Source organism: Asterias rubens, chromosome 7 (assembly GCF_902459465.1).
Source record: "Asterias rubens chromosome 7, eAstRub1.3, whole genome shotgun sequence".
NCBI classification, from domain to species: Eukaryota; Metazoa; Echinodermata; class Asteroidea; order Forcipulatida; family Asteriidae; genus Asterias; species Asterias rubens.
Genome location: NC_047068.1, coordinates 1692721 through 1764809, shown reverse-complemented (window position 1 = coordinate 1764809; position 72089 = coordinate 1692721). Strand labels below are relative to the sequence as shown.

Genomic DNA, 72089 nt, shown 5'->3' with positions numbered 1-72089 from the left:
CTATCAATAGCTCTACAATGCTCGTTGTCAAGTAAGTTGTTATGCTAACAATTGTTTTTAGTAATTACCAATAGTGTGCAGTGCCCTATAAAGGACAATATAGGGGCACCGGCAATCTGTGTAGGCACTACATCAAACTACTGAATGTTCTTCCCGAAACACAAACAAACAAATAACTCTGTATACAATTGCTTAAATATCATTAAACTGGAATTTAATGGCAGTTTCACAAAAAAATCTTGGCCAGTGGTCCCTATTTGAAATAGGTTGGGTAATTACCAATAGTGTCCACTGCCTTTAAATAACATCCTTATTTTGATTGATGAAACAATCGAAGAAACATTTATTATTATATTCAATGACCTTTCAGCTTGAAACTCATTATTTTTCTGATGATTATAAATACTATATTCAGCCTTAAAGGCTGCTGTAATGAAACAGATTATATTAGCAATTTATTACAATGATTTGAGGCATTGCATGGTGAGGTATCAATATATATTTTGTTTGCGGTATAACACCATGTATATACAAAATTATTACTTGCCAGGTAGAGTTAATTCTTTAAAGAACTGTCTTGCTATATATTCAACTACCGTGCAGTAGATTTTTCGGATTTTTTTCGGGAGACTTCTCAGTTTTGAAAAGAACTGTCCTGCTTTTTAACTACTACCCGGGCGGAAGGTAGAACAATCGGCTTGGACTATTACTTTAGCTTATAATGATCGTTATAACTGCACTACCGCGGAGTCAGTTCTTAATTGGTCTCAACGTTTCGATTAGCTTGCTCAACGTTTCGACTAGGCTTGCTCTAGTCATCGTCAAAAAATATATAATTTGCTACAATATAACAAATCAAATATAATATAATATGATATAATATTGTTTTATAATTTAGTTTCACCCTAGATAAAACCAATCAGGGTGCACTTTTCATGTGACACAATTAGCACATCATTTAACAAATACATACTCATATCAATTGTTATGGGGAAGTTATATCTGAACTGCTATGTTCAAGGAAAGTTTATAACTTGGTTCCCTTTCAAAAACATAAAAAGACAAACACAGATTGTACGCCTTTCTCTGTAAGAAACAATATGCCTTACTTTTCCATTCATTGATTTACAGAAAGTGAAAAATACTCTTTGAGAACATTTCTCATTAAATAAACAGGAGGCTTGCCACTTAATTGCTAAAACAATAGGAATTGACAAAACAGATGGAGATTGATGCAGAATGTTAAAGGTTTTTTTATGAGCCTTCTATACAACAAAACAAGCACTACATTAGTTTGGCATGTCCTGGCCAAGCGGATATTAGCACCGCGCTTAAGCTCTGAATCTTTCTGTTCAGTAGTGTGTAGGTTCGAGGCCCGATTGTGACACTTTTTTCCTTTAGCAAGACCCTTAACCGTTCCGAAAAGGTTCCGAAATCAAGCATCTGAAAGCACACAACTTCGTGTGACAAGGGTGTTTTATTCTTTCATAGTTTATCTCGCAACTTCGACGACCGATTGAGCTGAAATTTTCACAGGTTGGTTATTTTATGAGAGATACATCAAGTGAGAAGACTGGTCTTTGGCAATTACCAATAGTGTCCAGTGTCTTTAATAACCGACTGGTACCCCATCTCCTCTGATATCACTACCTGCATGTAGTAAGACTTCACCAAACTCAGTTGAAGCAGTGTCTTTATTAGCCCACCAGTCACTCATGGTAATTACTTGACCCCTCCCAAAGTTACCTCTATCCCATCCAATGACTGGCCCAATGATATCATGACCCATAGAGCGTAGCTCCTGAATAACTTCACTGCTGAATCCATCTTCTACATACACCTTACCGGATACTCCAGTCTGCTCAATGTCAACAAGGAAGCGAGGGTTGTCTAAGGCTTGTTGGGGATTCATTCCAAATTCTGACATACTCAATAGAACCTGGAAAGAAAGAAAATGACCCAAATTCAAGTTTGCAACTTAAAACCCATCAACATTTAAAAGGGCCTTTGACGAGTGTCCGAATATGCTACTTAGTTTTAAAATAGGGATGCAGACTTTTGATTGAATTTAAGACTCATTTTTGTACACAAACCATGCCAGACATTCAGGGGCAAACCACTTCTTTTAATGCTAAAAGTACTGGGTTATTTTTGTGCATTGCACAAGAAACTGAACAAATAGCTTTACGTCCCATCCAACAGACAAAGCAATAATGGTTTATATATCTTGCTAAAGGGCACAAGTGTCAGGACCAGGACTCAAAACCCACACTCTGATAATACCAGAGTTTGAGTCTGGTACATGAGACTGCTCGGGCACCAAACTCCACTTGTTTCTGTTAAGGATTTGGCTTATTTTGGTTGCTGAATTAGGCAACTAACTGTGATTTGTGGATCTTCACAGTATTACAGACAGAGGTATTTACACGTGATCACTGAAAATTTTATAGTTACTTATTCTTTTTATTGTCTTCAGAGGGATTATAGGATAGGTAATAGGAGACTTTCTAACGCTAGGTGGCAGCAGACATACCGGGTAAATTTCCATTGTTTACGTAGTTCTGAACATGCGCATAATTCTAAGAACAATGGATTTACCCGGTAAGTCTGCTGCCCTCTATCGTCCCAGAAAGTCTCCCATTGGAACACAATATTGATTTCAATCTTATATAGTTATAGATATGTGAACATGAAACCAACCTGTGAAATTTTCATTTCAAGGGGTAGTAGTTTGAGATGTTGCCGAAAATCTTGAGCAGTTATGTCCATGCAGGAAGAATAGTTTTAAGTGGATTACACAATCTGAAAAAAAGTTACTGTCAGTAACCCTTCTCAGATTAATTTTTGGGGGGATAAAAAGTTAAATCTGTTTCCATTACCGCAGTACTTTGAAGTGAAAAGTTTCTCCAAACGCCTTATATACAATCCAAAATTGCTGTACTTCTCACCAAGTAAGTTTGTCATTTCCATTTATTTCAGAGTAATACTGAGGGTATAGACCATGTGAACTTTGTTTACAATAAGTGTGACCTTGTACATTCTTTAGCTCGTCTGGCAGGTAAGTTACTGCACTGGTCATATGGAAAAGTTGACATTTTGTGACATTTTCCACATAAAACCACTGTTATGAAAGTAAAAGCTGGACAAGTTTTGAGATGTGTCCTCTTTCATTATATCAAAAGTTGATAAGAATTGGACAATGCAATCTCCATAAAATAAAGATTTTACGTTTCCTTCCATTGGGCTGTTACAAATCGTGCCTGCAGGAACTCCAGGCTTGGTGGCTCTTTTGTAAACATGTGATGTCACAGTTCACATCGTCTATCTAGACCCTTTTACAGTATGTTATTATTTGTCCAAACTAACCTGTATCTGGCCTTGAGGCTGCATGAATTTGCCCATGACACCAAATGGCGCTAATAATGCTCCGGTATCAGCTGCGGTAATCATACCAGGAATGATTGTATGAAACGGTCTCTTGCTTGGTGCTATGACATTAGCATGACCTTGCTGCAGGGAGAAATTAGCACCTCGGTTCTGTACATGTGAACAAAACAGAAACAAAATCCCCTTAAATTATTCACACATATTGACTTGATCCAAAGATGGGTAATGGCAGTTGCATAACCAGACATTTTCATTGGCTTACATCAAGTTCTAGACTTATTGAAAATAAATAAAGATCAGAACTGTCATGACTGTAGAGCACTGCAAGTAGCAGATTGGTCAAGGAAAGTGAAGCAAGGCTGCAATTGGGGGGGGGGGGATTTACAAGAGTGTACAGTTTAAGACCAGAATTGAAATGAGATAACAATCCCTAAAATGTTTTAATTTGAACAAGCATTACGAGAAGATTTATCTCATTTCTATTATGGGTAAGTATTCTTCAGTACTGAACAAAATTGGGAGAGATTTATCAGACTGAAAGTCAACATTTGAACAAAGACACAAAGCCAGCAGACTCGTCCAATCATGAATTTACTGGCTCAATGCTAAAACAACTGGCCTTGAGCCTGCGAACTAGTGTAAATTTCGAGCCCTTGTACAAAACATAATCACTTGTTCAATCAGAAGAACAGTTACTCACGAACCTAAAGATAACTTCTTAAAAAAAGGGACTAGCTGTTGTAAACTGTTTACAATCTAAAATGAGAGTGCTTCCCAAACGAATAATCTCTGCAAGGGTTGAATACTAAAGGCATTGCAGAAGTTTGAAGCTAACTATTTGCTGACTGTGTACACCATTAGTGCTCTACCTAATGCTACTGAAGTAATAATAATAATAATAATATTGAAGTATTATATAGCGCACGTATCTACCAAACAAGGTACTCAAGGCGCTGAGTATACACAAACTTTCAGAAAGATAGGTTATTGCAGTGATGGATTCTGAGACCCAACTCTTAGGTGCTACGGCGCATACAGCAGCCACAGCCAGGAGCACCGGGGCAAACCCCTTCTCTTTTCGATAAGTGCACTGAGTTCTTTTACATGCGTTACACAACACATGGGACCAACGGCTTTACGTCCCATCCGAAGGACAAAGCAATGGTTAAGTGTCTTGCTTAAGGACACAAGTGTCATGGCTGGGGATTCAAACCCACACTCTGCTGATCAGAAACACCAGAGTTTGAATTTGGTGCTCTTAACGACACTTCCACTTCTTTTTAAAGAGTGAGCTCTTTAAAACTAAACTCATATGTTTATGGCACTGGACACCTTTGGTAATTGCCAAAGACCAGTATTCCTGTCCCAACATCGAACATGTGCATAAAATAACAAATCTGTGAAATTGCTAATCGAAGTTGCAAGAGAATGAAGTCTTTTAATATTTGTGTGAGAAATTACCTCATTCTTAAAAACTATGTTACTTCAGAGGGAGCTGTTTCTACTATCAACAACTCTCCATTGCTGTTTACCAAGTAGATTTTTATTCAATTTTTGTTGTTGAGGAATCACCAATAGTGTCCAGAGCCCTTAAGCAAAGCCACATTCTTTTGGCACCAGACTTGAACTCACATGTAAAGTAAAGCCACATTCTTTGGGTACCAGACCTGTCCCAAAGTGCATGTAGTTACTAATGATGAAGGAGCATGCATTTCCCTGGTCATCTACTACACAGAAATACACCGTGTCATCTCCAATATTCACTTCCCCATACTCAACATTCTCAAGAGCTCTACAAAAGGCAACCAAATAAAGTACATGTAAATTATTTCCATCTATTAAATCGTTGCAGTACCCGCTGCCAAAACATAGGATTCGAACTGCCTCTAGCTACCGGGCAATCTCGGTGGTCTAGTTTGTATGACACTGCTCTAGAATTGCAAGGGTTCTGGGTAAGCTTGGGCGATATCGATTTATTTTATTCAGGATATATCGCCGACAATATATCACGATATTCAATATAATCGCGATTAATTAAATTTGACATCATCAGTCTTCAAACTCCAAGTGAAAGTTGTAGAAGAGACAGTCATAGCATAAGAGAGGTGTTCTAATGACCTATTCTTCTGGTTTTACTCCAAACCCATGGGGTGCAAGATGTCTAAGCTAGCAAATACATCGTGATATTTAATCAATATCGCGATATATCGTGATATATCGCAATTATCGCGATATATCGTGATATATCGATATTTCGATTAAAACCAAATCCATCCGATATCGAAATCGTTTCCAAATTAATATCCCGATATTTGATAATATCGTGATATTGCCCAAGCTTACATGTAGTTCTGGGTTCGAATCCCACCAAAGTAACATGCCTGTGATTTTGGTAAAACAAAAATTAATATTCTTTATCCAGATGCATATTTCTATCTATTATATGATATATCGGCATGATGCAAATAAACTGGTTACCTGTCCTGCATACTTGCATTTTGACCCGTGCATAACAAGCCTCCTACAAACGTTTGAAACTTTAAAAAAAAGTGTGCGCGCAGAACAGTCTCTTTTGGTAAGGCAATCAGTATTGTTTTTCAGCACAGCTCTACTGGGGTTTGTGATGAGAGGCATATCTATACAGCGCGCTGCCCATGGTAGCGAGGCTGAGCGTTTATAGCTTACTTGTCAGGCTGTATATTTCTCCTTCTCTTGGCTGCATAGTCCTTTGATAGTAACTGCTTGAGAGGAACATCTACATGATCCATATCAGCACAGTATTGCAGGCTATCAGCAAAGCTTAGCTTAGTAGCTTCAATTACTGTGTGAACGTACTTAGCAGAGTTGTGTCCCATGGCTGCAACAAAGGAAACGGACACAATTGGACTCATTTCTAATGAGGAGACTGTACCTCTGAGGTTTATTAACGGTAATTGAGGCATATGACTCTTTTCTGTACTTGTTGAGGCTTACATTCAGGGAATAACAGTGCGCAGATCGGGTCCTTGCACTGTATCCTGTTAATAAATACCTTTTTAACAAAATAAACAGCTAAAAATTGTTAGAATTTTGTGACTTTTCCCTCGGCGATACTTTTAGACGTCTGTGTACATGTTCAGGGGCCATGTTTTTGCTTTTGATGGCTTAGGTCTCTTTCATGAATTAATCACATTACTGATACTTTGAGACTTTTTCACAAAGGTAGTCCTAACTTAGGACTAGTCCTAGGCAATGCTAAGAGATAGAACTGGTCCTAAGTTAGGACCAGTAATTCATCCTAACTTAGGACCAGTCCTATCTCTTAGCATTGCCTAGGACTAGTCCTAAGTTAGGACTACCTTTGTGAAATCCACCCTTGTGACTTTGTGTAAAAATGGTCTGTTGAGCACCCTCACTGGGGTCAAAGGAGGCAAATGATTGGACCATAGCTGTTCTTTGTGCGTAAAAACGTGAGCGTGAGCTCAGCATCCCTGTGGCGTGTTGCATTATGCAAGGTGTCTATTGATACATTTTCAGCACGTACGCGCACATGATCGCAAAGGGCCAATTAAACCTATGTCTTTATTCTGTACAAGTTGAGGCTTATTATTCTAACCTGTACATGTTGATGTTTACTAATCTAACCTGTACATGTTGAGGCTTATGTACAAGGCATGCAAGGTGAGGTTCATTCCTCTAATCTTTACACATTGAGACTTATGTCTTTTTTGTGTACAAGTTTAGGCTTATTACTCTAACCAACGCATAACAACCTTGTATTAAGCGCTATATAAATGCATGTTATTATTATTATTATTAAAACTATAACCAGTATAAGTTTATGTTTTTTACTCTTACCGGTACAAGTGCAAGTTGAGGTTCAATACTCTAAACTTTACACATTAAGGATGATGTCTCTATTCTGTACAAGTATTGGCTGATTATGTCTCTATTCTGTACAAGTATTAGCTGATTATGTCTCTATTCTGTACAAGTATTGGCTGATTATGTCTCTATTCTGTACAAGTATTGGCTGATTATTCTTATCTGTAAACGTTGAGGTTTATTACTCTAACCTTTACAAGTTGAGGCTCATAGCCATTACTGTACAAGTTGTGAATTGCATATGCATGGCTGGAATCCACTTCTTTAAGTATTAATATTTTTAATATTTTGAGTTTATATAGCGCTTTTTCACTCCTGAAGGGGTGTCTCAAAGCGCTTCAAATTATTACCCCTGGTCACTGGGCCTAAATTTACTCCTTAAACCATCTCAGCTCCCTGGGGAGTATACAGCCTCGTGCAACAAGTGCGCTACTCGGCTAAATCAATCACAAGAACCATCTCTGCGCTCACAGGTCCCCATTTACCCCTGGGTGGAGAGAAGCAATAATAGTTAACTGTCTAGCTCAGGGACTCAAGTGTCGCAACCGGGATTCGAACCCACACACTGCTGAACAGAATCAGCAGAGCTTGAATTCGGTGCTCTTAACCGCTCGGCCACGACACCCGCTTGAATTTGAACTTAGTTAGTCACTTATTTCTAACTGGAAATACTTCTTGCTTTCAGAAGATTACTCCGGTGATGATACTCCGGTGATGATATAAGCCTTTGAACAAATCTCAGTACAGATAAAGTAAAATTGTGTGTATGTTACCCTAGATTTAATCCTAACTCCCTTACCTTTAAGGTCAAATCCTTCTAGTAAATTGAGCCCAAGTAAGACCGTCATCCCTTGACCATTAGGAGGGATTTCCCAAACATCTAGCCCTTTATAGTTGACCTTGATTGGATCCACAATGGAACTCTGATGAGTCGTCAGGTCCTGTAGATTCATTACTCCACCATTAGCCTTCACGATGTCAACGATAGCTTCAGCAATCCTACCCTCATAGAATCCTGCTTTACCTTTCAATGCCAGTTCCTGTGGAATTGTACAAGGACTGAGCGTAAGAGAGTGGTCTAGTTATTCTTTTTTTTTTTTTTTTGGGGGGGGGGGATGATTTAATTCTTCAACTATTTAAGGCGGTGTCACACGAGTCTATTTACAGACAAACAGTTTTAAGAAGAAACCCATTCCAATGTTTATAGGATTTGAGGCATTGCATGGTGAGGTATCAATGTATATCTGGTTTGCGGTAACACCATGGTGTTACCGCAAACCAAATATACATTCCAATGTTCATATCCACATAAATGTCTTCGCGATAGTAAAATACTGTCAGTAAAATGTTTTAAACACTGTCAAATTGATCTTGCACACAGTGCATTTGGTTCACACATCTTCCTTACCATAGGCGACTTTAGTCAACTGCACACCATACCTCCTTCCTAAATACCCTAGGTAACTTTAGTCGACTACAGTCATACCCCATTTCCCTTACCACAAGGGGTTAGTGTGTTAAATTTAAGCAGGTAGACAGTCTATTATTTCAGAGCAATGGAGTTGGATGAGGTTAACATGGAACCACACCAGTTCCACTAAAGTGACAAGGCCACCATTCTTCCAAGTGGTGTTCGATCTCGCAACGCCTTTTTCTTTTCCTTTTCACAGAATGCCTTGCGCGATTGTAACCCCTGGTAAAGTGTGACTTTGAAATATCAAATATTTTAGGAAATCCTGTGGTTGATCCATAATGTATTACAGACTATGCAGAACTTGTGTCAAAAAAAAACCTTCCATGTCACAGAGCAACTGACCCCTCTCATTCTTTTCCGATCTTGTGATAGGTCTCACTGTATGAAGTTGAGGGTGACCGCATAAAAACATGATGCATTGCACTTGACAAGTGCCTTACAAGCGCAGACAAGTTTTTAACAAGCGTACATGCAAAGTAGTTACTTTTGGTTAGCCAATCAGAGTTGATTTCCGGTGTTTCCCCACCAGGGGTATGTGACAAGAGGTATCAACACGGCACGCTGCCCATGGTAGCGAGGCTGTAATACATGTAGAAAGACTCTGCTAGGGTCGAAACGTCAGGCCATTAACTATTTTTTGCATTTATACTCTCGGTCCATTTGGTTGGTAAGTTGTTTGCAACTGCTAATTCTATTTTCTCAAGAGCTACAATTATTGTACCTTGAATGTCTGAGCCAGCAATGGTAGTTTCATGGTTTCACCTGCTTTAGGTGCCTGTCCCTCCTTCAGCATAGTCTTCCCATGGGGGTTGGACTCAACTAATAGTTTCTCTACATCACTTTGCCAACCATTAGCAGCTACAGGTTGCACAATGAAGCCACCTTCAGCAAGATCAATGGCGGGTTGGAGTATCTGCTGCAGTGAAAGCTGGAACCAAACACAAAAACACAGATGGGTTTACCGGAAGGTAGAAATGATGGCAGGCGGTAAACAAATATCTGGATTGAAAAGGACTGCAGTAGTCACTGTGGTCCAGTGGTTAGACTGCAGGACTTGCGAACTAAACGTTGTGGGTTCAAATCCTACCAAGTTGACCGCTGATTTTACAATGACTTAGTCTTAGCTAGACTGCAAGAATTGCATCCAAAATGTTGTGGGTTCAAATCCTACCAAGCTAACCGCTGAAGTATTATCTAGATACAGAAACACAATTTATTGCTTTGTGCAACTCATAAAATTGTCATAATCATAAACTTTAAACCTATGTTTTTCTGAGAAAAAGTGGCTGTTGCCATTGCTTGGTGTTTATGGGTGGCATGGTTGGTGTGCGTAAAGCGCTCGCCTCTCACCAAGGTGACCCCAATTTGATTCCCGGCCAGGGCCATATGTGAGTTGAGTTGTGCATTGGTTCTCTGCTGTGCCACGAGGGTTTTCCAAACCATCCGGTTTTCCTCCCTCGGGAAAAATCAAACACTTTCGATCTTGGCTGTGCTCCATGGCCATAATGGGTTGATGTGGCCGACAGTGAAAGCCGCCCTTGCATGCCTGCTTTTCGAACACATTGTAGCCGCATACTCGCAATTCAGCTCTTAGCTGGGAGTAAGGATGATTAGCCCCCCAAATTATTTTTTAATTATTATAACCCCTTGTGGGAGTTTGACGAGTTCCCTTGACAGGAAGATCTTTAAGATAAACAAACGAGACAGCTTACTTTGCCTGATCCAAACTGTGTTACAGTGTCCACCCATCCAGCTGCCGCTCCAGGTACAGTCACATTAAGTCCATGGGTTACTGGAATGGGCTGAACTCTGCTGAAACCAAGATGCTCAACAGCTTCTAGGGATATCTCTGAAGGTGAACGCCCGCTGTTAACAATCAATGCAAAGGTCACATAGTGGTGAATTAGTGAATTCAAAATAAAACGTCCCTCAGAATCCAGAGGTTAAACACACAGCGGGGTAGCTACTGCAGGACTAAAAATAACCCACAGCCCTGTGCTTTTGGTGTGATGCCCTCTGCACAGCTGATTTGTTCTAAAACAAAATAACATTTTCCCAATAGTAGAAGTGCTCCTTAGCAGAGGAAATTTGGTGTGGCCCTTCGAGAGCGAAGATCATGACCCGCTAATGGATAAAGGGGATCTGACCACAAAGACTAAAACCAGGGAAACATCTCCAGAGGGTAACAGTGCTTTCTCCTGAAGACGATCAGTGCATACTGATCGAACTGTCGAGTTGAAACCAAAGATTGTTTCAGAACAACCACAACTCATTGAGAAATATTCATAACATGGTATTATCCCAAACTTTTCCATATATATTAAATAATTGTAACCATATCATTAAAAGACAACTTTTTGAAGTATGAAACTTGTTATAAAACAAGTTGTGAACATAAATAAAGAAAACCACACCTTCCATTCAGTCCTTTAACTGTTTTCTTAGCAGCATCATAATACAGACAGAAGCAGTCTCCACCGATCCCATTAAAACATGGAGATAAGACATTCAAAGCTGCAGCCACGGCTACAGCAGCATCCGCAGCATTGCCTCCAGCCTTCAGTATACCTGTCAACAGTTAAAATGTAAAGCTAGGGTCATAGATTCGTAAAAACTTCAGAAATTAACGAACATAAAAACTTACTTAATGAGAGCACTTCCGCACACAATGAACTATCTTGAAAAACATTCCCTTAAAAGCAAGTTTTTAAAGATTTCGCTCGACATTTAATGGTAGTTTTTGTTAAAATAGTCAGCTATTCACTAACTTATCTTTATTTCCTGTATATTCTTCAAACTTTAATCGTTGTAAACTTAACTTATTTAGTTTTCAGACCATTCCTTGTTCAGACTGTTGAGTTGCGTTTTTTTTTGCAAGTGCATTGAACCGAGATGAAAAGTAAAACTTACTAAATGGTCCTACCAGCCCCTTCCTGCAACCCCCCTTCTGTCCAACTGTTTGCGGGTGCGGCTCAACAACCCAAATACACCAGTAAGTAGTAGTATTACTTAGTAAGTAAGTAGGGCCTTGCTTTTTCTATTTACCTCTGTCCCTCTATAATTACTGATAAGTGTATTTTCACTTGACTGCTTCTTTTACCACGGCATGGTTATTACTTATTTTGTTGTCGTTAGGCCTGATGATTAGATTAGAGAAAGACTCTGGCCCCTGTACTGTAGTAAAGTAACTGGTCGAAACGTCAGGCCATTTAACTTTGTTCTTTTGTAGAGTATCTTTATGATCCAACACTAATACTACATCTGACATCATGAGTAACAGTAACAGTAAGACTAACAGTTAAAACAGTAACACTACAGACTGAGTTTACCTGTTTACGGACGTGACTGTAGTACAGTCACGTCAGTACACACACACGACACGTAACACTATATAAAATAAGTAAACACCACAAACTCAGTTCGCAATTTCTCAATTAGTAATTTTTATGGGAATAAAACTACCGTTCTTTACCTACTCCAATCTCTGAGGCTTTGGTTTGACTAGATGCAACACACGCATGTTTAAAATGGGCTGTAACACCACCCGGAGAACGGTACGGCGATCCTGCAGATGACTTTGTGGGCGACGCCATCTTATCTTTATTGTCCACTTTTTAGATCGAGCGCCCTCTCTAGTTCTCTAATAAACAGTCGGCACCGTTCTCGGACCTTTTCAAAACGACACGTGAAACCGGCGATTTCACAAGTTGCGAGATAGTTCTGAATTACTTCTCTAAAAACTACAGAATGGCAGCGAGGAGAGCCGGTCAAAAGGCAATAGACTGGGCTGCTTTTAGTCGAGAGAGTTCCAGCAAACCAGAAACTCAGTTTAATGTTTTGAAATCAAAGGCAGAAACAAGGTAAAACAAATTCCATATTATTTTTTTTGAAAAACCAGTCGCACAATCCGGCAACTCGACATAATTATACATATTTATTAGGCACTGTCTTTTTTAATGGGAGATTCCCCATATTGGTGAACATAAACTAACTCTAATAGCTCCCTCTTTTGAATCCTCCTCTAGCCCATGTTAATTCGGAAATGCGGGACAGAGTCTTCGGCGGAAATCGGCTAAACTATTTTTTGTTTAACACACACACGGGCCCTAGTTACTTTTGACTAATAGTTTTTGTGTCAGGCATTTAAAAGGTTGTGTATGAGAATTTTACCACAACCTGGGGTTCTTTGCTTCAACCTTCGGTGCAATTTTGGCACTAAAGATGGTCCTGAACGGGCAGCAAGTAGGTTGGGGGAAAAGGGTACATTTTCCTGATGGGGTGGAACCACCGTGGTTAGCAAACATTTGAAGCGGCTGGCCTGCCAACAATTTAAAAGAAATCTGAAGATTAAGTTGTTAAAATATCTGATTGGTTTTCGATAGGCTGGGAGACTTGAAAGTTTTTTGAGTATCCTGTGTGGGCATTTTTAGTATTTTTTGTTACGGGGGTTTAATTTTAATGTTGTTAGTAGGCCTACAGACTGGCTTACAGAGTGGCCTACTGCACCCATAAGAACCCGTCAGTTCCCACAACAGCGCCCGCTATTTGTCCACTGTGCACAGTGCAGGAGGGGAGTAGGCCTATAGTTGAGTGATAATGAAAAACACTCCAACTGAACCAATGGGATATGAAGTCTAAAACTCTTTCGAATGATTTGTAGCATTACTTTTGCATTTTCCATTTATTAATTGTCAACATGAGCATAAAGAAAGTGTTAAATTTGGGTTTTGAAATGAACTACTCTCTGAAGATAATGAACATGAATAGATAGATGAGAGAAATCCTTTTCAACCAGTCAATCTTTACTTCATATTTTCCTAACACAAGGGCCCAAGTTCATAAAGCTACTTCAGCAAAATTGTTTAACAGCTTTCTGCTATTAAGCAAAATGACTGAACAGGATACGTTAGTCAAAAATGGTACATTATTATTATTATTATTATTTATTCGACCAATACAAGGTACAACAAACAAGTTACAATAGCACAAGACAGAACATTAACGGGGAAAAAAAACAATTATAAAAAAGCAAGAAGTAAGGAAAATAAATACAGAATTAAATAAAGGAATAAGTAAGGTTAAATTAAATTAACTTAAATAAATTATTTGAAAAAGAAAACAAAAGCAAAAAATAAACACAATAAGAGGGTGGCTGAGGGCGGAGCATGCAGGAGGAAAACAGAACCAATGGGAACGACGACAGAAGGGATAAAAAACAAAGACAAATCATGCGGGTCATGTATGGTATTTTGGATGGAAAGCTTTTAAGCTTATGCTCACTAGATTAAAATCTAGTAAGCATAATTTGGCTGAGCTTAGCTACTTTTTGTGCAAAAGCAACTCTATTATTATAATTGGACCCATTGAGTCGCTTCAGGGGAAATGTTGCTGAACAATTGCCTGCAAAGCAGAAATTGGCAGGATATACCAGTAACAACTTGTACAAAACCTTAACTCTCTATACAACATGTTTTACTTTTATTGAACAATCATGATATCAGAATTTGGTCTTCAAAATGTTAATTAGGATCATAAGAAATCACATATTTGTATGTAAATACTAGATACTACATTGCGTATAATTTAACATGTTTTAAAATAATTTAACATGTATTAACATAAACTTCTTGTAGGGACCAAACAAGACACTGTAGTGTTATTAGGCTCATGAAAAGAAACTTTAGAACTGATAAATCCTAAGTAGGATTTGAAACTTTGCATGGTTGAATGAAATACAATATAGAAATGTTTGCGGTAACACCATGTTAATGACTATCTCTAATGAGTTGGGGTGGTAAATTCTACTTAGTGAATACAAACACGATGTCTGTTCCTGAGTGTTCTCTAGGCCGGCACTTTAAAGTGATTGATATTTCTTCATTTAAGTAAGCAAAACTCACTGTGGTATATATATATATATATATTTGTTTATACTATGGTTGCCCATGGAGCAATTAACTAGATTCCGACAATAGCCATGTTGAACACAATAGTGTCAAAGCTTATGGAAGATTACAGTGAGTGTGTGTTCTCGGACTTATTGTTGTTTAGAGGGGCAGTACAACCATTGGTACCAGAGTTTCTGAAGAGTTAATAATGCATTGAATAAATAGTTTATATTAAGGGAATCTAGTTTGTAGTTCAGGGGGTTGACTTAAAAAGGAAAGATTTAATAGTATTTACCATCATCAGTTTTATACATATATATACACATATTTCACAACCAAAGTTGGACTTTTACTGTATCATTTGAAATCAAACTTTTTCAAACTTTTTTCTTGTTATGTGCACCTAACTTTTATACAAGTGAAGATTTTATTGGCCCAAACTATGCCTTCTGAGCTTGTGATTTTGATAGCAATTGAAAAAAGCAAAATGGGCTTCAGAAAAGAATTAGGAAAACATTTCACAGTTGTAAATTTTCAAGCTGTATTTTACAGAACGTGTAGCAAGAAAGTAATAACCAAACAAATGAATAATTATTAAAATGTATGTAGCAACCCTATGATGACAACTAAAAGACAACATGAACTTTCTGGATGCAGCACCACAAAATATTTCTACAATACCCAGTTTCGGACATGGTCTAAAAGTAAAAATCTATCATGTTTTTATACACAAATTACATAAATAACGAATAATAGATGAGATACAGTGCCCAGTATATTTACATGCAAAAAATGTGTTATGGAGAAAACTTGGGAATTTGAAGACTGCAATTCTTGTGCATATAGTACATAATATATTCAACAGTCTTTGGGTGCAAATTGGTAACGTACAGTAACTCTAACAGTACCCTTTGAAGGGTTTTGATACCTTTTGTAGATTAGGTTGTTGGCCATGACATGAATCCCTACTCACTGTGAATGAAGATGCATGTAATATAATTTACCTGTAAAAATTTCAGCTTCATTAGTAGTCAAGTTTTTGAGAACAAATAAAGGGAAAATCACAGAGCAATGTTTTCAGGAGAGTTGCGTAAATCCGTTGTACATGCAAACCGAGATAAAAACTATGTTTTTTAAACTCATTTCTCATTAAAACTACAGCACTTCAGCAAGTAATATTTGCATGGAATCTTTCTATCATCATTATTGTTAAACTGTCTAAGTTGTGGACTTTTGTGTTTGAGTCTTACAAAAAGTACCTCAACCCTTTAAGAAAAATGTGTATACTGAAGCTGTATATTACTGCTTTCTTAGAAACTGCATAATCTACCAGTTGAACAATGACTGCAGTCAAGGCATATGCCAGCTCATGACTGACCACCAAACTTCACTTGAACCTTTGCAAAGGTCATACCAGGTCATATGACCTTATTTGGTACCAATACTTGTAAGCACCGACTGAATTAGCCCTCCTGCCAATATAAAACCTAGTAGGATTTGAAACTTTGCATGGTGGAAGTATAACTAAGAGAGGTCTATTGAAACCACAATAGATTATTTTTACTAACAGACCATGTGATAATTTCTTTTGAGTATTGTTGGTTGAGTAGTGTTGTTCTTAAAAGAACCGGTGGTTATAAACAACTAACTGTTTGATCAGTATCTGATGACCAGTGCAGAGAATACTCTGCAAAAGTACTGTTGATCAAAGAATGATGATCAAACTGTTGAGTTGTCAACCAACGGTTCTTTTCAGAACAAACACTACTCGAAAGAAATGTTCACCCAGTGTTACTGCAAACCTCTACTAGTTAAATATACAATCCACAAATCAAGCCAATTTAATCTGCACAGGACACTGCCAGGGTTGTGAAGGAGCATGGGTTATTAATTCTGAGAAGTGAGTCTTTGAAGAAGGTAATATGTTAAAGCCAAGTCCAAAAGTTAATTTGTTCTTGCATTAATCCACAAAGAAATACTAGCTCAATGTAACATCATTACCCTTACCCCACTGGTTAAAGGCAGTGGACACTATTGGGAATTACTCAAAATAATTGTTAGCATAAAAACTTACCTGGTAACAAGCAATGGAGAGCTGTTGATAGTAAAACACATTGTGATAAACGGCTCCCTCTGAAGTAACATAGTTTTCGAGGAAGAAGTAAATTTCCACAAAAAAAATCCCGAAATCAAGCATCTGAAAGCACAACTTTGTGTGACATGGGTGTTTTTTCTTCCATTATTATCTCGCAACTTCGACGACAGAGTTCAAATTTTCACAGGTTTGTAATTTTGTGCATATGTTGAGATAGACCAAGTGAGAAGAGTGGTCTTGAGAGTTACCAAAGGTGTCCAGTGTCTTTAAGCACTGTATACTGAGTACTTTCCCGGGTCCTGCTCAATGCAACTAATTTGGGCTTCCGGTAACGGTGGAGCAAGTTTATGTTAAGTGGGCGTGAAAGTCACGCTTTCGAACAGAGTTGTATATGTACACTTATCTATAAATGCGTTCAGTATTCCTCAACCCATTCATTTTCATCTAAGAAGGTTGCAATGACCTCCTTCATGGCGAGGTTTGGAATCAACTGGTCCTGGGTCAACTTGATGCGGGTCACAGGGTCAAAATGGCCGACTCTCTGCAAAAAGTGAACAAAGAAACACACAGAGTTTGTTAGTAAACTGTCAAATGTAAATGGTAATGTTGAAGGCAATTCATCAAAATATATATTAGCATAAAAAAGTAACTTGATAGCAAGCACTGGAGAGCTAATGATAGTCTAGAACATTGTGAGAAACGACTCTCTCTGAAGTAGCGTAACTTTTGAGAAAGAGGTACATGTATTTGCACTTGAAATATTTGTAACTGAGGAAGACTTCAGTGCTGCAGCCTTTCTCAGGCATCTGAAGGCACAAATCTCAGGCTAGCATGGCCCTAAACATATACATAAGATGTGAAACTAGTGGAACCAGTTCTATAAACCTATCCAAAACTACCTTTCTGAACAAAATGTGTTGTGCCAAAGACAATCCGTCTAGAATGTTCTTTCCCTGTACTTCAGCTCCTCAACAGTCCCCCTGTCTGTTTAGATGAAAGTTTCCTTTTAGATGTTTTGTTTTCAGTGCAAGGCTAATTTGAATGCTTATTAACAGCCCTATGGGGTTCACTGCTTTTGAATGTTTCATGGTATCACAAGCGAATCACAAACAACCCTAACACACAATTACGAAGTATTCTGTCTCCATGGGCTCTTTAAAGGAGTGGTACTTGGACTGTTGAGATTATAAATTCTAATGTTGTAGAATGGCAAATGCCAAGCCCTTTCTGCAGGTGCAAGTGCGGGTTGCATGTTGATGAAGCTCAAAACAATGTTTGATTCAGTTTGGTTAGAAAATTAAGGAGTTTCTATATGAGGGGTATGGCAACGGTTACCAAACAATTTTCTTCTTTCAATGTTGGTGTAATTTGTTAATCGTGACACTGTAGATTTTCGTTTCTCCTCATTATGATTCTGGTCTGTGAACATTTTTTCTCTGGTTCAGCTGATGTTTTGAACTGTACAAGCCCCGCAGTCTTGTGGATTTTCCCAAAGAATTTGAGCTCTGTTGGTTCTGCTGCTTGGCACTGACAAAGTTAAGGGTAAACCCAGGCTGGTGATGCAAGGAGGGTGGGTAAAACCTAGGACCTAGGACTGCTACAACATAGTCAAGACAAATATGAAATGTGTACACAGGTGTTGACATTCCATTCTCGATACCTGACAAAAGGGCAAGAGATTATAAGTCAGTGTGTATGTTCCAAGAAAGTTGAGAGATACAAAAACAAGACGATATCACTTCACAGATTAGCGAACATTATCCACCCGCCTGACTCTCCTAATGAATTCAATTATCAGAGTGCCCACTTAGTGTGTCATGCAAGGTGGCAATTCATCAATCATAGTAGCAGATTCTAACGGGATTCCTTGTCAGACTCGCAGAATAAATCTTGTTATAGATTTCAAATTGAACTCATCAGACCTTGAAGGACACCTATAAAGTGATACTTAATAAAGGGCTGTCTCGTGGTGAAGTGGTGAGAGGTTTTAATGCAGGTGTAAAGGTGGTTGATGAAATGGATGACTTGCTACTCTCTGTCTATGTCAGGTGCTGAGGTTGTGTACTGCAAGTGATACAATGTGATGCAGTCAGACTTGCAGTTAAGCTTTGACCAGGGATGACCCCATCATCAGTTGCATCCGTTTAGCCTTAAAGCCATTGGACACTTTCGGTAAACAGTATTGTCCAAGTCCCACACTTCGTGTATCACAACTTATACATAAAATAACAAACCTGTGAAAATATAGGCTCAAGCGGTCATCGGAGTCGGGAGAAAATAACGGGAAAACCCACTCTTGTTTCCGCGCGTTTCGCCATGTCATGACATGTGTTTCAAATAAATCCGTAATTCTCGCTAATGAGAATTGATATTGTTTTAATGTTTTCTCAAAAAGTAAAGCATTTCATGGAACAATATTTCAAGAGAAGTCTTTCACCATTATCTTCTGTAAACCCTGTAAATTATTTGTAAATCTGTGAACTTTTTTTGTTTTCTGTACCGAAAGTGTATAATGGCTTTAAAGGCAGTGGACACTATTGGTAATTACTCAAAATAATTATTAGCATAAAACCTTACTTGGTAAACAAGCAATGGAGACCTGTTGATGGTATAAAACATTGTGAGAAACGGCTCCCTCTGAAGTAACGTAATTTTCGAGAAAGAAGTAAATTTCCTTGATTTTGATTTCGAGACCTCAGAATTAGATTTTGAGGTCTCGAAATTAAGCATCTGAAAGCACACAACTTCATGTGACAAGGGTGTTTTTTCTTCCATTACTATCTCGCAACATCGATGACCAATTGAGCTCAAATTTTCTCAGTTTTTTTTTTTTATGCATATGTTGAGATACACCAAGTGAGAAGACTGGTCTGTGACAATTACCAAAGGTGTCCAGTGTCTTTAATCTTAGTCTGAAAGCTTACTGATTATGAAGTTGCAACTATTTCTGTAAAATATTTCCCTCTGAAATGAAGTCATATTTGATAATACTGTATCTGAAGCCTACGAAAAAGGCAACAGCTGACAGTGTGTTTATACATAATGGAAATTGTGCATCGTTTGTCACTATTTTCTCCCGAGTGACTCACAAAACAGATTACATGTAAGTAATTCAAAGGTAATGTCATGTAGGCCTTTGTGGTTGATCACATAAAACACAATACATACAGCAATTGCCGTGGTGCTCTATGATTGTGCTGTGGTGCCCTTTGCAAGGTTTCAATACAAACACTCACTTTCCTCATAATGCACCTTACTAGTGAAAAAACTGCTCTGCCCTTTCAATAAAGTTTTGATAGTTTTAATGAGGTATTTTGGGGTATTTTACTTCAAATACAAATTTACCTTTTTCCTCCTAGAAGTGCCCCTTATTACTAAAGGAAAATTGCATGGCCCTTTAAAGAGGGAAGTTCAGAGCCTCCGACTATTTTGTCAGCTCTACCAATCCTGTATAATAGCTTCATGAGCCTTGAATAAAACTGGGGATGAAGAAATGATAACATGAACAGGATCAAAACTATACAATAAATTACCTGTAAATGCTCTTCAATATCTTTCTTGTCATACGTAATACCACTGGGTGTTATAACTGGATCCTTCATGATCTCAAAGCTGATCTTACCACACAGATAGTCTGGTACCTCTCTTGTCTGTAGGGCAAACAAAAACAAAAGATCTTTAACCAACAAATTAGTTTTCATTCAGTCATAAGAAAAGTTATGGTTTCATGGGGCCACTTCTAAGTATTAAACCACCCATGAAGTTTGAAATTCATAAATACCAGGGACAGTTTATCCCTTCTGATTGGTTGAGAGGAGATCTCATGGTCATGTTTAAACACTTTGAAGAAGTGTTTTTAACTATACACGTGGTGCGCAAGCCCACAAGAGCGCCAATTTATGCGTATCGCAATCAGTTCATACAGGTGCTCAGTTTCAAATTTGTTATTACGCACCTATCCATACGCACCTATCGATGAGCGTAAAGTCGAGTAAAGCGTAAAGTTTAGCTCAAGACATGACAGGAATTGAAAATTTACAGAAGGGTTTTACAATTTTGTCAACAATATCATTCTGCTTACAATGGCCATTTATGAATGGGACTAAAAGAGCAGTGAATCGGTCTTAACCAGGCATTTAAAACCTAGCAGGGTCGTGGCTGTAAAATGAAGGACCGAGCCGAAGCAAGGCCACGACCCTGCCGGTTTTAAACCGCCAGTTTAGACCTTGTTGCCACTCTTTTAGACCCCTCTAAAAACATCCATATCAGAATCACACACTCTGAAGTTCCACAATAACTGTGACACACCAGGGGATACAGTAAAAAGTACAAAAGTCACTCCCCATAAACTAACAAGTACAGCATGTACACTCAATAAAAACAAATCCATTTATTACGGAAAAGGCGGTGGGAATTGGATAAACGGACATCTCGGACAACAATTTTGTGTAATTACAAGATGGCTCATCAATTTATCAGTGCATTCCATCCCAATTGCGGAATCACAAAGGACGATATATCAGAGTCTAGCACTTAAATGGGGGTAAAGTACACGTACATCTAATATCAACATAACTATTATTTAGATCTGACATTTAGGTACGTCGATGGAACGTTTCCTGTTCCTTCGCTTGGAGCCTTAAATGCTGATCCTTACACAAGATAAATCAGTCGTTTGCCTCCGTCTTGAAATTGCCGACAATTTTCTTGAGAATGGTTGGGTAGGAGTACAGCAAGTTGAGTTGCTATTAACTGAACTTGTTTTGTGGGTGGTGATTGATGTAGAAGAGCTTTTTAGTGGATGGCGGCGGCCATGACAGCTCGTCTCCATAATTGGCGTCTGTCATCTTTTAATATGACATCTTTTATTCTTCATTTCTGGCTTCAAGTCTTTATGGTATGTAATAAGTTTCTTAACTGTCCAACTTCTTGTGGTCAAACCAGTCCCTTCCCTCCACCTCCTTTCTCCCTTTCTTTGATTTGTCTGTATCCTTTCTGCCTCCTCTCTCTCTCGTGTCTCTCTGCACATGTATTGCCACTTGAGTGCTTTTGTTACACTTGAGTACCTGTTCCTGTGTGTTTTTATGTTATGAGCTGAAAGACTCTGCTATAGGGTCGAAACATCAGGCCATTAACTTGTTTTCACAATAGGTCCTTTTGGTTATAAGCAGTTGCAACAGCTAGTTATTTTCTCTCAAGTTTCTAACCATTCAAAGTATCATCATCCCAATCCAGTACTTTCTAAGTTAGATCAGGTTGGTGGCTGGCTGTTGTTAATGGACCAATTCAAATAATAACCAGTGATGTGCCTTGTTGTCCTGTAAGTTTAATCACTAGCATTCATCATGTGATAAATTAAGACACATGAGAGTCGTAAGAGATGCAGTTCAATCGCTACTTGGAGTGGCTTAGTGAGGACTGGAACCCCACCAGACTAAGAAGCAGTTTAGGAGCCATGTCATCTTGATTGTCAATCTACACTTGTTATTAATTGCTTACTTGTCTAGCCTTAATGGGGACCTTACCCAACTTCTGCCTGCATCCTTTTATTGGCCGCATTACTGATTAACCCTATGGTAAACTCTATACAGTAGTTTGTTCAGGTTCAGGAGTACATTTATTCTAACCCTCTAACAATATGTATGTGTTAGAACCGCCCCATGTACTGTGCATAACAATACTTCCTCAATACATCACAGAGTCTCTAAATTTCAACAAACCTGGCCGGAGTGGCCTCCGCTCCAGCCAGAATATAACAATCCCTCGCACTCGCACAAGAGCAGGGGACCGGTCCTTCTCAGTCACTGTTCCCTGATGCACTACCAAGACATTATTCGAAACACCAACATACTCCAGACGTTCAAGAGTAAATTAAAAACGCATCTGTTCTCTTCTCGCTCATAAACTTTATTTTTCGTAGCTCTCTTTATACTGTATCTTTGTAAGATGCGCTCTATAAGTATTATTTATTACTATTACTATTATTATAACCTGGCAGTTTTACCAACAAAGATGCTCATGAATCTGTTTCTGTCTCTGGCCCTTGGCTGTACTGGCTATAAAATAAACTTTCCACTTGTGTTAGGAATTCAAATGGTCTCACTGCTTTTGAAAAGGCCCTCAATACCCATCTTTTCTTTCATTGCATGTAACCTGGGTTTATCCATTCTGCACCCCCAACAGTTTCTCAGACTTTCTCGTCTTTTCCTTTTCCACCACTTCGCATCCTCAGGTTTATAAACTAACTGCTAAAAACATTTGCTGCAAGTCTTTAAGTTATGATGAGATTGAGTCTCAAGTTTGTAAACAACTTCCTGTGAAAGTACTGGGACAGTTTGTTACTGTGTGTACTCAAAAGTAACACATTAGACTACAGTAGACTACATTACTGATTAACTCTATGGTTAACTTTATACAGTAGTTTGTTGAAGATTATTTATTCCAATCCTCGTGTTCTGTGTTACAACTGTACAAAACCTGGCAAAATTTTACCAACGAAGATGCTAATTTTTGTCCTGTCTTTGCCCATCAGACATTGAATAAACTTCCCACCCATGTTAGAAACTTAACTGGTTGCACTGCTTTTAAAAAGGCCCTTAAGACCAATCTTTTTTTTCTGGTCACATGTAATCTGGGTTCTTGGCTAGCTCATCTTTCTGTTTACTAGCCAAGAACCATTATAGAGAAGACAAGGAAGTTAAGTTTTAGATGTCGGGGGAGGAAATTCCCAGAATTAGTTCAGGGAAAACCCACGCAGTCGGGTAGAGACCAAAAACTCAATTCACTCTTTGAACCTGCCGTCACATCACTAAATGTGGTTTAATTTCACGTTCCTGTAAAAACACTGTCATGACTGTAACAGTTTTTTGCTGTGTACTTTGAAGTACATAATGTATTCAACTGAAACTTTCACAGGTGACTTTTATTGCATCTTACTTTAAAATTTTGCCTATACTCTAATACTAAAGAGTGGAACACTTGCATGAGTTCGGTGAGTGACTACTCTTTGAAAGTGTTGGATCCAGCGATTTGTTTGTTAAATCTAGCATTTTAAGTTTTTGATCCAACGCAAAAAGTGTTAATTCAACAATTTCAGTGTTATTTCAACATTTCTCAACAAAATTCTGCTGAATTGTTGGATCTGCTTTTTAAACGTTAAACTGGCCTTTAAATTGTTGACCGAATACTTTAAAATGCTGGATTCAACATATAAAATGCTGGATTCAACACTTTCAAAGTGTAGTCATTCACCGAACTCATGCAAGTGTTGGATTCAACTCTTTAGTTTTTAGAGCGATAAATCAGAAATACCTTGACAAAAACCAATCAATGCCCCAACCTTTGATGATATACAATCAGCACTATCTTGTTACTTATCAAAAATCTAGTAATGGTCGATGTCTTCTCACATGACAGTAATGATTGTCTGGTCTCCTTGTGGAGTGGAATCAATACTCAAAGATTCTACTGTGAATTATAAAGCTAGTTCTATCCAAACTTACTGATGAGTTGTGGCAGAATATATCTCATACAAATTGGAGATTGTTGAATCGTTGCATTGGAAAATGACAATTGTCTTCGATGAAGAAACTTAATCAGGCAGAATATATCTCGTACAAATTGGAGATTAAATCGTTGAACTGCAAACATGACAATAGGAGACTTTCCAACGCTAGGTGGCAGCAGACATACCGGGTAAATTTCCATTGTTTACGTAGTTCTGAACATGCGCATAATTCTGAGAACAATGGATTTACCCGGTAAGTCTGCTGCCCTCTATCGTCCCAGAAAGTCTCCCATTGTCTTTAATGAAGAAACTTAATACTGTACCTGGGCCCAATTTCATAGAGCTGCTAAGAACCAAGAATTTGCTTGGCATGAAATTTCTTCCTCGAAATAAAAACCCAGGATTACCAACCCAATTGCCATTTGTTACATATTGCGTCGTACTGGTATTCAGCTGTTGTTTGCTTAATCTGAAAATCACGTGGAAATTTGGTTGGTAATCTTGTTTTTGTCAAGGAAGAAATTTCATGCTAAGCAAAGTTTTGTGCTTAGCAGCTCTATGAAAACTTGACCCTGGCTATATTTATTCAGGTCAACTTTTAATTATTTGGGTATCCCAGGAGAGGGAAATCCGAGACAGGAGGATTAGAAATGGAATTCATTGATAATTTGTTTATCAAATATAGAATTAATTAGAGATGAATGATAGAAATGGAAATAAATTAAAATTTCAACTCACTTTCCTCCTTTCATCAACAGCTGCAAATAACTCGTTCAGCTCCTTGATATGTTTGTCCTGAATAATTTGAAGGAAACCAAACTATCAATTGTATTCATTTAAAATATGGGTTTTTGTCATCAGGAATAAACAATGTTTTATTTGTTTTTTCCTTTGTAAAAACCAACATGTAATTAGCACAGAATTTTTCCAACTCTCTGAAAAAAAAAAAAAAAAAAAACCCACCAAACCCAAGGCAAATTACTCGTGTGGGATTCAAACCCATGACCTTTGCATTGCTAGAGCAGATGTCTTACTACTAGACCACCAAGCTTAGCCGGTGGCTAGAGGCAGCTCGAATCCTATGTGTTAGCAGCGAGCTCTGCATTGACTTTTAAAAGATGTTTGTTGTTGTTTTTTGCATCGAGGATAAAGAATATAATAGAATAGAACAGAATAATGTTTTATTTTCACTTGTAAAAAAACAAATATTTGTACAGTGAAATGCGTTTTGGTTTTGCGTGTCTAAAAATATGTTATATGAAAATTACACTAAAAATGTACCATTTACGTGTATACAAAAATACATCGAAATATGATATAAACATCTCTGAAAAGTATTACAATATACATGCGAAATACGAAATATAAAAACAGTACGATTGAATTAATATCAGAAATAGACATTCATGATTAAAGCCTGTCATAATTTGTTTTAGCAATGCAAAGGTAGTGGATTTGAATACCACCCCAGTGATTTGACTGGTTTTTTTTTCATTACAGAACTTTGGAAACTAATGAGGATACACATAATACAGCTGCTTACAATGTAAAAAAAAAAGAAAAAAGTATCAGATATGTATTGTTTTAGAATTATACTATTAAATGAAATGAATGCCCAGTCAATTTTGTGGCATGCCTTGGCCGAGCGGTTGAGTTCACTGGACCCATGCTCTGGTGTTGTCAGCAGCAGAGTGTAGGTTCAAATCCTGGTCCAGACACTTGAGCCCTTGAGCAAGACACTAAACCATAATTACTTTGTACAAAGTTAGGAGGTAGTGTATTCTGCTCTACCAGCCTGGCTCCTAGTGGAAGATACCCAAGCCCACATCCTTACTGACTGTGAAGGGGTAACCCTGTTTCAGCCCCAGGAGTAGGTGGCAAGGCGCCCCTGGTGACAGTTGAAATGGGTCGGCAGGCCAAATCACTTGAGTGTAGCCTTTACCTTAAAGTGGCCATCTGGCCTTGTGTTGTTAGGTGACATTTAAAAAAGAAAAGAAAAAAAAATACAGGTAGCCAGAAAAGAAATGCAGACCTAGAGAGGGCAAGGCAAAGAGCACTTCAAATCTTACAGTCTATGGGAAACTTTTGACGGGGCACAAAGGCCAAAACTAGTCCAACAGAAGCCATTGCCTCCATAAAAACCCAGGCCTAATTATGTTTAGTGGAGTGCACTTATGAATGTGACACTCACTGAATTACTATTAACTGGGGAAGTACTACCACTTTTAAGTCACTCACTGTTATCTGAAATGTTACAAAGAATTTCTTACTTATAAATGCGGCATAACAAAACTGTATTAGAATGAAAAGTAAGAAACACATGTAGGGCAACAGAAGCCATGGCCTCCATATTTAACCAGGCGTAATAATGCTTACTAGAGTGTACCTAATTATGCTACGAATGCGACAATCACTGTATTACTATTAAATGGTAAATACTTCCACTTTGAAGTCACTCACTGTTAAAGCCATTATACACTTTCGGAACAGGAAAAAAACAAAAAGTTCACAGATTTACAATTAATTTACAGGGTTTACAGAAGGTAATGGTGAAAGACTTCTCTTGAAATATTATTCCATGAAATGCTTTACTTTTTGAGATAACATTAAAACAATATCAATTCTCGATAGCGAGAATTACGGATTTATTTTAAACACATGTCATGACACGGCGAAACGTGCGGAAACAAGAGTGGGTTTTCCCGTTATTTTCTCCCGACTCCAATGACCGATTGAGCCTAAATTTTCACAGGTTTGTTATTTTATATATAAGGTGTGGGACTTGGACAGTACTGTTTACCGAAAGTGTATAATGGCTTTAACTGAAATGTTACAAAGAATTTCTTACTTATAAAATGCGGAGTAACGAACCTGTATTAGAATGAAAAGTAAGAAACACATGCAGAATGTTGCATCAACAAGCACTTTATCTTGTATGCAAATGTCATTAAGTTAAATGTACATGTCAATGACATAATGTACTTTCAACATATTTACAGGTTTCTTTGAAGTTCCAACGGTAAAAACATTATTAAAACAGAGCATTTTCAGATGTTAAGTTCAGGAAGCAGGCCATCAAAAGAGATGGTAGGGTCTATTTATATGTTTGGTAATCTCTCTTAAAATTAATGGCAATAACAAATGGTAAGCCTACAGAAGCCTCTGATATGTTTAAGCAAATTAATTATATCCCCGAATTTGAATCCGAGAAGCGTTACTGTCGGCCTAAATTACGCTCCTCAAATTATGTATTCCTATATAATTAGGGATAATTCTTCCTGCATGGACATATTTGCACCAAATTTTTGGCGATATCTCAAAAACGCGACCACATTTTGTAATGAAATTTTCAGATGATTTTTGAGGTTGAACAGAGAATTGACTAGAGTGGGATTTGAATAAACGATCTCCAGTGCTCTACCAACTGAGCTATCTAGCCCTAAGTTGGCGATATCCCTATTTTGTCAATATCTTCGTTTGGGGTGCAGAAATTTTTATATTAGTTTCAATGTGTACATCTACATTAAGGTTAATCTACTTTTACATAGGACAAACAATCAGACAGTTGAAGAAAAAACTAAAGGTATACCCATACTTTGCCTTTATAGACACTGGACACTATTGGTAATTGTCAAAGACCAGTATTCTCACTTGGTTTATCTCAACATCATAAAATAACAAACCTGTGAAAATTTGAGCCCAATCTGTTGTTGAAGTTGCGAGATAACTATGAAAGAAGAAATACCATTGTCACACGAAGTTGTTTGCTTTCAGATGCTTGATTTCGAGACCTCAAATTCTAAATCTGAGGTTTCGAAATTAAATTCATGAAAAATTACTTCTTTCTGGAAAACTACGTTATTTCACAACGTTTTATACTATCAACCTCTCCCCATTAGGCCTACTCGTTGCAAAGTAAGTGTTTGTGCTAATAATTATTTTGAGTAATTACCAACAGTGTCCACTGCCTTTAAACTGAACCACCACAATTATACTACAGACTGTCTACGTAACTCATTACAATGCCATCTGGTTCCACTCTCTAGTGCTTAATATACAACAAGCAAGCAGCATTGCTATACATTAACTCATTATACAATGTTTAGAATTCAACCCTTAGGTGTCAATCTGGACATGGGGAAGTACTCAATGGTCCAGACCTTAGTGTCACTTGGTGATGTTGTTGCTACTTGTGTCAGCTGCTTCCTGTTGTGTATTCCATTAAACATGGAACGACAATAAAACTGTGGCGTGATGGCGTTACCCGCGTACACATGTATGTGGTGTGATTAATCTCTATGAATCAAGATAAGGTACATGTATAACTTTTGGTAATGTTGCTGAAACAACAGGCTTCTTGTGTACTTAATATCTTTGAATAAAGAGAAGGTATAGCTTAGCTTTGGTAATGTTGCTGAAACTGCTATTTCTGGTTTGCTTAGTCTTTATGAATCAAGTTAAGGTATGGTTATGTTGCTGAAACTGCTATTTCTGGTTTGCTTAGTCTCTATGAATCAAGTTAAGGTACATGGTAATGTTGCTGAAACTGCTACTTCCGGGGTGAACAACTTTATGGATACAAAACGCTGCTGCCAGAAATGTTACTGAATACATCGGTTAGAGCAAATTACACCAGTACTTTGTCAGTTACATTTGCTTCACTCATTACGGGATCTCTCTTGTATGCTTAGAACCATCGAGGCCACCAACACCAAAATTCAGTCGATCATTGATGAAATATCTTTAAAAAAAAACTAAACTTCAGTTGCTGTTGTTTGTTTGTTTGTATTGGTGGGTTTTTTTTTTTTGGGGGGGGGGGTAGTTAAAGAAAAGCCCCTTTGTGGCATCACTGATTGCCAAGTACACCAAAATAAAAATGGCAACTTTACATTTATCCTTTGAATGTGGCAATTGTTATTTTTTCTAGAAAAAGTCACTGATGCAGTATCTGATAGAACAGTAAAGTTCACTTACATAATCTGTTTCTATCTGTTGTTTCTGATCTTCTGATTCTTCTTTAGTGTCCTTTTCGTCGTCTATCTTTAATTCTGCCATTTGCCTAAAAAACAAACCAATCCAAATGGTATAAACTGGACATGTTGGTGATGATCATTTGAAGTATATACCATACAAAGTGAACAGCGTTTGTAGTTACATGTTTCAGGCCTGAAAGTTCATCTTTGAGAGGGCAAGGCCATTTTTATTTTGCAAAGGGCACTTCAAGTGGAAAATTCTCAAAGGCCATTGAAAACTTGTGAAGGGGCACCTATGCCAAGACAAGGGGAATTCAAAAAGCACTCAGATTCATCTTAAGATAAGTTGGTGGTATCACCATAGTGATTTGTATTGTAATATTAAACTTTACTTAGTGACCAGGTGTAATAATGTTGGAGCGCCATGAGTGGACTGTAGGCCTATACAAGAAGCCATAATTTATATTATTACTAAGATGGATGCACAGTTAAGATCAATCTTAACTCTTTGTGAAATTGAGCCTAGGGCAACGCAGGCCATGGTCTCTGTGGCCAACATGTAGTTCCGGGTCTGATTTTGTAGGTCTGCTGATTTTTCAACAAATGTGGAAGTCGGACGGAGTTCATAGAATCTCTCCTCGTGTTGTTATTTCTTCAACTGACCTTTCATATACTGCATTTTTCTCACTGAAATCAGGACATGATATTTGAAGGAAATCTACGTTGTGCATACATCCCAGGCTAGTAGTGGGTGTAGAGGCCTTTTCTATTTGTACGGCTGGTATTATGTCCAAATCCCATGGCATGCGTCCTTTGGATAATCCCCACAGGCTTCTGTGGAATTTGTGGCCGAACAAGGAGAGGCCACTGATAGCAACAGGGTTTTAATGAAACTTCTGCGTTTTGTAGGGGCGAGGATTTAGGGGCTTACTCAGGCGTCCATGATTAGGTGTTTGTGCATAAAAGCACGAACACCTCTTTTTCTTCTTCTTGGAACTTCTTCTTCCCCTAGAACTCTTTTCTTAAAGACACCGGACACTTGGTAATTGTCACACACCAGTCTTCAAACCGTCTAACAAACCTGTGAAAATTTGAGCTCAATTGGTCTTCGAAGTTGCGAGATAATGATGAAAGAAAAACACCCTTGTCACACAAAGTTGTGTGCTTTCAGATGCTTGATTTCAAGACCTCAAAATCCAATTCTGAGGTCTCAAAATCAAATTTGTGGAAAATTACTTCTTACTCGAAAACTATGCTAAGCCGAGGGAGCCGTTTCTCACAATGTTTTATACTATCAACAGCTCTCCACTACTCGTTACCAAGTAAGGTCTAATGCTAATAATTATTTTGAGTAATTACCAATAGCGTCCACTGCCTTTAACTCAAGATTGAAACTGAATTAAACCTTGAAATTCGTCAGACATTTGAACCTCAAAATGAAGACGGAACAGATTATATGTAACTGAATCTCTAGTTTGCACTTCTTATCCTTTGTACAATCTTTCGGCAAATCCTTCTGAATTAGTAAGACTTCTCACCTTTCTTTGTCATCTAGTACCAATCTATTCAGGAAAGATTGTAGCAGTATTTCCTGTTGGATTCGTTTCTCTTCCATGGCAGACCATCTTTTCTTTTTAGCTGATCTTAAAGTACATGCTATATCATCACCGTAGTTGAGCTTCAGTTCCTTTGCAAGATCATGAGCTATAAGAAAAATCAAGAAAAAAGGTCAGCTGTTAAAACTAAGTAAATTTCACCAAAGTTTATTTCCTTTCAATTGCTAAATTTCCGTCACTGCTTATGACCGCTACACAACCAGTTTAACTGCTACAATTCCAGCCGAATTACCAGGGCCATGAGAAACATAAACTAACCCAGTTCCCTGCTCAATATTGTTAACCCCAGCTGGAGCAGAGGTCTGGGGGCGGGGCCTTACAAGACAGGGCTGGGATTTTCTGAAATTGTTCAGCATGAAGAATTTTTATTTCAAATAATAGTGATACAACATAAAAAAGAAGGCACACAATGAACATTCAATGCTTGCAGAGTAGGGCAATCAAAGAAGAGTGAGCAAAAAAAGGGCTTTTTGTTGCAAGGGCCAATGAGATTTGGCCGTGATTGTGTGTTCTGCTTGTTGGTGGCTTGATGTACAATGTAGCAACCATGCTAGATCTGCATATGACGTTATCAATGACCTCATTCTATGAACGGTACTTCCTGACCCTTGAGCACTTGGGTTTACCCGATGGTCAAAACCAACACTAGCTACAATTCCTAAGTGCTTTAGTAGGTAAGAGTGGTAGCACTGAGGCTAGAAATACACTTGTGCCAACATACCGAGTTGGTGAGAACAACAACTCAAGTATGCTACATTAATGGATAGAGTCTTTATGTACATACTTGTACGGACGATGAACAGGAACGTATGCATAAGGGCTAAAAAAAAAAAAAAAAAAGCCCGGCCTATCGCAAATGCCTGTGATTCCCATCCAGAACTTTAAAAAACTATAACAGTTTTACAATAAGAGGATTTCGCTAGTGGTTGAAGGGAGGCATACTTTTGGTAAGTCAGGTTGGCGCACTGGTGTCTTGCCCTGCATTCCATCTCTGGGGACCCCGGTTCGAATCCTACAGGGGGAACTATGTGGATTGGGTTTTACAGTCCTTACTTGATTTCCTACTGTCACATCTTGTGTCTCTCCCATCTGGGGTTTTCTTCCAGTTTTCATAAAGTTTTAACTCCACAAAAAATGTGTACAGTAGTAAATACACCATTTCACCTACTACTTTAAACTCACCAGCTTACACTAACTTATTTTGAGATTCTGGGCGATACAGTTTCTTGTTCACCTGTACTTCCAGATGGCGTTAACACCATACATGTAAACATAGGTTTCACTGTTTAGGCCTATCAATTGAGCTTCTAAATGTATCACCAAACCAAAAAGTTTAAAAACTGGAGACTCTAAGACACTACGTTGGGAGTTAATCCGTTACTCTCACTCTCACAAGTAAATTGCGCCACAGCACCTTGTAAAGCATTGCATGGTGCTATCAGAATTAGATCTCAAAACTCAAACGTAGTCCCACATCTGGCAGGAAATACTGTATGTTACAGCGCCAGGAGCGTCACTGGGTTACAGACATGTGCGCTATTGTAAGAACCCACAATTATTATTATAATTATTATTATTATTATTAAATCAAAGCACCTTTGGATAGACTTGCTATGGACTCGTCATATAACTCCTGTTCAAGCAGTGCATGACCCAAGAAGCAATGTGCCTTGACGTTATTCTGATCCAGTTCTAGAGCCAGACGACAGTCCTCTGCAGCAGCATCAAAGCGTCTTAGCTTCAGTTTGCATAACGACCGGTTGGTGAAAAACTTTCCATCGGAAGAGTTCTTTAACTGTAATAGAAAGAATAGAAAAATACATTTAAGGCAGTGGACACTATTGGTAATTACTCAAAATAATTATTAGCATAAAACCTTAACTTAGTAAAGTTACCAATAGTGTCCAATGACTTTAAGAAGAAAGTATAGTTGTATGCGCTTTTACTAAGCTAAAGCACCCTCAAAGCACCTTGTTTATTCAACCCAGTCAGGTGAAGGTATTATTAAACAGGAAATATGGAGCAGGCCTGGAATTTTACAGAGGCCACAGAGGCCATGGCCTTTTGTTTGCCCCTGGTCTTGGCCTTGGTGCCCCTTCAAGGGTCTCCCCATTGTTTTTTAAAGGGAAGTGCCCCCTGCACTGTTCATGTTTTGTGTGCTCAACGTGAACATGAAATAACAAACCTGGGAAAATCTCGGCTTAGATGTGTGTAAGTCAGGAGAATATAGTGAAAAAACATGCACAATTTTTAGCACGTAAACAGGGTCCGCTGGGAACAGTCTACCATGGAGGAAGAATCTTCCATGATATTACAAAGTATAAGGGAGACGGACAGTAATAGTATTTCTCTAGTGGATGATTGTGAATCAACCAATGTAAAAAAAAAAAAACATTCACCACCTATATAATACAGTAGCGGCAAACTGACACTTGACCTCAGGCTTTATGAGAGTGCAAAGACTTGGCTCGATATGGATCTCTCCAATTGTAGATTTTAAAATCATCAAGTTGAACCAAAATTAGGATTTTCTGTAGTGTTTGTCATTTAGGGGCATTTTGTTTTGGCTTGTTGAGTTGTATATCATAGCAAATTGCCCATACCCATTATTAACCACAAAAGATATATGGGCGCTATTAGCCCGAGGTCGAGTCCGAAGATGTCAAGAAGAATGAAAAGAAGTACAGCGCAGGCCCAGATACTGGGTCTCAAAGTCTAGTCAAGCTCAAATATATATATTTTTTTAAAGTTGGTGGTTGGTCTCCTCATTATTGTAATTTTGAATTGTTTAAGTTTTAACCTTGCTCTGACCATACAGAGTGACGGGAAGAAATACTGGTTGTTTGTTTATTCAAGAATACATCGTTTCATTTTTCATCCCACCCACCAAATGGGTACCCAATGAATGAAATGCAAGTGCAAATACAAGGCAAAAATGCAATAATTACTTAAATTTTGTATGTGATTTCCTTTATTTATAAACCACGATGAATCCATGGTTTCAAGATCTCACGTTTTACTTTTACTTAGCCTACTTTTGACCATGGAGGAATACAAAATAAAGTTCACCACGGAAAGTTATCCATAACGACAACTTGGTTGTGCCAGCAGCTATGCAGCACTGCCACTGCTTATATTAACCACCATGTTAACTTAGTTGGTGGTTATTTTTGTGTATTCGATTACGTTGATTAAATACATACGATTGCTTTTGAATAGCACCCGATTGCCTCTTCGTATTTATGAGCTCCAAAGAACCGATTGCCCTGCTCCTTCAAATCTGCTGCACTCATGTTTATCCTTTAACCGTTGCTGAAAACTCTAAAGAAACTGTCATAAACCAACTGTTTTCTGCATGTAAATATTGTTCAGTGACTGTTTATCTCGACAGATTTGTCAAACTCGCCATCACTGCTAAGGGCGCCCTCAAGTGTCAGATTGAACATTATCTTAGTCGCATGAGCCTTGGCAGGATGAATTTCACGTGGGGTCCCCAACGGAGCGGGAAGGATGAAAAGCCCGGAAAGCCACCAGTTTACCAAAGGTGAGTGAAGTCTTGAAGTAGGCCTATAAATTACTGACACCCTGGAGCCTTGGGGTAATTTAAAACTAAACAAAGAGGGCATGTTTTTTCCTGAATTCTATAAAAGCGTGTGGAACTCGTTTTATTGTGCAAAATTACAAAGTTTATACCCTGGTACCCGTGCAACTCTCAGCTAGCTGCAGCTGGGTCAGAGAGTCACCAGGTTCTGGGTCACCAGGGGACTGACCTATTTCTGGGTTTAGTGTGAACCAGAATTCGTGTCAAAATGAGCCAGAAATTTGTGAAATTTACGTGTTAAAATTTTGCCAAGCCTTGGAACTGGACTCCAGGTCACCGTATGACCGGAAGTTAGAGAGTTGCTTTAGCGCGGCATCACTTGACATCAATAAGACTTGCGGAATTATTCTCGTGTCGTGTACAACAAAATTATCGGTTTCAATAAATTGAGAAATGAGATGACTGACGTAAAAGTTTGAAGATTGTTTTACAGAATAATTAACAAAACTTTTAGGACATACATTATTCAGCTGGCATATCACAGTATACCAAAATACATTTAGGTCTAGTACTAGTAGTAGTATAAGAATACAAAGTATACTCCCCACCAGGGAGCTGAGATGGTTTAAGGAGTGATTTAAGGCCCAGTGACCAGGGGTAATAATGTGAAGCGCTTTGGGACGCCCTCCGGGTGTGAAAAGCGCTGTATAAAAACGGGTTATTATTATTATTAAAGTATAAAGTATACCAAATATATAAACCCGAAAATTGGACTACAAACCAAGGAGCACCAAGGGCTGCCTATAAGAGAAAGCAAAAGTGAAATAAAACCTTATCAACACACGGGTGTGAAATACTCTAACCTCAAAACAACGACAATGACAACCACAACAACAAAAACACACACAGACACACAAAAAAAGAACAGCCGACAGACGAGCACCAGAAGCAGACAAACGATGAAAACCGGGATAAAGCAAAATCCAGTTTATATGTTAAAAAGATCATTTTTAAGTTCACAAAAACAAAAATAGGACAATGGGGTCCATGTAAACCCATGGAGTAAACCTATCTACAGTGTTAAAAGGTTAACAACTTCAGTACCGGATAGAGTATTTAACATTCAGTTGAAGTTGTAAAGATGATTTTAAAGTTCACGAAACAAATTAGACAACAGGGCTAATGTAAACATATGCTAACAGGATAAGAACTCAAGTACCAGAAAACAAATTGACATAGAGTATTTTAAATCCAGTTTAAGTTTAAAGATGATTTGTAAGTTCATTAAAAAAATACACAATGGGATGGGGGCACACGTTTTATGTTTATTCGCGTTCATTTGCTTACAAATTGTAAAATGTGTGGGGGCACATGTCTTGTATTTTTTGCGTTCATTTGCTTACAAATTTAAACATGTGTGTATGCCGTTGCTGCTTCTCATGTAGCTAGGACAGTAAGCAGGTCTAGTAAGCCTGCTTACGGTGCATGAGAAGGAGGTTTATTGAACTGAAAAGGAGTGCAAATATAACCTTGAATTCACTTCCAGGTCTTGGCCCCAATAATAATTAAAACCATCACATGCCAAAATATGTGATCATCCTTTATTGTTATATGGGCTGACATGCAAATCCCCATAGGCTCCATATTAAGGTTCTAATGTCCTTTCCTGTAGTTCTCGAATGTCAATTAACCTACATTGCAGTCGTTTAATTTCCCTGAGAAGCAAATTAATTAGATTTGAAGCCTGTATAAATTGTTGATACTAGCTCGGGCGATTGGGCATGGAGGCTATAGTCTGTAAAGACAACACATCAACGGCGGTGATGTTATACTGATGATACGATGTTAAAGACGGACTAAAGAGATAACACTCAAAACATCGTTGGTTGTCATATCCACTTTGTCTTTATTGATTAAGAAATTTTAATCAGACAACTTGCGTTAAGGAGTATCATCGTCGTTTCACAAGGAAATCTATGACAAACTTCGAGTTGAAATTAGCTAGATGCCAGTTTTTGTACTTATTGATTCCTTTTTTTTATTGACTGTTTTGTTCATCTTTGATCAATAATTAGTGGACACTGTTTTCACGTTTAGAGCCCTGTGGAATGGAATCGTAATTTTCAGATGTAGAATAATTGGTTTGGTTTACATATGATTCACATTGGCACTTAAACGTAGACATAGCCGCAAATTGGTGACTTATCCGTACTCCCAGATGGTTTAATCGTCTGTCTTGCGTTTAACTCATTCACGAGGTATTATTGTGTGGTAAGCTGACGTGTTTTTATACCAAAATGTTGTTTCTCGTGTCAATAATTTAAATTATAGGAGTAATTTCGTAATCATACAAATTCCCCTTCGACTAACAAGTCGAGTACATTGGTTTAAAATGGGTTTATTTTGAGTAAATACTTTGAGCACGTATTGGCAATCGTCAAATTTTACAATCTATAAATGTCAAACCTGCATATATAGAAGTTTTAGCTCGGCAGTCATCGGACTAATAGAAAATAGCGAAAACACACCCATGTTTTGACAGTTTTCAAACATCTGTGTACTTTTGTTTGGCCTCGCAAGATCGAAACTAAACATTTTACCAATTCCTCAAAAACATTTCAATATGAATTCCTACCCTGATCTGTATACCATGTAAGTTATATCGCAAATTTGAAAACAACTTTCGATCTTTATGCCCTACCTGCATGATGTAAGGGTGGTGTAATATGTTTTGTAGACTATCGGGGGTCGATTTCACAAAGAGTTAGGACTAGTTCGTACTCTTTGTGAAATTAGATGGTTGAATGGCGTGGCTGTATTTAATGTCACCATCAAATTATTAAATGAGTCGAAATAATCAACAGTTTTCGAAATCACTGCAGTATCATGGACATGATGCAATTTGGTGCTGAATTGAGACACCATTTGGTTCTCAATTTGGTCCTAACTCTAGTCCTAACTCTTTGTGAAATCCACCCCTGGACTTATAAAAAAAGCACTTAAAAAGATGAACAAACTTCAATGAAGCTCGTTGCACTATAAGAAGTTTGACCTGCACGACCGTTAAAGCCCACAATGGCTGTTTGTTTTTTAGTCTGAGCTTATAGGAGGTTAATAACCCAATACCAAGGAACTTAATTTGAAGTTCATGATATACTTTATTTATATTCAGTAAGAAGCTACCGTCCTCACAGAGGAAGCAAATACACAGATCGGTCAGTAAACCTACTTAATGACAAAGTCGAGTACCTTGTAAAGATACCCACGTGTGCACGCATACTAATGCTAAGACCAGCAAGCAAATAGGCAGTCCAACCGGTGTGATATGAGCACATAGAGACCTCCTCTAGCCTCGCAGTCCCCAGCAGACCTCTTGAGACCATTCCTCTCCATTAAATTGTAATAAAAATCGCAAATCCCACAGATTATCTGGATATAGAAAGGGGACTATACTCCAAAATCCTGCAAGCGCCTACGATGGAGCTAGCGAGTGATCCTAATACTCTGACGGGGGATTTTGGACTAGGAGCCCCACGACCTGGCCGGTGATTATTCGCTAACGGATGCCTCGTACCCTGGGGCAATTTACTCTTCATAAGCTATTTAAGTCCATCAGAGTACGTCATTACACTTTGTGGGCTGGAAGATCAATGCCACGAATTGTCTAATGAAGGCTGTTTTTACAATTAAATTGCCTTTTGCGCGAAAAAGGGAAATGAAGAAATAGACGTTTAGGCCTATATGATTTGAAATGAAACAGTTGTTTTGATCGTGTTAACCAATCAATCATATATTTTTTTTTAAAGCGCCTATACAATTAAAGGTTTGCTCAAAGGTGCTGAGGCACAGGAGAACATTAACAAAAAAGTCATTGATGGTAGGCCTCATGAAACAAGTGGGCTTTCAGAAGTGTCTCAAATGTGTTGAAGTATGTTGTGTTCCTGATGTGATTTGGAAGCTTATTTCAGAGTTTGTATACCGAAAAGGATCATACCAGCAACAGTAACGTGGCATTGCTCTTGGCACTACAAAGTAATGGCTCAACATTGGCAATCTTGTTTGCACAAATCAAGTGTTTTTGTTCGTGTGCTACACATTATTGCAGGGGCCGTTGTAATTAGCCGTACATAACGTCCCACACGACCTGGCTGTCGGCTTTTATTATAAACCTTTCGTCAACTAAATTTGATGGCGAAAGGTGTATTCATTTAGTTGACGAAAGGTGTATTCATTGTGAAGCTTTAAAATGGCATAGTTAAAAGCACTGGACACTATTGGTTATTACTCAAAATGATTTTTAACATAACAACTTACTTGGTAACAAGCTATATGGGGAGCTGTTGATAGTATAAAACATTGTGATAAACGGCTCCCTCTGAAGTGACAAAGTTTTCGAGAAAGAAGTAATTTTCCACGAATTTGATTTCGAGACCTCAAGTTTAGAATTTGAGGTCTCGAAATCAAGCATTTGAAAGCACACAACTTCGTGTAACAAGGGTGTTGTTTTCTTTCATTATTATCTCGCAACTTTGACGAACGATTGAGCTCAAACTTTCACAGGTTTGTTATTTTATGCATATATTCAGGTACAGCAAGTGAAAAGACTGGTCTTTGACAATTACCAATAGTGTCCACTGTCTTTAAGCCATTCGTATTTGTGGATGGAGCAAATTCAGCGAGTCCTAACTTTCCGTAATGTATGCTGGACTTTACACACAAGGAGAGGATGGAGGCAAACAACAGTTGTTTAATTGCTAACAACTTTGTTCCAACATCTTCATTTTGATGTTGGAAATACAGTTCAATGTGTAAACTGCTCCAACATTGATGGAAAAGGCTGCAAGATACAATAGTGGCCAATGAATATCTATTACCGAACATGTAAAACCATTAACTGAGCAATTTGTTGTCTCGACTTGCTCCTCCTGTCTGAAGATTTGTAGGAAGACGAAAATAACAAGGAGATTGTCCAGTTTAAGCATCCCCTTGCATTAGATGGATTAAGACAACACAAAATCCCATCTCTTTGTGGACATTTCAGATAATTTGTTGCCTCCTTGAATTTACTGATGCATCTTAGATAGTTTGGGAAATCAATTCTTATGTTTTTATGGGTGTCACTTTGCATGTGCATTTTTTTTAATTTTAATTTTTTTTTTTTTCTGGGGGGGGGGGGGGTCTTGTATCCCCCGTCCAAAATGTTCACCTATTTGAGTTAAGTGTCTCTCAAGCGGTTCTGCACTCAAGGTAGAATTTTGATTGTTGCTTTGAATTATTGACAGTTGGCTAAGAAGTTTCCCCAAATGTCGTCCAATTCGTTGGCTCGAATCCTATAGTTTATTATTGCCGAGTCCAACACCCCAGGTGAGAGTTGAACCGAAGACCGACTACCTGAAAGATCAGATATCGCATGACCAAAGTTTGCCCTGTATGTAAAAAGGGAATGTATATTCCCATTATTATGGAACACTTTAACAAACAATGAAATGATGAATGCATTCGTGTAGGCCTATTACGTTCGAATCCAATATGAGTTCATGATTTCAGAGTCCAGGGGCACCTCAGGTGAGAGTTGAACCGAACACCGACTACCTGGATGAGCAGATACCGCTCGAGCAAAGATTGCCCTGTGATTAAAGGCAGTGGACACTATTGGTAATTACTCAAAATAATTATTAGCATAAAACCTTTCTTGGTGACGAGTAATGGGGAGAGGTTGATGGTATAAAACATTGTGAGAAACGGCTCCCTCCGAAGTGCCATAGTTTTTGAGAAAGAGGTAAATTTCCACGAATTTGATTTCGAGATCTCAGATTTAGAACTTGAGGTCTCGAAATCAACCATCTAAACGCACACAATTTCGTGGGACAAGGGTGACCGATTGAACTCAAATTTTCACAGGTTTGTTATTTTTTGCATATGTTGAGATACACCAACTGTGAAGGCTAGTCTTTGACCATTCCCAATAGTGTCCACGGGGAAGCTCTATTCCAATTATACCGAGGCAATACACACAATTAAATGATTTCCGAGTCTCATGCATGATACCCGAAAGAGCAGATAGCTCGACCAAATCTTGCCATGTGACTATCGATGGGGAGCTATGTTCCCTTTAACATTGAATATCACAACATCGTACATGTAGATGTTGTGATTAATATTGCATCGGCGTTAACGAAAAAATCATTACGGTTTTACCCCTGCAGCAACGGATGAGCAGTGCAACGTGCACTAATGGTCCCATACACCCACGGGGAAAAACATAAGCATACACGCTATGTTTCACATTACGATTTCGCAAAAACATTCATGTTCTTTTGTCTATGCACTTAACAGTTTCCCTTAGATACTGTGCACAAATGTCCTTGTGGCGCACCCCAGTCTCAGAATTCTCCTAGAACATGGAGTTGTTTTGTGTTCTCCTTTTTGGCCATCGTCCTTGGTCTCCACGAGGTACCGACGATGAGCACACATCGTTGAAGGGTAAAATCAGTCCATCTCCCCGGAGAGTGTCCATTCTTTCACCCTGCCCTTTTCATATCTCCCTTCGTTATCCTTTAACCTCCTAATGAGTTTTATGGAAAATAGCTCCTTCAAAATCAGACTTCTTATTTGTATCTTTATGCGAACCATGAACGTACTTGTATTCCACGGAAGGCCATGCAATTAGATTGGGTACTTGACTGACCTCGATGTAAACTGTTTCCAGCTAAATCCAATGAACTTTTCAATCTGAGCGTCTAAGATATGCTATAGGGTTATGTGATATTTTATACAATGCTGGGCAATTTATTCATTGTGGATTATTTGCGTAATGAATCGATTTATTCCGATGCGTGAAATTGCTTGTTTGTCGAGGCTCACGCGTTTACTGGTATGCACAGCCACAATCATGTGTACATTTTGTTTGTGTCCATTTTAATAGTTTGAAAACCACTGATGTAGCAGATAATCAATGTTTTAATAGATGTTAAATTTGCATCGGTGATAAAGAAAATTATTTGGTACTGAGTATACAGTGATACACTGATCGATGTAAGGATAAAAACCAAATAATATATCAATGTTAGTTATATGTCAATTAACAACCGCTGTGTCAACGATGATTAAAAATGCTTGAGTTTGTCGAATAGGCCTTTACAAGATTTCAAAGAGTTACTCAGTATTTATCTGGGGTTTTTATTTTGTTGTCTTTGTAACATAACGTGAACCTTTTTTTTGTGGCTGTTGGTTTTTCGTGCTAATTTTAATTATGAATAACCGTTTGAAATTACTGATGTAGCACTTATCTCAATAAGGTGTTCGAATTTGTAGAATACAAGATCTAAAGAGTATATACACTCAATATTTATATGTTGTTTATTTTGTGTCTTTGTAACAAAAAGTGTACCCACAATTGTTGCTGTGTACTGCTGCTTTCTTATACGGCCATCGAGTCAGCACATTCAAAGTTTAACATTAATGTCAAATTTTATGCAATGCCGGTTTTGCTACGTATTCAGTATGCAAGAGCACACCATCCCGCGCCTTGGTCTCTCTGTTTCTGTGTTCCACTGGATTAAGTTCCCAAATAAGGATTCACATTTGTGAGGGGTAAACAACGCAGGCTAAGCCCCCACTGATGCAGTTGAAAATGTGGCATGTCCTCATGGGGGATTACTATAGATGCTGAACCGAGTTCTCAACCCTTTTTTAGAAGCTCAGGCGACACGGGGGAAATGGAGGTGGGTGAGATGAGAGTTTTAGACGGGGGAAGTGTTAAGGACGTACCCCTGGGCGTGGTTGTGTTGTCTGTAAGACAACCACGGGCTAAACCGGTCCCGGATGCAATCCCCACCTAACCTGATTCCAGTATCAAAAAACACATTAAGTCTTCTCAAAATGCAAAGATAGATGGCGAGCGAGGTCTCAGCCAAATAAACCACGAAAAGGCTGAGCCCAGATGGAATACCAAACGTGACTACTGATGGAACTTTTAGCTGCAGGGCTTTTATTCCTCGCCGAGAAACAACTGAACCTCTCTAGTTTTAAATCGTGCCAGGTTTTTTTGTCTCCACCATTAAGTCAAAAATATGTTTGTTTCAATGTGATGCGAATATTGTTTCTGTTTTGGGAAACATTTTTGCCAGACTTTCAGGAAGTAGTATAACGGTTTCTAGATAAAAATACATTTTGTTATTGCAGACATTCCCCTATATTCAAGAGATCATTGTATTTTTTTGTGTGTGAAATTTGTATTTTTACAAAGTATTTTACTTCATCACGTAAAAAATAACCTCCGTACCTATTAAGTTAACCTTTATCAACGCATTCACGTTTTTGCTTCAAATAATTGATTTAAAGAATTTTGGTTCTTAATACCGAGTGGCATTTTTACTTTTAAAGTAACCGCCTTTGAAATGCCGTTGTGTAAACGAACGATTCGCTCACGTTTATGAGCATACAAAATACCAGAGCTCACACTAAAAAAAACTTAAATTGAAGGGAGCTATTTTAAGACCAGTTTTAGCCTCTTTTCCTGCAAGAAGTAATACAAATTTAACTTCAAAAGGTCGATTCAAAATCAATTGAGAGCAATTGTACGGAAAACCTGCCGCATATAAATATTTTTCAACAGAGGGCGTCTTCCACTGACAATAAATTTCAATCCCGTACGGATTGCAGATGTTTGCAAAAATGAAACATGCAGATAAGATGTTCTCAGAACATGACATTATATACAACCGCAACAATAATCCAGCCAATAAGTTCGATGCAAGTTGTCTCTAAACGGTCGATTACCCATTTTAAATTTCGTGTTTTGTTTTCTTCTTCAAATAAAGGTTTTGATAACATACTTACATCATATAGTTATAATAAAGGCATTGTATGGCGAGCTTTCGGTATAGGTTTGTGTTAACACCATGATAATGTTAATGTGTATACTGTTCTAGAAATCATGCGTGCACGAAAACGAAATAGAATGCGTTGAAGCTTAAGAAAACAAAATTTGAACTAATAAGGAAAGGTGCATGAACTTAAAGACACTGGACACTATTGGTAATTGTCAAAGACCAGTCTTCTCACTTGGTGTATCTGAACATATGCATAAAATAACAAACCTGTGAAAATTTGAGCTCAATTGGTCGTCGAGGTTGCGAGATAATAATGGGAAAAAACACCATTGTCGCACGAAGTTGTGTGTTTTCACATGATTTCGAGACCTCAATAGATCTGAGGACTCGAAATCAAATTTGTGGAAAATTACTTCTTTTTCAAAAACAACGTCACTTCAGAGGGAGCTGTTTCTCACAATGTTTTATACTATCAACCCTTGTCACACGAAGTTGTGTGCTTTCAGATGCTTGATTTCGAGGCCTCAAATTCTAAATCTGAGGTTTCGAAATCAAATTCGTGGAAAATTACTTCTTTCTCGAAAACTACGTCACTTCAGAGGGAGCCGTTTACTATCAACCTCTCCCCATTACTCGTTACCAATTACTTGTTATTTTGAGTAGTTACCAATAGTGTCCACTGCCTTTAAAGGAACACGTTGCCTTGGATCGGACGAGTTGGTCTATTAAAAGCGTTTGAGGTCTTTTTTTATGAAATGCATAAATGGTTGAAAGATGTTTTTAAAGTAGAATATAATGATCCACACAAGTATCACTCGAAAGTGCACGGTTTTCCTTTTACGTCGCGAACTATCACGGTCGGCCATTATGGGAGTCAAAGTTTTGACTCCCATAAATGACCGAACGTGTTAGTCGACAGGGTAAAAAGAAAACCACGCAATTTCGAGGCATATTTGTGTAGATCATTGTATTGTACTTTTACAATATCTTTCTAACCATATACATTTTACAACAAACGGTTACAGAACGATTTTCAAAGACCAACTCGACCGATCCATGGCAACGTGCTCCTTTAAACGAGTGTCCATGAAGCTAAATACATTTTGCGCAAACTTAATGGGAAAACTAAACGTTGATATAAATATTGAAACGCAAAACAGCTTTGCCTTTCCACTTGTTTTTTAATTTGAACGATTTTCCATGTAGCTCCTGTTCTTTCATATTGCCCAGAGTTTCCTGCACAAACAGTATACGTAAGTTTCCTCAATGGATCGTTATAACTGCGCCTTCTGAATACAAAATGCCATATTGACTCAATTATACAATCATTTGGCGCCAAAAACTGACCCATAAACCTTCAAAACTGTCAAACCATTTTCCCTTTCCCATCGATCCCATAAAAATGGATTCTAGTCACGAGTTCACGCTAATTGTATAGACGCAGAAGCAGTCTGAAAAATAACACCCAATAAATTAGAAATGTCATCGTTGTTTTTTTCTATGCGCGTAGGCCGCGAGTTTGAGTCTGTCGACGGGGCGAACCCAAACGGGCAGTCCCCCTCCCCCACAAATGTTTCCTGTGCTTTTCAATATAAAAAATTGCAAGCGGGAAGGTCTTTAGTCAAAACAAACAGGTAGGAATTACAGGGATTGGCGTTGGTTCAATAAGGGCAGCTGTGCGATCAAAGTGGCCCCTAGGGCAGGCAGAAGATCGATGCCCCATGCCGGTTGTAAAAATCTTTCAATGGGAAATGATTATAACGATGCGTTCTGCCAATCCCAACTAGCTTGGAGATACCAAGCTAAATTGAGGTCGATAGATTAGTTTGAGCTTTTGAAGATCCCAGTTGTTGACCCTCCTCTTTATACGCTAGTCTCTAATTTCCTTCTCGACCGGGATTTGTTTTGAGGGGATGCCTCAAAAATGTAATTGTCCCCTGCAGCACCCCCGTATATACACACAGCCATACCACCTCGCCTCGTTTGGTTAATTCTTTTTACTCCATGGTGAAAAATATCTTAAGATAAACCCCATTTTATAGGGTCTATTAGTCTATAGGCCTACTCTGTTCATGTACTTCGCCGTATAAAATAGAGCACAATCAGTTTTCGAAAAAAGACTCAAAATATTTTAATATCAACCCAATGCTTTGTCACCCTAAGATGTTAAACAAAAACCATGCATGTTGTATCTTTTGAATTTTGTTAATTGTTTGTTAATAAATTGTTTGTTTTGGTACGGATAATGTGTACCAGTAACCTACTTGTTTCTCCATTTGATCGTATTACCAGCCTGTTTACGAAACTCTCCTTAAATTTACAATCTATAAATAAATATCAAAGGTCTATTTCAATAAACAGAACATACATTTGGGGATATATTTGCAGCCACATGGGATAAAATCAATGCGTGTAAATAACTGTAAATAAGTGGAGAACCATTGCCGACAAAATACCTTTTACTATAACATTTTGTCGTATTTTAACAGCGGTAAATTCCTCCGTTATTTAGCCGTGGTGAGCACCGATACGACTTGTTACTACGCAAGCGTGAGAGCAAACAGCCAATGGGCGAAGTGCAATACTGGCTTGATGGCATGTGACATACACTACCATGACTGCATCACAAGCACTTTGTGAGTGCTAGGCTGATACGCATGCGCGGTACAGTGTGGTGGCGCTACTCTAGCTAGCCACACCGTCTGCATCTTCAGAATTGTATTTAACGATGCCCAACGTTGTACCAATGGCTCGATTCTGGTATATATATAGCACTCGCAGGCTCAATTTTCCTGCATATGTCCACATGCACCTTCTAAAGTGAAACCGAGTTGGGTGAACTGACTTAAAACTTCAACTGTGAGTTGCATCGTCGATTGCGAGAAAACGCAGAATGAGTATACATTGAAACATCCATAGGAACATCTTGGAGTATTTTGTACGAGGATGAGTTCCTAACTCAGTGTTTTACTGGTGAGACTAATTTACAAACTAACTTTGCATTCACTCGTCCAGTTGACCATTGGAGCTAAAATGGAGCCAACTGTAACAGAAACCTATACATCTTTGTATCCGATGAACGTCACAGACTTCTCGACTCTAAACCTAACGGAGGAGGAGGAGGAGGAGGAGGGTAACTTTTCTGATATCCAGCTAGCTGGTACAATCATCGGTTCTCTTTATATGATTATCACCATAGTTGGTATCCTTGGCAATGGCACTGTAATCTACGTAGTGTTAAGGTTCGCTAAGATGAAAACGGTCACAAACTGTTACATTCTTAACCTGGCCGTAGCTGATGCAGTCTTTGTGACCTTCTTGACATTAATGGCCGTATCCAACTTTATGGAAACCTACTGGATTTTCGGTGCTTTCTTGTGTAAAGTTTACTTTGGTATCGACATGTTCAACATGGTCATCAGTGTATGGTGTTTGACAGCTATGAGTGTGGATCGCTATGTAGCTGTTTGCCATGCCATGAAGTCTCGAAGCTTCAGGAATCTACCAATCGCTACAGCTATCAATGCTTCCACATGGTTGCTGTCCATTCTGGCTGCAATTCCGTTCGTCTATTTCGCCAAGTTAGAACCAGGCAGCGGTAACTACGATGTGTGTTATCTTTACTTCGAACCCGATCGGGTCAAAACGTCGAGCCAGATAATGGCCATGTGTGTGTTTATATTCAACTTTGTCATTCCGTTGACTGTCATCATAGTCTGCTACGCAAGCATCACCATGCGGCTACGAGATATGAACAAAAAGACAGGCAAACCGGAGAAATCACGAAAGGTAAATCGCCTGGTCCTGATTGTCGTGATCACCTTCGTCATCTGCTGGGCTCCTTTCTACATTGTAAAGATTCTCTTCGTCTTTGTGGATACCTTCAGGAGATGGAACAAGACTTGGATCCTCTCGGACATAACCATGTCGTTGACATACATCAACAGCTGCGCCAATCCTTTCCTCTACGCGTTCTTTAGCGACAACTTCAGAAAGAGCTTCCGGAAGGCGTGGTTGTGCCACTCAAGAAACCAGGCTGAGGTGAGCCAGACCTCCTATGCGAGCAGGTGGAAGTTCGGTAAGAGCGGAGGCAAGGGCAAGTTTAACAAAAAGGGGAAGCGGTTTCGTTTACACGATGATGAGGGAGACGACACTAATGTTTCCGGGTATAACAACCAGTACCCGCTCACAGCTACTGCAGTAACTTCTGTCGTTTCGGAATCGTCCTACCCAAGGAATGGTGAGATGAGTCAAGTTAATTTGGATAAACAAGCCGTAGCGAAGGCATAAACGGCTGTGCTGTAAAGCCAAGTCATTCTACAAAATTAGTATTAAAAAGCCTTATAAAATCGTACACCTAGAAAAGAAAGCTTTCGTAAAGAAAACTTTCGTACACAAAGTTGCGAAAAAAAAATTCAACTTCTTTTGACAATATAGTTACTAACTCAATCAGTTTGTTTTTATAATTTAACAAAGTGTTTTTATTAAAAAGGTACCCTTTTAAAATACACTGGACACATTTGGTAACAAGCAATTGAGAGCTGTTGATATGTATAACACATTGTGAGAAAGGGCTCCCTCTGAAGTAAAGTAGTTTACAGATATAGGGAATTTCTCATCAGGTCTGAAGCCTTTTATTGGGCATCTGAAAGCACACAAACTTTTGCAACAAAGGTGTGTTTTTTCTTTCATTATTTTCTTGCAACTTTGAGCCCAAATTGTCAAAGGTGTGTTACTTGAGGTATATGTTTGGATACACCAAGTGAGAATGCTGGTCTTTAACAATTATCAAAAGTGTCCAGTGCTTTGAACTCAATCAGTTTGTTTGAATTTGAACGAAGTATTTTGATCCAAACTGTGTCCTGTTAAAAGACAAGTCTAATTCTACACCAACCCTGTCCGGCACATCGACGTAGTGCTTGGTGGGACTTTGGGTGTCAGACTGTGTCTTCAAAGTAAAGCCAGTGTGACATTGGATATTGGACATTGGACATTCACATAGGTTTGTACAGTGAATGTCTACCTCGTACATCAATATTGGACATTGGCCACTCACATATGTTTCTACAGTGAATGTCTACCTTGTACATCAATATTGGACATTGGATATTCACATATATTTGTCAGTGGATGCCTACCTCGTACATCGATATTGGACATTGGACACTGTACAAACCCATGTGAATGTCCACAGTCCAATATCGAAAAAAGTAACGATGATATTCGCTGTACAACCCTACATGTATGTAAATTTCCATTGTCCAATGACAAAATTAACTTTACTTTGATTATTCACACGATTGATGTGAAGGGGGCACCAATCCCTGTTAATACGGCGCAGTATCTTACATAATTTGCTCTTTATTTGAGTCACTGGTAGGCATTTTCTTTTTTTTTATTGGAAAACTTTATAGTATGCTCAATTTCGCTTGCAATCTGCGAAGTTTTTATTTAGCGGGCAAGTTTAAAGGCAATGTACATGATTTGCAATGATAAGAAGAAGAATGGCCTAGTGGTTTTTCTTCTCCAATAATAAAAAATTGAACTTTTCACCATAAAACACATTTTGGAGTAATAATATAAACATACACCACATTGGAATGTTCACAGGTGGCACATGTTTTGAGAATTATACGATTTCGTTTCTAATAAAACCCAACTTTTTACACAACTCTCTTTCCCCTGACAGCATCAGAAATTGAGCATTCTCCAGAATCAGAAATTGAGCATTCTCTTTAAAATGTTTTGAGGAATATAACACTATATATTGTATGAAAACATGGTTGTTAACAAAGATACGGTAAAAAGCATTGGTTATATTGACGAAACTGTTCTGTACGGCAACTCTTTATCAAATTAAACAATTAACGAAATAGTGTTCATAGGAAGAAAACAAAACACTGTATAAATAGGGAGAAACTATAAACAAATAGTAAACTTGCGGGACCAACCATGTGTAAATATCTTTAGTGGGAATGTTGGCACTGGAAATGAGCCGGTGTGGTCTCGATGTTTCGAACAGTACTCATCAGCTGGAATAGTGTTCGTTCATTTTGGAAATAATGTTAACTTTTGTCAATTTAGGGAGAATGTTTCGTTGAACTGTTGAACATAGATTGACGGACAATCGTTTCCTCACGTATAAATCATGCTTCGCTACCATATCAAGCAGTATGTGTAAAATGAGAGCTGGTTTTAAACAGTATAGCTTATCATGTATTGTGAATAATGTGGTTGATAATGTCTTAGGCCAATGTAATAGCCATAGCCATAGGCTATAAGAATTGGCCTAATCAGTTTATTTTACTGGAAAAAATACCGTTTAAACAATCGCTATAAGATAATACTATGTACAATTTGACAACTTGTAAATTATTGGACTGAGGTCTACTATTTCTGACAGGCCATTACTCTACAACGCATTATGTATGTTATTGACCACTGCAGACGTAATACTGGTGTAATTTAAATACAGCAGTATTAATTAGCACTGCGTGTATTGCACGGCTTACCACTTGACATTTTGTTTATGTTCTAATGCATTGTTGTGGTTACCTAGCGACGGTCTTGTAAATAGGCGAATTCCTGGTTTTATTAAAAGGAATGCTTTTAGACAATCACCAATAAGCATGCACAGGAGATTGGCCGTGGTATAATTATCTTTGTGCCTGCTACCAAGTACGACAATTATTACTTCTACTCGCGCTGTAACACTGCAACTATATAGACTGGTAAAACTCACGGCTCAAATGTAGTGTACAGTTCCATAAGACCGCAGAGCTTTATAGCTCCATTTTTTTTTTACCGGACCCGAAGACAAAAATCGTAACGAGAAAGAACCGTTTACAGAGTTGAACATTGTAAACTGTTTTGATTTTGAACAAGCGCCATAATAGATAATATTTAGCTTAACATGTTTTCACAGAACTCTGGAAAGTACTGGATAAGTGCTTACACATCGATGTAAGGGTAAAACAAAAGTATATTCTTCAGCCCCGATGTAAAACTACCATCTATAAACGATTGATTTCATTCGCCGTATAAGTATTTTCTTATACTTCGATGTTCAACAGACTTGATTTTTACTATAGACTCAACGCCAAATGTTCATTATCACTTTTGTCTTATTAAAGATATTTACACAGTAGGGTGTTATTATTCGGTTGAAAAAAAAAATATCAAAAATAAACATAAGACTACTGGACTTGTCCTGCCATTGGCTAACTGACCCGGGACTAAAATCACTGGCCTCGGGCTTGTGGTCAAGTGTTAAATTCCAGCCCTGTAAAATGTCTTAATTCTGACGGGGACTTTTAGCACACTGCTCAAGTATAACAACATTTGAGTTTCTTGCCACAGGCAAACTTTGTATATCGGTAGTCACCATAAAATATAAAAACTGATGGGAGTTTAGCCTACCCTGAGTGCTGTAATATTATTGTAGATATATTAATACATTTTTAGTTCCCGAATGAAATTCTGTCTTCCGGGGTTTGATTACAACAAATTTAAGCGCAATTTCACAAATTGAGTTCGTTTGGAAAGTTGATGTATAGAGTTAAGTCTTTGGCAAAATATGGTTATGTATGTCACACCCTTTTGCGAACCTGGTTTTTCATAAAAGCTAAAATGAAATATTTCATTGGTTTTTATTTCTGTGGTTTATGTCATGCCTCTAGGATGATTGTCAAACATAATAAAAAATACATAAATACATAACATAAATACAACTGTTTAAAGGCAGTGGACACTATTGGTAATTGTAAAAGACTAGCCTTCACAGTTGATGTAATCTTCAACAAGTGTTTCTCATTTCCACTCTTTCCGTTGTTTCTTGAAAACACTCCCTAATGATGAAGCGTCATTGTAAATCAGCCATGCAGCACTAAGTCAAAGTGGTAATAACGTTTCAACATGCTAGATATACACGCTGCATAATATTAATATATTATTCAAATTCTGCATTGTATTCAACGAAATATGACAGACAAGTATCATTACATGTGTGCGTATAACTTATAACGGTCCAGTGAACACAGTGTCCCTATCCTGATATCTGGAAGCAACCGTTATTACGAGTAATATACTTTATGTTTAATATTGCGAATATTGCTGGACACGTACACGTTATTATAGAGTTGGTTCGTGTATATCCTTAATGCAGTATCTATAGTCCAATTTAAAGGCACTGTACACGTTTGGTAATTACTCAAAATTGTATACTTAGCATAAAAACATACATGGTAACGAGCAATGTAGAGATGTTGATAGTATGAAACATTGTGAGAAACGGCTAGCCCAGCCGCGGCTCCTTGTGAGGTAACGTAGTTTTTGAGAAAGAGGTAATTTCTCACTCAAATAATAAAAGACTTCAGCTAAAGCCCTTTATTATGCATCTGAAAGCGCACAAAGCATTTCAACAAGGTTTTTTTTCCTTCATTAATCTCTAGCAACTTCGATGACAAATTGAGTTCAAATTTTCACAGGTTTTTTATTTTAGGCATATGTTGGGAAACACCAAGTGAGAATACTTGTCTTTGACAATTACCAAAGGTGTCCAGTGCCTTTATGGCTCATTGTAGATAAGAGAGACCCGATCGGTCACTGTCGTTGTTATATGCAAAACGAGTCCTAAAGCGGCATCAAAGTAAAGTTTTGTGTCCGGACGCAATCTATTGGCATTATTGCAATATTTATGGCAATCTAAGAACTATATTTAGCGACCATTGTATTTCCATTTTATATTGAAGCTTTGCCAATATTGGAATGATCAATATGCCACATTGATACGGACAAACTGTCACCAATGTTATATCAAAACTTCAAGGGCGTATCAACATGTGCTGTTGTAAAGTATGAGTTACTTTAGTTGCGACGTGACCAGAAGAAAAATTGAACTAAAGTGGTTCTCGGTAACATTTACATTTTGTGCGTGTGTTGGCTGACCGTTAAACGGTTGATTGGGACAATATTTGTGTTATCACGTCACAATTGGTGTTTAAATATAACCGGTCTTTGGACGTAATTTTGTTTGCAAGTGACACAATGATGCATCTGTTTGATCAACTAGAATTGTCGCACCTCTTTTTCGTTGAGAGCTCAATTTGATCACAGCTCACTGGAATGGTTGTTTGCATCGTAAACATTTCAGTTCAAAGAACTAACTGTTGCATACAATTCCCATTTATTTTGTCAGCACCGACTCCCAGCCCTGAATTTCCATTTTCATCATATGACAATTTACCCGCGCTAAGCCGACGTCATCCAATGCTGTCTTTTCACACAAGGTGCGTTTTGTACAATTTTTCAACCTTGCTGCAATTAAGCACAGGACCCTTGCTAAATTGCTCTCATGTGAAAGGGGCTTAATGTATAAACGTTTACGATTTGACCGTAGCTTGTCACTAAGGGCTGTTTCATCTTATACAGTATGCGTCACGCGTCAATGACATACTCGCGTTTGATAAGTAAACACCTCAGAGCTGTGAATTGCTTCGTGTCAAGAATATTTCCCCTTTAATTAACTTTCCTAAATACCTGCTAAAAGGGTATTGACCTAAGATTCAATAACTGCGATTCTGATCAAAGTATTACAGGCACTTGAGTTTGACGTTTGTTTAATTGCTCTATGATAAAAGCAAACACGGTCAATCTAGTCAAAGCTGTACCTATAGATGTTTAATTTGCATCGGGGATGAATAAGAATATTGTTTGGTTTTGCTCTTGCACCATACTTAGTACTTTACCGAGTTCTTTGAAAAAGTCGGGCATATTACTCAGGTGGGATTCGAACCCTTGGAAAAGACGCACACCAAATATATGTTTGTACTTCACATCATTTTTAATCTGTCAGTAATTTTCCAGATTTCTTATATCTCTCATAATTTTGATAACGCTTGGAAGTCACACTTTTAAAAGTATAAATTCGCCCGTGGTGTCCAGTATTTCAAATAATATTTGTACGGTATTTTAGGCATTGCATGCGTGAGGTATCAATTCATATTTGGTTTGCGGGGTATACGTTTGCAAGCAATCGTGGGATTCTATGCTTTGACCAAGAATTATGATATGTGCATTGTGCACCTGCTGTCTTTGTATGTCAATTTAGAAAACTCTTCAAGCCATGGGCAACGGGTGTAATACCCGTTGCTTCAATTCACAATATATTGCTCAAATTTGTTGTGCATCATGACAAGTTTGTGGTGAAGGCACTTTGGTTATTCTCAAAAATGGTCGGCCCCTTGCCGATTCTGCATACTTCACTTGGTAAAGGAACGCCTACCGTTTGGGCCGAACTGTACTGGTAGCATCTCAGAAGATGAACAATAGTGAAGGCTTTCCAAGGACTGATCATTCTGATCACTGATTTTTGTAAACCAATCTTTGTAATAATTTTGAACTCAAGTATGATTATTATAGAGCCTAATATTACTATTATTATTATTTACTCGGCCTTAAAACAAAAGAGTACACAGTATCAAAATAGTCTGTGAAAAATAACATAAAGTAAATAAAATAAATGCCCTCTATCAAGTTTGGCCAGGATAACCAAAAGTGTACTCAAACACTGTAACTCGAAAGTCTGCTTATCCAACAAATTATTACGGCTGTGGGGATATTATAATATGAGAGGGAAATAACATGCATTGATCCAAGCATCAGGTTATATATTGCTGCAGGGAAATAGCCGCCAAACATATCCCGATCACGTTTTAGTGCCCTCTTTTCAAAAATCACCTGAATATTTGAAGCACTTAACTTGTCACATGTCATCTCAAGCGATTTCCCCCATCGTTCAACAAGGATTACCCGCAGCTTACCTAGGAGCGACAGTGTATTCGAGTGTGTGTTTCGCTACTCCCACCCACTCCTACGTTTACTGAACACGACGTGTCCATTGACTTTTCTCTAGTCTTTCATCAAGGCGCTATAATCAGAAATAAGGACAACAACTACAGTATATTTAACTTTATTCAATTCTTATCCTCTATCGCATCAAACCCGTAGGTAGTCTTGGTGTCTCACGTTGCCAATCTCGCGAGACCACCTCTCTGTCAGCGTAAACCTCGCGAGGGTTTAGACAGCTATCAAGGTGGCTGATAGCGAAAAGACCAATGCCGTGTATGTGATAACACCTCACACACTTCTCCGCTGTAAGCTTGTACTTTAAGATCCTTGCCGCTATAACCGCGGGTACTTTGAAGGCCCTTGACACTATTCGTAACTACCCAAAATAATTGTGAGCATAAAAACTTACATGGTAACAAGTAATGGAGAGCTGTTGGTAAAACATTGTGAAAAACGGCTCTCTCTGAAGTAACGAAGTTTTTGAGAAAGAAGTAATTGTCCACGAAAATATTTGAATTTGATCACGAGACCTCAGAATTAGAGGTCCCGAAATCAAGCATCTGAAAGCAAACAACTTCGTGTTTTTTGTTCCATATATCGCAACTTCGACGACCAATTGAGTTTTACCAGTTTGTTATTTTGTGCATATGTTGAGAGACACCAAGTGAGAAGACTGTCAAGTGGTCTTTATGATCTTCGCCGCTATAAACCGCATGTACTTTGAGATCCATTACTGGGTATAGTCGTAGTTTTTCCTGGATGTGTTTCGTGAAGTATTCGTTATTGATGAATACTGTTAATATTGGGATTCGGTGAATAGAGTATCAACAAACTATGGGACAGTAATGAAGGCAATACAAGCCCCTGTGTGAGTCTAGTTTGTAGTATTAATTGATTTGTTGTCATGTGTATTGATGGTAAAGGCTAATATTACGGGTGGTGGGGGGATAGACTCTTCTCGTTATTATGATGATTAGGCATATGGTTAAATGTATACTACGTTGGAACAGCTAATTTCTGTATTCAAAATTAAGTATTAAGTGGAATAAATTGATCGGTTTACAGCCATGAACTTTTAGGGTTGACGGACAAAAGGGTTGTCGGATTATGGAGTTGTCGGAACATTGTCACGACATGTAAAGGGTAGCATGATATAGGGCTGTTGAAACAAAAAGCTGTCGGAACATAGGGTTGTCGGAACATTGGGCTGCCAGAATCTGTATGATAGCCGGAACATAGGAATGTCGAAACATAGGAGTGTCGGAACGTATGGTTGTTGTAACTTAGGATTGCCGGAAAATAGGGTTGTTGGAACAAAGAGTATTCGGAACATTTCGGTTCTATAGGGTTGTCAGTATAGGGTTGTTTTGAATTTTTTGTCGGAACAAGGGTTGTCGGAACATTAGGTTTTTGGAACAGAGAGCAGTCACCTCTTGCATCGTTGAGATGACCATCCCTTTCTGGCGAGCTACTCTTTGAATTATGTGACAATAATGAATTGTGTGACAAAATAAATTATGTGACAATAATTATTCAAATGATTTCGGTTTTATGTAACTGGTATCGATACTGATAGAATTTTATTTGTAATTTGTTTGATCGTGACAACTGACGTACATGTACTACGGGTGCGTTTTCACGGTCGTAACCAATAATGTTTCGGTTGAAATGGTCATTGCTTAGTCACTGCCCATTGACCGAAACAGGTATTGGTTAAGACCGCGAAAAAAACACCAGGGCCAAATTTCATAGCGCTGCTAAGCACACAAATTTGCTTAGCATGACATTTCTCCCTTTTGATAAAAACAGCCAAATTTCCACGTGATATTCAGGACAAGCAAGCAACAGCTGAATTTGCATTAAGAAGTAACATGCAACAAATTCAAATTTGGTTGGTAATCCTGTTTTTATCATGGAAGACATTTCATGCTAACAAGCGCTAAGCAAATTTGTGTGCTTAGCTGCTCTATGAAATTGGGCCCAGGTAAGACTGAAACTTTTTGACTTGGACATACTGAAGAACAGACCAGACAACAATGGAATCCCCTTTAAGTTACTTTAATGCATAATTCAATCTCAGTAGTGCAGATGTATTAGGAATGACTTTACGCTAATGCAGGGACTTTTACCAGTTGCTTCACTTTCCATGCTACAATATGCAATTCTGATAATCAAACATTTCCGCTACTAGTCTTACGCACTGTGGACTCCTGACCCCAAACGGGATTTTCTCCCCCTATACATTAGAATTGCCACTGTCGTATAGTGCTTTTCAATGGGGAAATCTAACATCGATTAAAAGGGAATCTTTAAAGGCACCGGACACATCGATTATTACTCACAATAATTATTAGCATACAAACTTACTTGGTAACGATGAATGGAGAGCTTTTGATATTATAACGCATTGTTAGAAACGGCTAGCTCTGAAGTAACGTAGTTTTTGAGAAAGTAATTTCGCACTCAAATATTTGAACTTAATAAGAGACCTCAGCTGAGGTCTCGAAATCAAGGCATTTGAAAGAGAACAACTTGTGCGACAAGGGCGTTTTTTCCTCCGTTATTCTCTCGCCACTTTGACGACCAATTGAGTAAATTTTTTTACAGGCTTGTTATTGTATCCATATGTTGGGATAAACCAAGTGAGAAGACTGGTCTTACAATTACCAAAGGTGTCCAGTGCATTAAAAAAAAACCAATCAGGTTTTTTTTTGAAGATGGCAATTCTAATATGCAGAAGAAAAAAAATTGCAAATCGGTTACGGTTCAGAATTGAAATTAAATTATTCACTGGGCGAAAAAACAGTGGCAGAATGATTGAACCGTGCAAAACCCCCAAGGGGAATCAATGCTGATGCATATCATAATTCATGATGGAACAAGGCGTCTAGATTGTACATCTCTTTTATTCCTGCTTGATGAAATGCTTTCAAATGAAACCTCAATCATAGGTCTACCTCTTTGGTTATTTGGGGAAAGTGGTGAATACATGACACTATGATTGATGATTGTAGTTGAAGAATGAATGAACGTTTTTTTCTGAACTTGGATTTGGCGCCACCAAAAAGTGCCCGTTATAAAAGAATAATATTCAAAAGGAGCAACATTATATAGAGAATAATTAGTGGAAAAGAATAATTTTATAAAGAACCATAACAGGTAATATGGATGTTTTAACACATGTTTTATAATGATCCACACATGGTTCGAACTTGTGTTGTTTTCATTTTACTTTGTGAACTAACCTTGCCGATCTGACATTTTGTGGAGGCATCGTTCTACAAAATGGCGGACCGTGTTAGTTCACAAAGTCAACTTGCACAAAGTACAAGGAAAATCACTCAATTTAGAGGCGTTTTGTGCGGATTGTCATATTCTACTTTTGAAAATCTTTCCAATCATATTCATTCCATAACGAAAGTTTTCTCTAGCCCAAATTGCCCAATCTAAGGCGACTCGGCCCTTATATGTGCCAATATATTTTTGTCTTCAATACTGATACTATGTATACACAAAAAGGGCATACATTGTGGTTTTATGGAAATACGAGCACAACATGTATACAGTTGACAAAGTGATGATCAACATACTTGATGGAATCTTGCTCGATTGTTTATATGTATTGTGATTTGTCACTGGACAGAATATCAAAAGACCGGGAATATATTCCCCAACGATGAACCTATACACTTCAACCTTTATTGTATACATGAAAGCGTACCGCTAAGTGCATGCTGTTAATCAAGGGGCCCATCGCAATAAATTATTCAAAGTGATGCTAAAATACTAGTAATATAACATGATTTGCAACAACGTCATTGGTGGTTTTGAACATTTCAGAAAATAGTGTTCAAAACTGTGGCATTACTGCACTGCTAGTTAAACAAGAAACTAGTAAATTACCTAAGTCAATTAATAATTCATCTTTGACGAAGGGCACTGAACATAAAATAATACCAATTCAAACAGGTTGTCAAACGCACTTTTCCCTAAAAAGGTTTCGTTGCCGAAACACTAAATAAAGTGTAATCCGTCATTCAAGCTCTTTCTTTATTTTTTAAAATTTCATTCTCTGTGTTTTCAAATTAAGGGAGTTGGCTTAGTGACAGATCTCGGCAAAAACTGAGCTCATATCAGTGTAAATTTTTAGATATAAGCCATATAAGCCATAATCCACTGATTCAAAATTGATTGATTTGTGGCAGTTCATAATCTTAGACGTGAAACAATGTTTGTATGAGAAAGATTGGTTGTTGCCAGCTTGGTGTTTATATCCCCTTGTGGGAGTTTGCCGAGTTCCCTGACGGGAAGATCATCTAATCAAACAAACTGAGGTTAACGATCTTAAAAGAGGCAGTGTGGGCATACTTACTTGAATCACAGTAATTTAGGTACTCTTGAACCGTTTACCGCGTTAAACTACTAGTTGGTTGTAGTAAACTCTTGTGAAGGTTGGTTAATTCTAACTAAGGTAAACGGTTCACTATGGCTTCCCCCGCAATTTGTCTGCAGATGACAACCGCGGGGTATTTTTGCAACGACTTCCCAAACGAAGCTTTGGATTCATGGGGTTATTATGTACAATAAAGCAACTTCGGGGCCTTAGGTGCCAAAGAAATCCTTAAAGGCAGTGGACACAATTGGTATACTCAAAATTGTGAGAAGCGGCTCCCTCTGAAGTGACGTAGTTTTCGATAAAGAAGTACTTTTCCCACAAATTTGATTTCGAGACCTCAAAATTCGATAAGGTCACGAAATCAAGCATCTGAAAGCACACAACTTCGTGTGGCAAGGATGTTGTTCCTTTCATAGTTATCTCAACTTCGACGACCAATTGAGCTCAAATTTTCACAGGATTGTTATTTTATGCATAGGTTGAGATACACCAAGTGAGAAGAGTGTGTTTGACATTTACCAATCATTGTCTCTAAACTATACTGTTTGACTCGCGCAATGAGGTTTGTGGATTCGAGCTACGCTTTCGCCGACCACAGTTTGTCTTTAAAACCCTGTCCACTTTGGTTATTATTGAGCCTGCGATATTTGTGTAGCCACCGGCTTACCTTGTTCAGCTAGAGTAATGTTGGCACAAAGTAAACACTGACTATGGACTAAGACATCATCTTTGACACGACAGAAAGACAAATCTATCATTTGTATTAACACTATTATTTTCATTTCAATAAAGCCTATTTGAAAATATTCCGTCAGTTGTACAAGTGGAGATATTTTTGAGATATTTTTTCAATTAGAACTTATTTAGAGGATGAGTCAACTTAAATATGCTTATTTGAAAATTGTTTGTTCAATCTTTTGAAAGGTTGTTCAGAAATAAATAATAATACAAATACGAAGTTTTTATTATTTTATCTTTAAGTATACAGGACGGACTAACGATAAACACGATAAATTGTGACAAGCGACAGTTTGTTTTATTATGACATTTGACACTATGTTCATGTATTTTGTAATAGGGGTCATCGTTTGGCTTTTATCAACCTTGATTGATCGGAACCAGTAATCAAGAAAGTTACACTAAAATTTACATGTGAAAGTTTTAGCTGAATACAGTTTCTAGGCCAACTTTTTGAGAAAGCAGCAAATACGTAAGTATTTTCACCAACGCTTATAGCGAGGTGACAGTGGGTACCAACTGAATCTTTAGCCGCATCCGAGACCATAGAAATTTCGACAAACATTTAGTCCTTTAATGTTCTTATTGACGGCAGCATCAATTACTTCGCAAGATACTTACATTAGACCATACCAGAACCATCTTTCTAAAGGAGACTTTCAGGTTGAAGTTACACAATTTGATCGGGGTCATCAACAAAGTATATATTTTTGAAATTAGCTTTAAAGTGATATGAAGTTTTTCCATTGAATGACCAAACTACCGTCAATGCTCGTGTCATGGGTGTACATATCGATTCATTGGTATATGATTAATGGTTGAGTGTTTGTTGTGGGTTTGTGTATGGTTTAAGTTGTGTTTTATTATACCGTGCACTTTGCAGTCGCAAGAAGGCACAAAGTCATGCATGCAGTCATCTTATGATCTGAGTCGCCGGAGGAATTTCACACTAGATCGTACAATAACTTGTCGTTGGGTTGAAAAGTCAATCGATCTGAAGTTGTTGAGTCGTCAGAGAGCCACAGAACGTCATAGGTTCAATCTGAACCAGAGGGCATTCAAGCTGGCCACGCAATACACACCGTTACCCTATCTCGTCTTCAATCGATCTACGGACGTCAGTCCATGGTGTATCATGCACGGGGTGATGCTTATTACTGCAGCCTGTGCCCCATGACTCCAATCCTCGCACGTTTGTCTTCTTCGTAAAAGGCACTGCGACCGATTTCACGAAACGCTAGGAAAAATCCCATCTCTACTTAGGACGAGTAACTCGTTCTAACTTCGGATGGGTTCAATGCGTCCTTATATATACGTCTATGGATACGGAACTGAGCTCGTCTTAAATCCTAAGATTTATCCTAAGTTAAAAAGAGTTTGGTGAAATCGACGACTAATCGATAACAAACCTGTGAACACTTGTACTCCATTGGTCATCGAAGTTGCAAGAGAATAATGAACGAAAATACACCCTTGTTCCACAAACTTGTGTGCTTTTATCTGTCTAATAAAATGCTTCAGCTGAAATCTTTTGTAATTAAGTTGAGTGGTAAATCACCTCTTTCTCAAAAACTACGTTACTTCATAGCTCATAATGATTTATACTACCAACAGCTTTCTTTTAATCGTTCCAAATAAGTTTTTATGCTAACAATTATTTAGAGTAATTGCCAATAGTATCCAGTGTCTTTAAATGGTGAAATCGAGCGCAGCAGCTAGCTAGGCTCTGCGGGGCAAACTGCCACTTTCCGGTCCACGAGCTTGCTCAAAAGAGCTTTAATGACGCTCATTGTCAAACGAGTCGATAGTCTGAAATGAACCCCAACGAAGCGCGAGCCTGGATGGAATTGTTACACTGTCTGATCGTGTGTCAAGAAGCACAATCCATCTTCCCACACGCTACGGAAACCAAGCAATGTAAAATCGGCTTCGGCTTCCGGCTCCGTTCTCTCGTCTGGAGCCCTGAAACCCCGAGCACGTACGCAAAGCACGCGAAGTTGTCAAAAAGAACCGCGGGGCCAAGCTAGCCTGAGCCGGAATCTGGAGCCGAAGCCGTGGTTTCGAAAATGGCCGTAATGAACACTTTAGTAATAATATCCTATATTTGATTGGTTGATCTGAACTTGTCACTAAAGGATCTTCCTCTTTTGTACTGTATTGACGGCAATTTTACAGTTGATTTACATTCCGGGGGAATCTAAACGCGGGAGCTCAGAGCAGATTTGTTCTGTACATCCAAATCTTAAAATCATGGTCAATAATAATTGCACTGAGACTGTGAAGTAGCCGATTTAATATGGCCCATCCGTAAAGTGAAAAAAAAAAACCCACAAAAACAATGATCCAAATACGATACTTTACACAATAAATACAAGACGATAAATACAAGGTTTTCGGTAACACCGCAAACCGAATATACATTTGCACCTCACCATGCAATGTTACATGGCAATACACAAACTTTATAAGGTTGAGCAAGCGTAAGAAAGTCATGTATTGATACCGCATGCAATACCTCAAATCCATCAAACTATATTCGGCACTTAAAAACACATATTATTGATTCCACGGCATCCTTTACGTGAAATCATCCATCCCATTAGTAGGTATAGAGTCTATTTAGTTAAGAAAGTAATGCGATTCTTGTAATTGACATGTTGGCAAACAGTGCTTTCGACCTATTACATTTCAATCCTCCATGGCACAACCGAGTGAATATAGAAAGCCGAACGCAATGTAGACTCTACACCTCTGCTGTAATGAACATTCACATTCACCTCACCGTGTTCTCTTTAAAGGCACCCTGGGGTTCTACAGTGGGTGTTTGAGGTACACAGATTTGTTGGCTTCGTTTACCAAGACACACATATCCAATGTGTTATAACCAGAACTTCATTTCCGCCAGTGTAATTGGCTTTTCGGGGTCGGCTATAACTCTCTTGCTAAACTGTGATGCACCCTTGTAGTCTTAAAGACCTGCTTGAACGAAAATGTCAAGTCGTGAACTTTGCTGAATTCCACTTAAATTTTTTTCGATAAATAAGGAAATCGAGTCATATGATTATAAATAGGTTTCAATTGTGTAAAAAAAACAATCATTTTGTATGCCCTTGTCCAGAGCTTTTCTGCGAGATTGGCGAAAAGCCCCGTTACGTAATCACTCTCAAAACGTCATAAGTAGATAAAGCCGCTTTGTTGCCGCGTGGATGTATAACAAAGCAAACTCCCACAAATGACGTCAGCGGCATTGTCCTTTGACGCCCGCTCTCAACGGCAGAAGTGTTTTTAGTTTTTCAAAAACCCTTTAGGTAGGGGCCTGATTTTTTAATCGATAATTACGAAAAGTTCAGAAGTGTACACATATCAAAATTACATTAAAATGGTGAACAAGTGCATTATAAACAAGTAAAAATACCAATTCTGTTGAAAACATTCCGCTCAGGTAGCTGTTTAAAGTTCTGAAAATCAGACTGTTTGAGACTCGGATAATGATGCTTCCCATTAAAGGCACATTACACTATTGGTAATTACTCAAGTTAGCATAAAAACTTACTTGGTAACGAACCAATGGAGGGCTGTAATAATAACAAATTCCTATTAAGCGCATTTCACAATAACCGTATTAATGCGCTTTATAGGCATCTGAAATCACACATATTAATTTGTGCAACAAGGGTGTTTTTTCTTTCATTTGTATTCTTTTGCAACTTTGATGGCCCATTGAGTCCACATTTTCACAGATTTGTTATGTCATGCATATGTTGGGATACACCAAGTGAGAATACTGGTCTTTGACAATTTATACCAAAGGTGTCCAGTGCCCTTAAGTTCGGAGATTTGCTTCTCATTTTGACTTGTTCAGATTGTTCGTGTGGTGAGGACTTAAAAATATTAGTAAATGTTTGTGTGAGTGAACTTTGTAATAACCACTTGTTACAAACAGTTGGCCTACACGCTTGAAGTGCGCCACTTTGACGGTAGCCAATACATAACCAGTAGTTGATGACGTACTTGGTTACATGTCTGGCTGCAGACTCGAAGCGAACTAATAGTTTTACACAACAGAATGGCGTCGGAAATTATACGGTTATCCTTGGCTCTTATGACATTAATGACGTAACAATATTGGCTGTACTATAACTAATGATATCAACAACGTTACATCACCACTCGTTAAAAGGAAAACAAAATTAAAACTCGCACAGGGAATGATTGAATTACCACGTGGGTCTTGGGTCCATATGTGGCTGACATCAGTGGATAAATTTAATTGTACCTATCAGGTTACATACGAGGCTTGGAGTTAATAACCGAATAGGGTCATATCATGAAGTTCTTGAGTAATTTACTTCAAAGTAGGCCCATGTCAGTTTTCATGGATGTCTTTCTTGGGCTTGGTGTTTCGTAGTGTTGTAGCCTCTATTCGTATTTCACGGCATTAATCACCGGTTGTGATTTGAGACATTGCATATGCGGGACTAAAAACGTGTACATGTGTACCACAATACCAGTCAGTATTGCCACAATTTGTTAAAGTTATGTTTTATTCCGATAAATCTACTCCGCGGTAGTAGAATAAAGAAAGACAGTTCTCTAAGAACAAACTCTACCTAGTAGATACACACATACCGCAAACCAAATGTATATTGATACCTCACTATGCAATGCCTCATAACCTATTTATGTTTTACTGCTATTCATTTTAGCAGCTTCTGTATGTACACATTTTTAGGACTATTAAGCAGGACAGTTCTTTTCACAACTATAAGCAGTCTCCCGAATTCCCTAATCTATTCCGCTGTAGTAGAATTTAATAGCAAGACACTTGAAGTTCCACAAGAACAAAACTCTACACAGCAAAGTTGCTGTCATGGTGTTACCGCAAACCGAATATTCACCGGTTTTAATGTAGTGCATAACTGAAGCCGTTTGAAAGTGCATATCGGTGCTCTAGACTGGCAAAGGTGTTATGTTCGAATCCCACCATAGTAATATGCCTGTGATTTTTTTTCTCTCACATAACTCAGGAAAGTACTGAGCATACGGTGCTAACACATCGTGCGAGGGTTAACCCAAACAACATGCATTTGAACCGTTCCAATTCTTCAAATCTTCTCTGTGACCGGTTGTACTTGATTGTTTACGATTACATGCACCCAGGGTCTCGGACCACACCTCCCTTACATGAATAACACATAAATATCGCGTTAACGACTTTATTTTAACGCCTTAAGCAGACAGCTTCATTCTGATGCTTAATAGTTGCCGCCACCATCAATCTTCACAGTAGTTAAAACAATGTAAACTGTTAACAGTTTTGTCTGCACTTCATAAATGTTCGAGGCTGGCCTGGTAATGTGATACTGTCGAATGAGCCAAAGTGATTCATGGTCCACGTCAATTTAGCATCGTCAAATTAAATTGCCAGCTGGGAATATATGCTCCACTGACAAATTCTATTCAAACTTCTTTCCGAATGATTGATGGAAAACAGCACTTCAAGTTTACCCGTTCGCTCATTACAGTTGTAGATGTATAAAAACGTCGATATCATTTCATCAGTTTACGGGGAAGAGAAAGATTTATTGTGACTTTAAACATTTGGCCTGACCCAACCAATCAATCGAAAAGTTCAATTGAATAACACGTTGGGCGTTCCTGCCAAATGGCATAGGAGGGAATGGTATTATTGTGAGAAGTGATTTGTAAAAAAGTTACTTGTATATAACGTTTTGCAACTTCGAAGAATATATTGTCATTATTGATTTGTTTTGATTAGATGTACAAATATAAAGACCTTTTATTATTAAGTGACATAATTCAAATTTTATGTCAACTCAAATTCGTAATGAGTTGCGGTCAATTCCCTTCAAAATCACGTTCATCTCATACTTGATTGCATTCTTTTCATCTTCAAATAAAAGTGTTGGTACTTTCACAATCACATTTAATTAAACCCTTTTACAAATATTTCGTAAAGGATATAGGTACAACAAACTTATTTTTTTTTTTTTTAAATTTAATTCGATTCAATCAAATTTGATTCACTTTTATTGAACTATGTTTAATTTACTTTTGACAAGTCATTTCGACTCAAACATATACTTAATGAAGTAAATTTCGGTAAATATTTACTAACGTGTACTTGCTGCCACATGAATAATAAATTACTCTTATCGTGTACGTACACGATACGTACACGATAAAGTATCGCGTACGTACATGATCACGCAATATGTTATTGTGCACGTACATGACCACGCAATACTTTATCGTGTACGTACACGATCACGCAATACTTTATCATGTAAGTACATGATAACTTTGGACGTATCGTGATCACGCAATACTTTATCGTGTAAGTACATGATAACTTTGGACGTATCGTGATCACGCAATACTTTATCATGTAAGTACATGATAACTTTGGACGTATCGTGATCACGCAATACTTTATCGTGTAAGTACATGATAACTTTGGACGTATCGTGTACGAACAAGATAAGACTTTTTTTGTTAATGTCGCAACAATAAACTTCCGTACCTATTGATCTTAACGTATAGAATAAAGTACAGCAAAGTATCGGTGTATCCTAGAAATCTATAAAGGCAACGAAAGAGGAATTGCAAACGAACCATACAAAATAAACAATCCATTTCCCACCAATCGGGAAGTAGCATGAGATTACTAGAATACATGAAAGACAGTTATTGTTTCGACTTATCATTGGTTGTCTTGTTATGGTCTCTCTAAGAAAAAGCTTCTGTCTCACACCTTCTTGTCATGATTTCATTGAACACTATTTCCATTGATGAAAATGATTTATTAACCAGTCGTTGTGATTAATGAATAGTTAAAAAAACAAAAGTAAACACAGTGAAACTGGCCGATGTAAATCTATTCACCTAAACTTAACACAATGTCCGTTAAACTGCTGGGGCTCTCTCTTTCGATCCAGTCAACAATTCATCAATTATTTGTTTTTAAACCACGGTTTAAAAATTTGAACTGAACGAAATTGAAACCACAAATCAACGAAACAGTTAAGTAAAACACCTTAGGCGGTTCTTGTCGAATGTTGCATGTAGCAAATAGTCACGTGTATAGAGTTACTGGCCAATCAGCACTGTTGGTTATCATCACGTGACTTAGGCCAGGTGCGTCTCCAGGAAATAATAAAGATAGAAGAAATGGGATAAACAACCATATCAGTATCGCTGAACTTTATAATGCTTGTACATGCTGGATTCTATACCATTTCTATTTGATTTCAGTGAGTTAGTTATACCTACAGGTTTAGAATTAACGATTATGAGAATTCGTTTGTTCGAATAAATCTTGTATTTGTATAGATATTCTTCAACTGTAGAGTTTGTATTGTAGAGTAGACGTTTTAAAGAAGTATATTGATGTTATCTAACTGTGATAAAAACCAGTTTCAAGTGAATTATTGTAATGTAAAATACACTGTTACGTTCGATGGAAAGTGCTGGCCATTGTGCCTAATTATCAACCAAATTGGCCTTTTTGAGGTATGGCGGACGCAATACCTTTATCACGGTGGGGTCATCTTGATTTTACTCCAACTCATTGTAACCAAACTGAGGCTGGACGAAATAGTCTGGTGCCATGCTCAATGAATATTTCAGCATTCATTACTGTTATTGGAAACAGGGAACATGTGACAGCGTGATAAAGGTCGATAGGAGTGCACTGTATAGTTAACGTGTAATTCAGACATAATTACCAAAACCTAATACTGTATGTAACATTGTGTCTGCCATCATCTCAAAAGGCTTTTGGTTCACACCAGTTTTATTTTAGAATCATTGGTTACCATGCTATAATGGAAAACCTAAGCAGGGAAGCCCTTTCACACGGTATCAATTTAACAATGGTCCCTTGCTTATTTGTGAAATAATTGCCAAATGCACCTCGTGTGAAATACATTTAATGTTTCTGCTAATAAAGTATTGACATTTTGAGAAGATCTCACTTTAGGGAACTTGGAGAGTTCAAACACTGTTGTCCTTTCACAAGAAGTATATGTACAACCTTGCTCAGATTTAGCTGGGGACCCATGCTAAACTGCTGCCGTGTGAAAAGAGCTTAATTTGAGCTTTCCCCCCAAACATCTCTCAGCAGTCTGTCATTGAGACATTTGTGCTAAATTAAAACAGGTGGATTTGAGCTCTCTTGATTGCATTTTTCCAATCGAAAAAGGACATTGTGAGCCTATCACATAAAGTGTGAGAAATCAACAATGTCCATGATTAATTATGGGTGCGTGTGTGCACTCACGCAGCGGCTTTTCAAGTGGCTCTCAGACTTTCCGAAAAACATGTCGCAAAATACCATGAGTTATGGGATGCATTTATTGTGGTTTGTTAATTCTCTTTCGGAACGGTGACTAAATGTCAACGACTGTTGCATGTACGATAAATGCTAGGCACCGTTGTCAATTTCCTATCTCAATTTTAGTACCCGTTGCTCATTTGACATGATCCACAAGCCCCGGAATCTAACATGGTATAGAAACACCTTAAAGTTGGCATTGGTTGTAAAGCCTTTGACTTTATAACAACTCCTAGTCAAAATTTATCTGGATGCAGGTCATGGGGCCCGACGGGCCAGGCTCATTTTGGGGTCACAAATTGTCAAAATGTCACATAAAATGGTTACTTTGACGCAGAGTCCCTGTCAAAATCCAATTGTTGATCAGTTTTCGGGTCAGGTGCTTTTCGAGTGTGCCTTGTGGGAAAAATCACACGTCGAAAGGGTCAATTCAAATGAACGAAGACTGGCACATTTTTTAATTGGCGTTGGCGATCGAAGGTACCACTAAATTGTATCAATAAAAAAATTGTAACTATTTGTATTTAAAACACTTTTGGGGGTTCAAACTTTGATAACAAAATCAAAGTTTCTAAAGGTTGACCTGTTCCATTAAGTCACTGTAATCATAAAAAATAAGCTGTTGAAAAAGATTTATGTAACATAATTACCTAGCCCACCAAACCACGCAAAAAGTAACACAACCACTGACAATTTGTTCTAATAATATTACCAGACACAAGTATTGAATAAACACTCTTGAAATGTTTAATCAGTTGCCGGGAAGCGAAGCCTATTTTGAAAGGACTTGAGTTGTTTTGACTGAAACTGACCCGTACCATAATTTTACCCAGCTAGCGAGAATTCTTGTGAAACTGAGATAAGAAAACTGACCACTTTATTCTTTCTTGCACCTCAAAATTTATATGCATTTTGCAAAATGTAAATACATTATAGTAAATAGGCTCAGTTAAGGCACTGGACAGTATTGGTAAATATTCTAAATAATTGTTAGCATAAACATTAACTTGGTAATGAGAAATGGGGAGAGGTTTGTAGTATAAAGCATTGTGAGAAACAGCTCCCTCTGAAGTAATGTAGTGTTTGAGAAAGTGGTAATTTCTCACTAAAATAATAAAATACTTCAGCTGAAGTCTTTTTATTATGCATCTGAAAGCACACACATTTGTGTAACAATGGCGTTTTTTCTTTCATTATTTTCTGGCAACTTCGATGACCAACTGAGTCAAAATTGTCACAGATTTGTTTGGTTATGCATAATATGTTAGGATATACCAAGTACGAATACTTGTCTGAAAATAACAAAGGTGTCCAGTGCCTTTAAAACAATGATATTTGCAGGCACAAGAATAACAAATTAATAAAACAGATGCGTTATATTAAATAGAACAGATTTTCTGACAGAGTTATTTTTGGAGGTGGTAACCATTTATTAGGATACTATTGCCTTCAAAATATGATAGAATAGTTTAATTAACGACTATCCACACGATGTAAATAACAATGCCTCGCTGAATGTTATGTATTTGAAATATTATTATCACAATGCATGATTAACATATTAAAATGAAAATAACTGATGATGCGGATATATTAATGTTTTATTTGTTGTATACGAATTTTGCTTTGAAATGCTACTCTTGTTGATCAGCTGTATATGGAATAAATATATTATCTTTAAGCACGCAATTTATTGTGTCTGTTTATATTTTTGTTATGGTGTATATTTATGTTCAGTTGTCACTCGCATGATTCCAGAAGGCTTCATTCTGCTAAAGCTGTGGTGTTAAAATTGACACCATGGGTGAAGCATTTTTTTATACCCAAAAAAGAAAGGAAAAATTTTACACCATTATGGCAATATTAATGTAGCTTTCAAAATGTGGTAGTGTTTTTGAGATATTGGCGAAAATCAGAAGGGGTTATGTCCACGCAGGAAGAATAAAATGCAATTGGAATACACAATCTGAGAAACGTTACAGTCAGAAATGCTTCTCAGATTCAAATTAGTGGGTATAAAAAGTAAATATATGTTTCCGTATAAATATTACAATAGCCCATTGTGTTTTGCAAAAAGCATTATACTATTCAAAGCTGCTGTACTTCTTACCAAGTATTTGTTTTTATAATTTTGCCATTTCTTATCAGTCATAACTAACCGTATGTAAACATATACAGACTCTTTTAAGCACATTTGCTTGTAGGAGCGTATCCCATCAATGGGAGACTTTCCAACCCTAGGTGGCAGCAGACTTACCGAGTAAATTTCCATTGTTTACGTAGTTCTGAGCATGCGCACATTACCGAGAACAATGGATTTTACCTGTAAGTCTGCTGCCACCAAGCGTCCTGAAAGTCTCCCATTAGAAGTAAGTGAAGCGTTCGGTGTAAACAAAACACTTTGGTCACTACCACCTCGCTTGTGTAACCTCGTCTACGTCTCCCGACGAAACAAACTAATTATCCACCAACACACGTTTGCCGACCACTTTGTTTTTCTCCATGACAGCAATGTGAGTCTCGCTTTGTCAAAACATCCCGATCTAGTTTTCCTAACGCATCACGCAAAGAATATAGCCAGATAGTCCTAAGTGCACGTAACTTATTTAGAAGATGGTTTTTCAGTACAGACCTCCGCTACTTTCGCAATGTAGCTACAAACTGCCCACGATCTGCCATTTTGTCAGTCCAAATTGCCAGTAAATATTGACATGGTGCGCGTCTCCCTATGCTGTGCATAAACCACACACAGCACATGAACACCAGGGAAATCTCATTGCCAAAACGCCATCACCGAGAGTATGACGTCATTCGAGTTGAGTCAATAGACCGCGTGTATTTTGAAAAATTGTGCCCGATTGAGTGCACTGTTTTGTTTTACTTTGCGCGGTTTGGTACACATTCTCAAATTTCAACGTTTTATTGGCAAACAGTTTCCGAAACAATGATTTCGTAAAAAGTTTAACTTCAAACGCGGTTTTCTCCAAACATGAAAGTTTGGCTGCAGTGGCTAAATTTGCCCCTCGTGAAAACAATGAAGAATAGACCGTGCAAGGCGCACGTCTATTTTGAAAAATTGCGCCCGTTAGAGTGCACTTTTTGTTATCCTTTCACAGTTTGGTACACAACGTTCTCGAGATGTTTTGACGAGTAAGAGTTGGACTATCAATGTCTATTCTGATATCGCCTGAAGACTTTTTTTTGGTTGAAATGTTATCTTAAAATGCAAAAGAGAAGTGAACAATAAATTTAAGGCAGATGTTTGGTGGGAAAACACGTTAAAGGTAAGATGCTGTGCAAGTAACATTTTTAAAACTGTTATTGACTAATATAGGAAGACCGCCAACAAAGGGCTGTAGTTTGCGCAGTTGGGTAAGCAGAACGTTAATCCATAGGTCTTGGTTAAAGTCCCGCTCCAGTCAATAATTCTTTGGTCGCTCCAAAATCTTACAAAGTCAGTTTCCCTTATGGTCACTTATGGTGTAGTACTTGATAAAAACTTAATTTGGGTGATGATTTTGGAATTGAAATACACAGTCAGAACGGTACATGGGAAATCTTGTGACTCATTATACGAAATAAACAGCTCGTTTTGTCGTGCAGTTACTTTCTCAAAGAATACAATAAAGGCTTTTGTGTTAGTTCGCTCGGACACCGATGTGTACCATATAAGCAAGTCCCATCCCATCTGAGTCTGTGTGGAACGGTGTGAGGACTCGGAAAGAATAATGACGACCGACCAACTGGCATATATTTCTATACATAAACAGACTCTGTTGCTAAAAGCTCCCGGCTAAATGTTTTGACTTTCCACAAAGATGAACTTGTAAAATCACTGGGTATTTCTTTAGATATCTGATGGATGAGAAGGGGTTGATATTTGAAATCTTGTCACGTGGGGTGGGGGATACGCAGTGGTCAATAGATGGGTCGCACTAAGCGTCATTGACCGCCACGTTTGATGTTAAACGTTGCACAAGTGCACACGTTCATGGAACTGCGCACGACTCTCAGCCAATGGTAGCTTTTCACGTGTGCACAAGTCATCAATGACGTCTAATGCAATCCATTTAAAAACCAATAAACGAGACAAGGTAAACGTATTATTGCTTGCACTGACAGACAGCGACTCAGAAATCATGGTTTCTGAATAGTAATCGACAAGGGGGTGCTCTTTTTTGAAGGGTCGAGAGGTAAAAAAATCCATTTGTTATTTTATTCCTCTTTGTTCTTGTGGTTATTCGACCGTACTTAGTTGACAGTTGAACACTATCTTAACAGAGTTAGTCTTGGGCATCAGTCGTAAGTCACCTATTACTTTACTTTACGGCGGTCATCACAGAATAACTACTTTTACACTTTAAACGCAGTGCCATCAAAACGCGTGGGTTGCTTGTTTCTTTTTGATGATCAATCTAATCTTGCAAAGAACTGTCTATGGGGGGGGGGGGGGCTACTACCTTTGGCCACTGCATATTGTATATAAGCTTGATTCCATTATAAATTGTTAAGAATAAATCAAAGGGTTTCGAGAAAAGCACTACTACTGTATGGAAGCTTGTACAGTTCTAA

At 38.1% G+C, this 72089-nt stretch overlaps 3 protein-coding genes across 3 annotated transcripts; 1 reads left to right on the top strand and 2 right to left on the bottom strand.

Annotated features, from left to right (window-relative positions):
* Window positions 1-1548: 1548 nt before the first annotated feature.
* LOC117292323 (glutathione hydrolase-like YwrD proenzyme) lies at window positions 1549-12318 on the bottom strand. Its single transcript, XM_033774345.1, has 9 exons — window positions 12198-12318; window positions 11140-11293; window positions 10438-10591; window positions 9447-9653; window positions 8051-8291; window positions 6073-6244; window positions 5020-5179; window positions 3367-3537; window positions 1549-1939 (listed from the first exon to the last, which is right to left on the bottom strand). The coding sequence occupies exons 1-9, from the start codon at window positions 12316-12318 to the stop codon at window positions 1610-1612; spliced, it is 1710 nt and encodes a 569-aa protein (XP_033630236.1). The 3' UTR covers window positions 1549-1609.
* Window positions 12319-16920: 4602 nt separating this feature from the next.
* On the bottom strand, window positions 16921-34283 carry LOC117292802 (STIP1 homology and U box-containing protein 1-like). The gene is made up of 7 exons (XM_033774966.1): window positions 34008-34283; window positions 32401-32599; window positions 30727-30892; window positions 29190-29274; window positions 24954-25010; window positions 20242-20358; window positions 16921-17249 (listed from the first exon to the last, which is right to left on the bottom strand). Exons 1-7 carry the CDS (start codon window positions 34095-34097, stop codon window positions 17124-17126), a joined length of 840 nt encoding a protein of 279 aa, XP_033630857.1. The 5' UTR covers window positions 34098-34283; the 3' UTR covers window positions 16921-17123.
* Window positions 34284-45993: 11710 nt separating this feature from the next.
* Window positions 45994-47551, top strand: LOC117292729 (delta-type opioid receptor-like). Its single transcript, XM_033774874.1, has one exon. It carries the CDS (start codon window positions 46213-46215, stop codon window positions 47467-47469), a length of 1257 nt encoding a protein of 418 aa, XP_033630765.1. The 5' UTR covers window positions 45994-46212; the 3' UTR covers window positions 47470-47551.
* Window positions 47552-72089: the final 24538 nt, after the last annotated feature.

Excerpts from the sequence above, each read along its gene's own strand:
- LOC117292323 (XM_033774345.1), bottom strand. The coding sequence starts at position 12,318 with ATGGCGTCGCCCACAAAGTCATCTGCAGGATCGCCGTACCGTTCTCCG. Across the intron at positions 11,294-12,197 it reads AGCCTCAGAGATTGGAGTAG|GTATACTGAAGGCTGGAGGC; the intron begins GTAAAGAACGGT and ends AACTGTTGACAG. Across the intron at positions 1,940-3,366 it reads AGCCTCAAGGCCAGATACAG|GTTCTATTGAGTATGTCAGA; the intron begins GTTAGTTTGGAC and ends CTTTCTTTCCAG.
- LOC117292802 (XM_033774966.1), bottom strand. The coding sequence starts at position 34,097 with ATGAGTGCAGCAGATTTGAAGGAGCAGGGCAATCGGTTCTTTGGAGCT. Across the intron at positions 30,893-32,400 it reads CATAGCAAGTCTATCCAAAG|CTCATGATCTTGCAAAGGAA; the intron begins GTGCTTTGATTT and ends TTTTTCTTATAG. Across the intron at positions 25,011-29,189 it reads AACAGATAGAAACAGATTAT|GACAAACATATCAAGGAGCT; the intron begins GTAAGTGAACTT and ends CAAATTATTCAG.
- LOC117292729 (XM_033774874.1), top strand. The coding sequence starts at position 46,213 with ATGGAGCCAACTGTAACAGAAACCTATACATCTTTGTATCCGATGAAC.